The sequence below is a fragment of the Lepidochelys olivacea genome (assembly GCF_965140295.1).
Source record: "Lepidochelys olivacea isolate rLepOli2 genome assembly, chromosome: 1".
In the NCBI taxonomy this organism is placed as follows: domain Eukaryota; kingdom Metazoa; phylum Chordata; order Testudines; family Cheloniidae; genus Lepidochelys; species Lepidochelys olivacea.
Genome location: NC_140411.1, coordinates 2,130,058 through 2,202,146, shown reverse-complemented (window position 1 = coordinate 2,202,146; position 72,089 = coordinate 2,130,058). Strand labels below are relative to the sequence as shown.

The window sequence follows — 72,089 nt, the reverse complement described above, 5'->3', positions numbered from 1 at the left end:
CCGACTCAAAGATTGGCATAGTGGTTACAATAAGGAGGCCAGGGCAGGTATACCAATTGATTTGGAGAATATGGTGATCTGGGCCCAGCCAAACAAAATGTTTAAATATATTAAAATGCAAATTTATCATCTAGGAACAGGGAATACAGGTCCGACTCACAGACTAGATCACTGCATTATGGAACGCAGGGACCCTTAAAAGGATTTACGGGTTACTGTGGACAACCAACTCATCGTGAGCTCCCAGTTTGAAGCTGTGGCCAAAGGGGCTGATGTGACCTTGGATGCATAAACAGGAGAGTGGCACGGGTGTAACCAACTGCATCCAGTTCTGGGGCCCACACTTCAGAAAGGATTTTGAAAAATTGGAGAGAGTGGAGAAAGGAGCCATAAAAATTATTTGAGACTGACGAAAGAGACTTCAAAAATTTCATTTATCAAAAAAGATGATAAAGGGGAAACTTTCATTGGGAAAAGACTGATAATTGACTCTGTAATCTAGTGGAGAAAGGATGAGCAAGACAGAATGGCTGGAAGCTGAAGCCAGAGAAATTCCAGATGGAAATAAAGGTCAAATGTTTAGCACTAGGGGTTGTTATCCATTGGAACAAACTGCGAAGGGAAGTAGTTCTCCATCTCCTCATGGCTGCAGATTCAGACTGGATGCTTTTCTGGAAGAGCTGCTTGAGGGCTTGTCTGCACATAAAACACTACAGCAGAGCTGCCATAGTGCTTCAGCGTAGACACAACTTACACCAATGGCGGGGTCTCTCCCATCAGCGTAGGTAATCCATCTCCCTGAGAAGTGGTAGGTAGGTTGATGGAAGAATTCTTCTCTCAGCCTCATTCTGTCTACACCAGGGTTAAGTTGATATAGCTATATCTCACAGGGGCATTGTTTTTTTGCTCTGGCACAAAAAGAAAATGCAATTTTAGGTTGCATTAACAGCAGCAGAGCATGCAACTCACGGGAGGTGATATTGTTCCTCTACTGGGAGCTGATTAGGCTTCAGCTGCAGTACTGTGTCCAGTTTGGGTCACCAGCGTATAGGAAGTCTGTAGAGAACCTGGAAAGGATCCATGGGATGGAATAAAAGCCATACAAGCAATGGCTGAAGGAACTGGGTATGTACAATTTTGAAACAAGGAGATTGAGCGGGGACATGAGATCAGTCTTGAAATACTTGAAGGGCTGCCATAAAACCTATGGAGAAAAGTTGTTCTCTCCTGCCACATAGTACAGGACAAGAGGCAATGGGTTCAAACTCCAGCAGAACTGAGTTAGATGAAATCTCAGAGTTTCAGGAATTGCCAAACTGTAAGAACAGGAGGACAGTGGAACAGACGCCTCGATCCTTCACTGGAGGTTTTTCAAAGGAGGCTGGATATTCATCAGTTTGAATGGTTTAGGTGCAACAAATCCTGCATCTTATAGGTTGTAGAATACCTGCCCATTGTTGTCCCTTCTCAACCTCTGGCTCTACCTTTCTATAATGTGAAATCTGAGTGTAAACCAAGCCTTTGTCAAACACAAGTTGAGGAGCTCAATACAGGGGTAAGTGTGTGAAATTTAATGGCCTATGTTATACACAGGGTCAGACTGGATGATCTAATGGTCCCTTCTGGCCTTAAACTCTATGAATCCATTGAGAAAGAAAGTAGATCAGACAATTATATTTATTGTCTCTCACAACACATGAACAAGGGAACCTTCAATTACATTTAATACTGATAAAAGAAAATTGTTTACATAAACCATATTTGGTCTGTGGAACTCCTTGCCGGGGCCATTAATGGAAAATCTTAGCTGAATGGGATTCACAAATAGACTGGCCATTATATGTGGTGCTGATGGCACCATCTTTAGTTAAGGCTGTCTGAAAATGTCAGTTAGAAGACCTCATATTCAAATGCCTGTAATAACTTTGCCAAACTTTAAGAGTTTGGACTGTAAATTCCCTTGCTGGGTGTCTGCTATGGGCTGAACTGTTTTCCATCATAACAGTTCAGCTGACTTCTTGAACGAAGCTGGGAGATAAGATGTCTTGCCCATGATGAAAGATTCTTATAGTTTTTATAATTTTTATGATTCCAGTAAGAAGCCCTAGTACGTCCCTGCGTTCCATCAGATAAAGATCAGGTAACAGCCCTCCCACCCCCGTGTTAACAGCTAGAGCTCTGAATTGCAAGAGGAGCAGGTGACAGTGTCTGTGCATTAGCACACAGCCGACTCCTAAGGTCTTTACTCAGTTCTTACTCCAAGGGGAGTTTGAACTCAGTGGAGCCTGAGGAAAGTATGGGCCATGGCCTCAGAATGTGGCCTTGTATTGTACATCTACTAACACCTTTCACACTGAAGCAGCCACTGTGCCATTGAAATGCAACTCCCTTGAGGCTGGAGGCCATCAGCTAGGATGGGTGGGGATACACAGAAAAGAGGAATACTTTGGCTAATCATACCGGAACAAGCTCATCCCCTGTGGCAAGGGCCTTAAGATGTTTAAAGGCTGGGCAGAGAGGAAAGGACAACAGACTTACTTTCTGTCCCAGCACATCCATGGTACACTGTGTTTATCAAGCAGGTGAGCTCCTCAGCAAGAGATGGGTACCTGTGAATTGTGGGATGGAAGTGCCTTCCCTGGTAATCCCCTCAGATAGCCGTGTCCCAAACCTCTCTCAGCCCAGCATCTTCAGCATCTTCCCATGCTGAGAGCCAACACAGTGGTGTGTACCATACAGTTCTGTGCAGCAGCAGAGGTTTCTTCAGCCTATAGTGGATAAGCGAGCATCTGGATGCAAACAGGCTGGAAACAAGCGTGTCTGTGCTTCTGTTCTATTTATGCAGCTTTAGGAGTAAATAGTAATTAAGGGACCTTCCCAAAGGGAGATGAGAACTCTTGGGCTCTGTGCTGAGTCAGAGAGAAATTGGCTGTTCTCTGTATTTGTGTATATTTAAAACATTATAGTAGATTAGGAAGAGAATTAGGGATAATGCCTAAATCTCCACAGGGCCTGATACCCTGTAAATGCTCAGGAGGGTTGGGTAGATAGTAGTCAGACAGTTCTGGAGAGAGATGACTGAGGGGAGACATGAGCACTTTCTGCAGGCACCTGGGGCTTTTGCTAAGGGATCAGAAATCAGTAATTCTCATCAGTAACTGTCACCTTACTTTGCAGCAGCTTTCACTGAAGGAGTTTCAAAACACCCAGCGAAGGAAAGTCACTATGAACATATCCTCATAATACAGATAGGTGAACTGAGTCACAGGGATATGTGACTTAGGCAAGGTAGTGCAGAGAAAGCAGACAGACTCCAGCAGACAGACTTTCCTGCTGTAACCACCGTCTCTCTGTCAGTAACTTAGCGCATGACAAGAAGGAAATGGACTCACAGTCTAGTAGGGCCTGTTCCTTGGGTGGGTGTAATGGATTTTCCCAAGTGCACAACCTGGAACTTGGGTACCATTGATTCCTCTGGCATACCAATATGGACCCCGTCTCACACTTTAAGTCTGTGGGAAGCTGAAATCTTCTCCAGGTCACACACTTACACAGCCGTACACAAAGAGTGAGACACCCTGCTGCAGTTACATGAATGCTTTCAGTAGCCACTGATGGACCAACAATACAGAGGCTCCAGGACTTCCCCAACAGCTTCCCAGCCTAGGACCTCAGAGCTGTATGGTCTTGTTCTGGTCAGAAGCCTGACTGGAGTTAGATTATTACTCAGTCCATTCCTTCCTCCATGTGGAGAGGAGTACGCACCAGCTCCTGATCATGAGCATAGTTCCCTTTTCCATTTCAAAGAACACACTGTTATAGCTAAAAAAAAAAAGAAAATAGATTAATTAAGTATGGAAAGATAGATATTAGGTGATTATAATGAAGAGTGTACAGATTAGGGTTGTTGATTAATTGCAGTTATCTCACGTGATTAAGCAAACTAATTAACCATTATTAATCGGATTTTTAATCACATTGTTAAACAATAGAATTTATTAAATGTTTCTGAATGTTTTTCTACATTTGCAACACAGAATACAAAGTGTACAGTGCTCATTTTATATTCTTAATTTTTTATTTAAAATACTTGCACTGTAAAAATGATAAACAAAAGAAACAGTATTTTTCAACTCAACTCATGCAAGTATTATAATGTAATCTCTCTATTAAAAGTATGAAAGTACAACTTACATATATATGTTTTTGTTACATAACTGCAGTCAAAAACAGAACAATTTAAAACTTTGGAGCATCCAAGTCTACTCAGTCCTACTTCTTGTTCAACCAATCACTAAGACAAACAAGTTTGTTTACATTTTGGGGGGATAATGTTGCCTTCTTCTTATTTCCAATGTCGTCTGAAAGTGAGGGCTTTTGTAGCTGCCATTGCAAGGTATTTACGCGCCAGATATGCTAACCATTGATGCTTCTGCCACAATTCCTGAGGACATGCTTCCGTACTGATGATGCTCGTTAAAAAAAAATACTGTTATTTAAATTTGTGACTCATCTCATTGCGGGAGAATTGTATGTCTCCTGCTCCATAGTTTTGCCTGCATTCTGTCATATATTTTGTGTTAATGGCAGTCTCTGATGATGAACCAGCATGTATTGATCATTTTAACAACACAAGGAAGAGGGAAAGGGGGGAATGTTGGGCCACCGATAACTTAATCACAAACTTGATTTAGGCTTGTTTATCTCAGGGAATTTCAGTGTTGGGACTTGTACAAAAGCCTGTTTTAAATCACAGAAAGCTTTTTCCTGTTCAGGTCACCATGCCTTTTCTAATTTCTTTTTGAATAAATGCCACAAGGGTTTAGTTATAATGGTGAAATTCCATATGTGTTACCTTAAATAGTTAAACCCTGCTAACATTACCCTCAATGCATGGGAGCCCTCTGGTCTGGGTAAAGTCAACAATTATTTCATTTTTTGTTGATCTACACGAACTTCTTGTTCCCCTAGGGTCACCCACAGGTAATTCACCCTCTGTTGCACTAATTGGTCTTTCTCTCTATTAGTGTTAAAACCCGTTTCCTGGATAAGTCTAAGCATCCTTTTAGTCCTCTCAGTTACCTCCTCCTCAAAGTCTCCCCCAACTAACATGTCATCTACATGTAACTCTGAGGCATTGAGACCACTAGATGGAGAGTGAAGTCTGGCTACTCTATGGCCTGAGTTAAGAGCCAGCTGGTGTTTAGTTCATGCAGTAGAGACTCAAAGGTCCCAGGTTCAATCCCAATCACTATATTAGGTGACATTCTCCCACTAGTTCTAGACTTGATTTTCACAAACAAGAAGGTACTGGTTGAGGATTTAAAAGTGGAAGGCAGCTTGGGGGAAAGTGATCATGAAATGATAGAGTTCATGATTCTAAGGAATGGCAGGAGGAAAACATCAAAATAAAAGGAGTACTTGTGGCACCTTAGAGACTAACCAATTTATTTGAGCATAAGCTTTCGTGAGCTACAGCTCACTTCATTGGATGCATCCAATGAAGTGAGCTGTAGCTCACGAAAGCTTATGCTCAAATAAATTGGTTAGTCTCTAAGGTGCCACAAGTACTCCTTTTCTTTTTGTGAATACAGACTAACACGGCTGTTACTCTGAAAACATCAAAATAAAGACAAAGGATTTCAAGAAGGCATAAGTCTGGCAAGAGACCACCCAGGCTTCACCAGGAGATCTCAAATGATCTAAAAAAAAAAAAAAAAAAAGAGTCCTACAACAAGTGGAAACAAGGTCAAATTAGAAAGGAGAAGTATAAACAAATAATACATGTATATAGGGGCAAAATTAGAAAGGCCAAGGCACAAAATGAGATCAAACTAGCTAGAGACAAAAAGGATAACAAGAAAACATTTTACAAATACATTAGAAGCAAGAAGAAGACCATGGACAGGGTAGGCCCATTACTAAATGAAGAGGGGAAAACAATAACAGAAAATGTGGAAATGGCAGAAGTGCTTAATGACTTCTTTGTTTTGGTTTTCATCAAGAAGGTTGTCATAAAGAATGCAATGAAAATGGGATAAGTTCAGATGCTAAAATAGGGAAAGAACAAGTTAAAAGCTACTTTAACAAGTTAGATGTCTTCAAGTCACCAGGGCCTGATGAAATGCATCCTAGAAAACTCAACGAACTGAATGAGGAAATAGCTGAGCCATTCACTGTTATCTTTGAAAATGGAAGATAAGGGAAATTCTGGCAGATTGGAAAAGAGCACATATCGTGCCTCTCTATAAAAACGGAAACAAAGGCAACCCAGGCAACAACAGACCAGTCAGCTTAACTTCTGTGTTTTATTTTGCTTGGTAATTCACTTTGTTCTGTCTGTTATTACTTGGAACCACTTATATCCTATTTTTTTTTATTTAATAAAATCACTTTTTACTTATTAATTAACCCAGAGTATACATTAATACCTGGGGGGTGGGGGAGGCAAACAGCTGTGCATATCTATCAGTAAAAAGAAAAGGAGTACTTGTGGCACCTTAGAGACTAACCAATTTATTTGAGCATGACCTTTCGTGAGCTACAGCTCACTTCATAGGATGCATACTGTGGAAACTGCAGAAGACATTATATACACAGAGAACATGAAACAATACCTCCTCTCACCTCACTCTCCTGCTGGTAATAGCTTATCTAAAGTGATCATCAAGTTGGGCCATTTCCAGCACAAATCCAGGTTTTCTCACCCCCCCACCCCCCTCCAAAAACCACACACAAAAACTCACTCTCCTGCTGGTAATAGCTTATCCAAAGTGACCACTCTCCTCACAATGTGTATGATAATCAAGTTGCGCCATTTCCAGCACAAATCCAGGTTTTCTCACCCCCCCACCCCCGACAAACTCACTCTCCTGCTGGTAATAGCTCATCCAAACTGGCCACTCTCCTTACAATGTGCATGATAATCAAGGTGGGCCATTTCCAGCATAAATCCAAGTTTAACCAGAACATTGGGGGGGAGGGGGGATAGAAAAAAACAAGAGGAAACAGGCTACCTTGCGTAATGACTTAGCTACTCCCAGTCTCTATTTAAGCCTAAATTAATAGTATCCAATTTGCAAATGAATTCCAATTCAGCAGTTTCTCGCTGGAGTCTGGATTTGAAGGTTTTTTTTTGTAAGATAGCGACCTTCATGTCTGTGATTGCGTGACCAGAGAGATTGAAGTGTTCTCCGATTGGTTTATGAATGTTATAATTCTTGACATCTGATTTGTGTCCATTTATTCTTTTATGTAGAGACTGTCCAGTTTGACCAATGTACATGGCAGAGGGGCATTGCTGGCACATGATGGCATATATCACATTGGTGGATGTGCAGGTGAACGAGCCTCTGATAGTGTGGCTGATTTTATTAGGCCCTTTGATGGTGTCCCCTGAATAGATATGTGGGCACAGTTGGCAATGGGCTTTGTTGCAAGGATAGGTTCCTGGGTTAGTGGTTCTGTTGTGTGGTATGTGGTTGCTGGTGAGTATTTGCTTCAGGTTGGGGGGCTGTCTGTAGGCAAGGACTGGCCTGTCTCCCAAGATTTGTGAGAGGGTTGGGTCATCCTTCAGGATAGGTTGTAGATCCTTAATAATGCGTTGGAGGGGTTTCAGTTGGGGGCTGAAAGTGACGGCTAGTGGCGTTCTGTTATTTTCTTTGTTGGGCCTGTCCTGTAGTAGGTGACTTCTGGGAACTCTTCTGGCTCTATCAATCTGTTTCTTCACTTCCTCAGGTGGGTATTGTAGTTGTAAGAATGCTTGATAGAGATCTTGTAGGTGTTTGTCTCTATCTGAGGGGTTGGAGCAAATGCGGTTGTATCGCAGAGCTTGGCTGTAGACGATGGATCGTGTGGTGTGGTCAGGGTGAAAGCTGGAGGTATGTAGGTAGGAATAGCGGTCAGTAGGTTTCCGGTATAGGCTGGTGTTTATGTGACCATTGTTTATTAGCACTGTAGTGTCCAGGAAGTGGATCTCTTGTGTGGACTGGACCAGGCTGAGGTTGATGGTGGGATGGAAATTGTTGAAATCATGGTGGAATTCCTCAAGGGCTTCTTTTCCATGGGTCCAGATGATGAAGATGTCATCAATATAGCACAAGTAGAGTAGGTGCGTTAGGGGACGAGAGCTGAGGAAGCGTTGTTCTAAGTCAGCCATAAAAATGTTGGCATACTGTGGGGCCATGCGGGTACCCATAGCAGTGCCGCTGATCTGAAGGTATACATTGTCCCCAAATGTGAAATAGTTATGGGTAAGGACAAAGTCACAAAGTTCAGCCACCAGGTTAGCTGTGACATTATCGGGGATAGTGTTCTTGACGGCTTGTATTCCATCTTTGTGTGGAATGTTGGTGTAGAGGGCTATGGAAAAGAAGCCCGCTACACCAACATGAAAAGAACCCATGGAAAAGAAGCCCTTGAGGATTTCCTTCGGTGAGTGTACCTTTTAAAATACTATACATGGTTTAAAAGCAAGCATGTGAAAGGATTACTTTGCCCTGGCATTCGAGGCTATCCTGGATGTACTCCCAAAGCCTTTGCAAAAGGTTTCTGGAGAGGGCAGCCTTATTGCGTCCTCCATGGTAGGACACTTTACCACACCAGGCCAGTAACACGTACTCGGGAATCATTGTACAACAAAGCATTGCAGTGTATGTTTGTTGGCGTTCAAACAACATCCGTTCTTTATCTCTCTGTGTTATTGTCAGGAGAGTGAGATATCATTCATGGTCACCTGGTTGAAATAGGGTGCTTTTCTTCAGGGGACACTCAGAGGAGCCCATTCCTGCTGGGCTGTTTGCCTGTGGCTAAACAGAAATGTTCCCCGCTGTTAGCCATGGGGAGGGGGGAGGGTTGAGGGGGTAGCCACGCGGTGGAGGGAGGCAAAATGCGACCTTGTAACAAAAGCACATGTGCTATGTATGTAATGTTAACAGCAAGGTTTACCCTGAAAGAGTGTACCCATTGTTCTATAAAATATGTCTTTTTAAATACCGCTGTCCCTTTTTTTTTCTCCACCAGCTGCATGTGTTTCAATGATCACAGGATCTTCTCCTTCCCAGAGGCTAGTGAAGCTTAGAAAGAAAAAAAAAACACACTCGAGATGAAATGTTCTCTGAACTCATGCTGTCCTCCCACACTGACAGAGCACAGACGAATGCGTGGAGGCAAATAATGTCAGAGTGCAGGAAAGCACAAAATGACCAGGAGGAGAGGTGGTGGGCTGAAGAGAGTAAGTGGTGGGCTGAAGACAGGGCTGAAGCTCTAATATGGCGGCAGCGTGATGAGAGGAGACAGGATTCAATGCTGAGGCTGCTGCAGGATCAAACCAGTATGCTCCAGTGTATGGTTGAGCTGCAGCAAAGACAGCTGGAGCACAGACTGCCACTACAGCCCCTGTGTAACCAACTGCCCTCCTCCCCAAGTTCCATAGCCTCCACACCCAGACACCCAAGACACCCGGTGGGGGGTCACCGGCCAACCAGCCACTCCGCCACAGAGGATTGCCCCCCCAAAAAAAGAAGGCTGACATTCAATAAATTTTAAAGTTGTAAACTTTTAAAGTGCTGTGTGGCATTTTCCTTCCCTCCTCCACCACCCCTCCTGGGCTACCTTGGTAGTCATCCCCCTATTTGTGTGATGAATGAATAAAGAATGCATGAATGTGAAGCAACAATGACTTTATTGCCTCTGCAAGCGGTGATTGAAGGGAGGAGGGGAGGATGGTTAGCTTACAGGGAAGTAGAGTGAACCAAGGGGCAGGGGGTTTCATCAAGGAGAAACAAACAGAACTTTCACACTGTAGTCTGGCCAGTCATGAAACTGGTTTTCAAAGCTTCTCTGATGCATACCGCTCCCTCCTGTGCTCTTCGAACCGCCCTGGTGTCTGGTTGCGCGTAACCAGCAGCCATGTGATTTGCCTCAACCTCCCACCCCGCCATAAACATCTCTCCCTTAGTCTCACAGATATTGTGGAGCACACAGCAAGCAGTAATAACAGTGGGAATATTGGCTTCGCTGAGGTCTAAGCGAGTCAGTAAACTGCGCCAGCGCGCCTTTAAACGTCCAAATGCACATTCTACCACCATTCTGCACTTGCTCAGCCTGTAGTTGAACAGCTCCTGACTACTGTCCAGGCTGCCTGTGTACGGCTTCATGAGCCATGGCATTAAGGGGTAGGCTGGGTCCCCAAGGATACATATAGGCATTTCAACATCCCCAACAGTTATTTTCTGGTCTGGGAATAAAGTCCCTTCCTGCAGCTTTTGAAACAGACCAGAGTTCCTGAAGATGCGAACGTCATGTACCTTTCCTTGCCATCCCACGTTGATGTTGGTGAAACATCCCTTGTGATCCACCAGAGCTTGCAGCACTATTGAAAAGTACCCTTTGCGGCTTGGTGCTCCGGTGCCAAGATAGGGATATGGGTTCCGTCTATGGCCCCACCACAGTTAAGGAATCCCATTGCAGCAAAGCCATCCACTATGACCTGCACATTTCCCAGGGTCAGTACCCTTGATATCAGCAGATCTTTGATTTCTTGGGCTACTTGCATCACAGCAGCCCCAACAGTAGATTTGCCCACTCCAAAATGATTCCCAACTGACCGGTAGCTGTCTGGCGTTGCAAGCTTCCACAGGGCTATCGCCACTCGCTTCTCAACTGTGAGGGCTGCTCTCATCTTGGTATTCATGCGCTTCAGGGCAGGGGAAAGCAAGTCACAAAGTTCCATGAAAGTGCCCCTACGCATGCAAAAGTTTCACAGCTACTGGGAATCGTGCCAGACCTGCAACACTATGTGGTCCCACCAGTCTGTGCTTGTTTCCCGAGCCCAGAATCGGCGTTCCACAGCATGAACCTGCCCCATTAGCACCATGATGCATGCATTTGCAGGGCCCATGCTTTCAGAGAAATCTGTGTCCATGTCCTGATCACTCACATGACCGTGCTGACGTCACCTCCTCGTCCGGTATCACTTTGCCAGGTTCTGGTGCTGCATATACTGCTGGATAATGTGTGGTGTTTAATGTGCTCCTAATTGCCAAAATGAGCTGAGCGGCCTCCATGCTTGCCTTGATATGGGTCCGCACAGAAAAAAGGTGCGGAACGATTGTCTTCCATTGCTCTGACGGAGGAAGGGGCGACTGATGACATGGCTTACAGGGTTGGCTTCAGGGAGCTAAAATCAACAAAGGGGGTGGCTTTACATCAAGGAGTATATCAGGCAGGACTTCACGGAGGGTTCCAATAAGAAATGGTGCACCTAAGTTATTGTTCTTATTGGAACAAGGGCCTCTGATTGATACATGGCTAGATTTACCTCACTGCACTTTCTCTGTGAGTGACTGCAGTGTGACCTAGAGGAATGAGTCCCCTAGACGGGGAGGAGGCAAATGAGTACAAAACAAATCTGGTCTATTTCTTTTTTTGATCCACTCCATCTATCTTTTACATCTTTGGCTGGCAGCAGACGGTGCAGAAGGACTGCATGCCATCCACGTCTCATGGCTGTTCGGCAGAAGATGGTGCAGTAGGACTGCTAGCCATCCTCATCTCTTGCCTGCCCGGCAGAAGATGATGCAATAGGACTGCTAGCCATCCATATTTCCTGCCTGCTCACCATAAGACGGTTCAATAGGACTGACTGCAGGACTAAAGAGAATGACCTGGTCAAGTCACTCCAAATTTAGTCTCTGCGCCCATGTCTGCCCAGGCCAGGAGCACCTCGACGTGGCCAGGAGCACCTCGGAGATGACGATGACGGCTACCAGTCGTACTGTACCGTCTGCTGCCACAAGGCAATGGGTTGCTGCTACTGTGTAGCAATGCCGTACCGCGTCTGCCAGCACCCAGGAGACATACGGCGACGGTTACCTGAGCGGGCTTCCTTCTTGCCGTTGTATGGAGTCTGCACAGGTAACTCAGGAAAAAAGGCATGAAACGATTGTCTGCCCTTGCTTTCACAGAGGGAGGGAGGGAACGGGGGCTGACGATATGTACCCAGAACCACCCGTGACAATGTTTTAGCCCCATCAGGCATTGGGATCTCAACCCAGAATTCCAATGGGCAGCGGAGACTGCGGGAACTGTGGGATAGCTACCCACAGTGCAACGCTCCGGAAGTCGACTCTAGCCTTGGTACTGTGGAAGCACTCCGCTGAGTTAATGCACTTAATGCACTTAGAGCATTTTCTAAGTGACACACACACTCGAATATATAAAACCGATTTCTAAAAAAACAACTTCTATAAATTCAACCTTATTCCGCAATGTAGACATACCCCTAGGGAGGTTGTGGAATCTCCTTCATTGGGGATTTTTAAGAGCAGGTTGGACACACACCTTTCAGAGATGGTCTATAATACTTAGTCCTGCCTTGAATGCAGGGCACTGGTCTAGATGACACCTCGAGTTCCCTTCCAGTTCTATGATTCTGATTCTACTGTTGTCCCTTAAAGGTAAATGCAAAGCTGGCCCAAGAATCTGGATGCAATGGGATAGCAAAACAATAATTTACCAAATCTATGACAGAGAATCATTTAGAGACCCCCTGTATTCTTGCCATCACTTGAGTCAAATCTGCTGCTATTGGTGCCAGGGCGGGGGTAGCTTTATGAATTTGTCTAAAATCCACTGTGAATCTCCAATCTCCTGAAGCTTTTAGTATGGGCCAAATCAGGCTATTGTATGCAGAATTCCTCTTTTGAATCACCCCCGTTCATAGAATCATAGAATACCAGAGTTGGAAGAGACCTCAGGAGGTCATCTAGTCCAACCCCCTGCTCAAAGCAGAGCCAATCCCAAACTACATCATCCCAGCCAGGGCTGTGTCAAGCCTGACCTTCAAAAACCTCTAAGGAAGGAGATTCCACCACCTCCCTAGGTAACATTCCAGTGCTTCACCACCCTCCTAGTGAAAAAGTTTTTCCTAATATCCAACCTAAACCTCCCCCACTGCAACTTGAGACCATTACTCCTTGTCCTGTCCTCTTCTACCACTGAGAATAGTCTAGAACCATCCTCTCTGGAACCACCTCTCAGGTAGTTGAAAGCAGCTATCAACTCCCAACTCATTCTTCTCTTCTGCAGACTAAACAAACCCAGTTCCCTCAGCCTCTCCTCATAAGTCATGTGTTCCAGTCCCCTAACCATTTTTGTTGCCCTCCGCTGAATGCTTTCCAATTTTTCCACATCCTCCTTGTAGTGTGGGACCCAAAACTGGACACAGTACTCCAGATGAGGCCTCACCAATGTCGAAAATAGGGGAATGATTGCGTCCCTCAATCTGCTGGTAATGCCCCTACTTATACATCCCAAAATGCCATTGGCCATCTTGGCAACAAGGGCACATTGTTGACTCATATCCAGCTTCTCGTCCACTGTAACCCCTACGTCCTTTTCTGCAGAACTGCTGCCGAATCATTCGGTCCCTAGTCTGTAGCAGTGTATGGGATATTTCCGTCCTAAATGCAGAACTCTGCACTTGTCCTTGTTGAATCTCATCAGATTTCTTTTGGCCCAATCCTCTAATTTGTCTAGGTTCCTCTGTATCCTATCCCTACCCTCCAGTGTATCTACCTCTCCTCCCAGTTTAGTGTCATCTGAAAACTTATGGAGGGTGCAATCCACGCCATCCTTCAGATCATTAATGAAGATATTGAACAAAACCAGCACCAGGACCAACCCTTGGGGCGCTCTGCTTGATATTGGCTGCCAACTAGACCTGGATCCATTGATCACTACCTGTTGAGCACGACGATCTAGCCATCTTTCTATCCACCTTATGGTCCATTCATCCAGCCCATACTTCTTTAACTTGCTGGCAAGAATACTGTGGGAAACCATGTCATAAATATAAAGGGAAGGGTAACAACCTTCCTGTGTTTAGTACTATAAAATCCCTCCTGGCCACAGGCACAAAATCCTTTTACCTGTAAAGGTTAAGAAGCTCAGGTAACCTGGCTGGCACCTGACCAAAAGGACCAATAAGGGGACAAGATACTAGTCTAATAGGGGATCCTGCTCATCAGTTCCCTGAGGGAGTAAAAGTCAGCTTTTCTGAAGTCCAGGGTCTGTATTCTGCTGCTCTCCTTTCTTCCTTGTGTTAGGATCCTGAACTCGACCATCTCATGGTCACTGGCTCCTAGGTTCCCATCCACTTTAGCTTCCCCTACTAATTCTTCCCGGTTTGTAAGCAGCAGGTCAAGAAGAGCTCTGCCCCTAGTTCATTCTTCCAGCACTTGCACCAGGAAATTGTCCCTTACATTTTCAAAAAACTTCCTGAATTGTCTGTGCACCGCTGTATTGCTCTCCCAGTAGATATCAGGGTGATTGAAGTCTCCCATGAGAACCAGGGCCTGCGATCTAGTAACTTCCATGAGTTGCCGGAAGAAAGCCTTGTCCACCTCATCCCCCTGATCTGGTGGTCTATAGCCGACTCCCACCACTACAATCACCCTTGTTGCTCACACTTCTAAACTTAATCCAGAGACTCTCAGGTTTTTCCGCAGTTTCATACTTGAGCTCTGAGGAGTCATACTGCTCCCTTACATACAGTGCAACTCCCCCACCTTTTCTGCCCTGCCTGTCCTTCCTGAACAGTTTATATCACTCCATGACAGTACTCCAGTCATGTGAGTTATCCCACCAAGTCTCTGTTATTCCAATTGCACCCTAATTCCTTGACTGTGCCAGGACATCCAGTTCTCCCTGCTTGTTTCCCAGGCTTCTTGCATTTGTGTATAGGCACTTGAGATAACTCGCTGATCGTCCCTCTTTCTCAGTATGAGGCACGAGCCCTGCCCTCTCATGCTCTCCTGCTCGTGCTTCCTCCCGGTATCCCACTTCCCCAGTTATCTCAGGGCTTTGGTCTCCTTCCCCCGGTGAACCTAGTTTAAAGCCCTCCTCACTTGGTTAGCCAGCCTACTTGGGAAGATGCTCTTCCCTCTCTTCGTTAGGTGGAGCTCGTCTCTGGCTAGCCCTCCTCCTTCTTGGAACACCATCCCATGGGCAAAGAATCCAAAGCCTTCTCTCCAACACCACCTGCGTAGCCGTTCGTTGATTTCCACAATTCGACAGTCTACCCAGGCCTTTTCTTTCCACGGGGAGGATGGACGAGAACACCACTTGCGCCTCAAACTCCTTTATCCTTCTTCCCAGAGCCACGTAGTCTGCAGTGATCCGCTCAAGGTCATTCTTGGCAGTATCATTGGTGCCCATGTGGAGAAGCAGGAAGGGGTAGCGATCCGAGGGCTTGATGAGTCTTGGCAGTCTCTCTGTCACATCGTGAATCCTAGCTCCTGGCAAGCAGCAGACTTCTCGGTTTTCCCGGTCGGGGCGGCAGATAGATGACTCAGTCCCCCGGAGGAGAGAGTCCCCGACCACCACCACCCACCTCCTTCTCTTGGGAGCGGTGGTCGTGGAACCCCCAACCCTAGGACAGTGCATCTCATGCCTTCCAATCGGTGGAGTCTCCTTCTGTTCCGTTCCCTCAGATGTATCATCTAATCCACTCTCCGCATTAGTACCTGTGGAGAGAGCATGAAAACGGTTCCTTACCTGTATCTGCGCTGCTGGTACATGGACGCTCCCCTTTCTTCTTCTGGAGGTCACACACTGCCAAATTTCTTCACCGTCCTCCTGTCCCTGCTGCGCAGGCTGCTCTGAATCTTCAGAACATTGTGCCCATAGAAGTATATCCTGACATCTGTCCAGGAAATCTTCAGTTTCTCTTATGTAACACAGGGTCGATACCTGTTGCTCCAGACCTTGAACCTTCTCTTCCAATATGGAGACCAGCTTGCACTTTGTACAGACAAAGTCACTTCTGTCCTGTGGAAGAAAGACAAACATGGCACATCCAGTGCAGGTCACAACAGCTGAACACCCCCCATCCATATTACCTTCCTTCTACGAGCTCACTCAGGAGTTGTAGAAACTACTCAGAGAAGCCGGCAAGATGTAAGCCTCAGCAAGCTCTCCCCAGGCAGATCCCAGGCAAACTCCCTCTTTTAGCTGCTCTGCTCTTTGCTGTTCAGCTGGTTCCCAACTGACTGGCTTTTTATACAATCAGGCCCACTCAAGGCTCACCTGGAACAAAGCACTCCCAATTCACACATTTCAAACCACCAATCAAGCACACGGTCAAACTGTCCCCACAACAGACACTCAGATATTCACCAACACAGCCTCCTTAATACAGCCCTTAGAGTACCTCCTCTCAGGCAGATCCCAGTCAAAGACCCTCTGTTAGCCGCTCTGCTACTCGCTGGTCATTCATATTCATAGATAAAAGAAGAAAAAATAAATATTAGACCACTCAGTTCCAATACTAATATGTTCTGATGTCTTGCGGCAAGTCACTTAAGGGATCCTGGTTAGGTTAAAATTTAAATGTATATTCAAACTTTCTTACTAAATCTGTGGAGAGTGAGATGGTGTCAAGACTTGCATTTTTTTTTTCTCAGTTCTAGCAGGCAAGTGGGGAATTCTACGTTACATCAGGGAGCAGATACATCTGGGATCTATATAAGAACCTCAGAATGGCCCTACTGGGTAAGACCAATGGTGCAACTAGCCCAGTATCCTATCTTCTGACACTGGAGAATGCCACGTGCTTCAGAGGGAATGAACCGAACAGGGCAATCATCAAGTGATCCATGACATGTCTCCCACTCCCAGCTTCTAGCAAAGAGAAGGGACACCATCCCTGCCTATCCTGGCTAATAGTCATTGATGGACGTATCCTCCATGAATTTATCTAGTTCCTGTTGAAACCATGTTATTGTTTTGGCCTTCACAACATCTCCTAGCAAATGATTCCACAGGTTGACTGTGAAGAAATACTTCCTTTTGTTTCTTTTAAATCTGCTGCCTATTAAATTAGTTGAGTTCCCCCCCTAGTTCTTGTGTTATGTGAAGGAGTAAATTACATTTCCATATTCAATTTTCCACACCATTCATGATTCTACAGACACCTCACACATTAACACATCTCTTTTCCAAGCTGGAAACTTCCAGTCTTTTTAAGACTTCCTCATATGTATAGTGTTCCATGCCCATAATCATTTCTGTTTCCTTTCTCTGTAGCATTTCCAAATCATACTTTTTTTTGTGATGGGGTGTAATCACATAGGATATCAGGTTTGGAAGGGACCTCAGGACGTCATCTAGTCCAACCCCCTGCTCAAAGCAGGACCAATCCCCAATTTTTGTCCCAGATCCCTAAATGCCCCCCTCAAGGATTGAACTCACAACCTTGGGTTTAGCAGGCCAATGCTCAAACCACTGAACTATCCCTCCTCCCCCACAGCTGCATGCAGAATTCAATAAATGGGCATAATGTATATAGCGCCAAGATGATATTTTCAGTCTTATTATCTATTCCGTTCCTAATGATTCCCAACATTCTGTTCACTTTTTTGACTGCCGCTGCACACTGAATGGATGTTTTCAAGGACTATTCACAATAACTTCTGAGGTCTCACTCCCTGCTCCTCCTCTTCACGACTGCGAAAGGATAAGTCCCTGCATTAGCTGGGAAGACAGGATGCCGGGCAGAGGCCAGGGGGGCTTCGGTAGTTCACAGGGTGGGAGATGAACAGCACACCTGCCATTAGCCAGGTATTTACATGTGTACACAGCACCTTCGCTGGAACTACAGGGCACCCGTTGCCCAGGGCGTGAAGCTGAACATTGGAGCTGCGTCTAACATACGCTCTGCATGATGCTTTCTGTAGCAGCCCACTAGAATTAATAAATAATCATCTCCATTAAACACATGGAGAGGCTGTGCCCCCTATCATCCTTCTAATCTGTGACCGAGCTGGGACTCTTTGCTCCCAGCTCGCTGGTCTCTGCTGATGTTAGTTAAATGACTTGGGTGAAATCCTCAGTTGGTGTAAGTGACTGCAGCCCCACTGAAATCAGGGGAGATCCCCTCACTAGAGAAACCAATGCAGAGAAAGCACTAGGCCTCTGTGCTGCTGCATGGGCCATACAAGCCAGGGCTGAGAGCGACTAAGCCTTTCCTGCTGCATTAGTTTTCCTATCTGTAAAAGGGGGATACCTCCTGGGAGTAGTGAGCAATAGTGTGTGAAGAACTTGTCAGTGTGCCACTGTCCTTTAGTGGGACACAGCTGTGGATGCCAAATTCTGGACATAGTGCTAAGAAATGGGGCAGACTCACCCCAGGCTGGTGGTTGTTCTATCATTAGATTATACCAAGCCAGTAACAAACGTAAACTTCTGTCTCACCACACTGGTTAACTGCAAGCAAAAAATCGCAGTCTCCTGAGGCATCCCAGCCCCTGGATCACCACCCGGACATTGAACTTGATTATGAGGGTCAGGGAAAACCAGTTTCATTCCTTCTGATCTCAAGACCTCAGCCACCTAGCCAGGTTAATATATAACTCAGAACTTGCCCAAGGATCATGCTGTTGCCAACCTGTTAGTAACTAAAAACTCAAGGTGTAATAATAAAAGAAAAGAAGAAGAGTTATAAATGGTTAACAGATCAGATACATCTAAGTGGTTTTTCAGTGTTCATTGATCAGGATCAGAGCAGTGATGGAATAAACTGCTGGCTTTCAAAAGTCTCTCTGGAGTCACCCAAACAGTTTGGGGGTCATCTGTCCTTGCTCAGAAGACTAGATGACCTCCTGAGGTCTCTTCCAACCCTGATCTTCCATGATGCTATGAGACCTTCCTTTTTAGAAATCCAGTGCAGAGAAATGAAGACAGGATGGGGATGTCTCAGTGGTCCTCTTATATCCTCTTTTCTGTGCATGGAATTTTACTGCCCCAAACAAAGACAACTGTCTCTGTTTTAGGAAAGTTACTGGCCCAAGAGGGAGTCCAGGGTCACAAGAGCATACCACATGTGCTCACATGTTTCGATGCCTCACAGGGGCAGCCATTGCCTGTATTTTTGATGAGTGTGTTTCTTCTATGGCCCATTGTGAGAGCTAAGTGTCCTTGAAGTGCCCTCAACACACAGAGGTCTGGCCTTAGAGTAAATTTTACCTAAGCGGTGTTATCCACAAATAAAACACTTGTATATGATTTTAAGTATATATAGATCAAGATCATATCAGTGATGGAATAAACTGCTAGTTTGCAAAAGTTTCTCTGGTGTCATCCAAACAGCTTGGGGGTCATCAGTCCTCCTGAGGTCTCTTCCAACCATAATCTTCTATGATTCTTTGATTCTATGAGTGCTTCCTTGATAGAAATCCAGATCAGAGAAATGAAGACAAGGTGGGGATATCTCAAGGGTCATTTCATAGCTTCTGCCCTGTGCATGGAATTTTACTGTCCCAAACAAAGCCCACAGCCCAGATGCCTGGAAAATTATGGGCCCAAGTGGGAGTCCAGGGTCACATGAGCATATCACATGTCCTTACATGCTCTGATGACTCACAAGGGAAGCCACTGATCCTATTCTTACAGAGATGTGTTTCTTCTATGGTCCATTGTGATAGCTAAGTTTTCTTGATGGTCCTTTGACACAGCTATCTGGCCTTATCCATCTGAGGAGTGTTACCCAGGAACACAACGCATGTGTAAGATACCAGTACATCACCAATAATCATAACTTCAGACACAAAGTTGATACATGTATATAAACAGGATAATCATAGTTAAGAAATCATAACTTTCCCATTGACACCTGATAGCACATACTTTGTACAATATTTGTAGCAATTGTACAACAGTGGTAGCAACATTGATAAAAATGGTCATTTTCAATCATACAGCATCACACTGTGTTCTCCTCCCTCGATGCTGCTATAGCCGCTAGCCACCTAAGGAAGGGGCGTTGCCCAGGTTCGAGCAGGGCAAGCAGCTGGGACACGAGAGCCACTGGAGGACGGGAAGAGCACATAAAAACCTCTTTTGCCACAGGGACCCTGGTCCTTGTACAAAGAAAGGAGGAAAGAGTTATTTAATAGTGAGAGGTGGACGTTAATTAACTTGGCTGTTTCCTCCAAGCATCGCCAGCCAGCCCCCTTGGCTCTGAACAACCTTAACTTGTGTTTGACTAAAATATCTGCCAGAAAGGTGTCCAGGCTTAGACCCACAAAGGCACTCGGGTAAATATTAAATTTAGGCATCACTGCATTTCTCAAACACCGGCTCATCTGCTGCCGGACCCTGTAGGTGCCTAAGGTTCTGCCAGTAGCCTGCACAAAGCAACCTGGGGGCTGACGCTGCTCCACAGCTAACGAGCTGCTGAGAGTCTTTGCTCAGGCCTCAATTCTGTTGGGGTTCTCCAATGATCTCCCCAGCAGGCCCGATCAGCTAGGGATTCTCAGACCATGCCTCCTGGATGGGGCCTTGCAGGTCGGGAATGTGTGTATGTACATATGCACACACGTGTGTGTGTCCATTTGTGTGTGAGTATATGCAGTTGGGTCCATGTGTGTGTGTGCATGTCCATCCCCATGTGTGTGTGTGTGCACGTGGGTCAGTGTGTGGTTGTCCGTGTGTGTGTGTTGACGAGTGATGGGATGAATGGCCCCCAGACACTGTGTCAAATGGTCAGTTGATCCAGTGTGTGAGGCTGAGGACTGACAAGCAGAAAGGACGGGTGACACTCATTGAACAAGGAACATTTTCAGGGGGTCACATATTACACATGTGATAGGTAGTGAGGTAAACACTTTCCTTTTCCTTTGCTCAGTACCTCTGCTTGCTTTTCTCCTGTGGTGCAGACTAGAATTACAGTCTTTTTCAGGACATGGATGTATGCCTTTGGTAAAAATACAAAATTAGATCTGAGAGAGCTCTAGTTCTACAGATATAATGCTGTGAAACTCTGTACCTCAAAGCAACACTTTGAGAACTCCATATTCATCACTGTTATATAATAGCAACAAATCTTGTACAAAATATGTCATGTGAGGTGTCAATTAAAAAGTTATGGTTCGCTGAATAAGATTATCCTATTTGTATGCATGTCTCATTTTTGTATCTGAAGTTATGAGAATACTAACTATGTATCTGTATTTCAAACGTGTTTTCTCCTGTGGTAACTCCCACATGGGTGTTTACAACCAGTTTAGTCAGCAAATTGTGAATGGATTATTCAAGTTAACACAATGGGCCATGGAAGATGCTTATCCCCACCTGATGGACATTTCTGGTGATGTTCTAACCAGAATATGTGTAAAGGCCCCTGCTATGACTCATTGAAGCAATCAAGGGCATGTGACCAACTCATGTCACAGTGGACTCCATCTTGTGCCCGTACTTTTTCCACTAAATGTCCTGGGGGCTTTGTCTGGGACAATGAAGTTCCCTCCACATGGCAGAAGCTGTAACCATGAGAAGTGACATCACCAGTTGGCCTCATTCCCGTCCCCCCACTACTGAACACCTGAAAACATGGCTAGAAGGAGAAGATTTTGACTGGGGAGGTGGTCCCAGGCTGGAAAGGACAATTCCTGGTATGTGTATGTGTGGCGGTTCAATGACAAGACAGCACAGAGCTTTTAGCAAGCAAGCGGCTGGTCTGCTAACAGGCTTCTGCCTGTCAGATTTCCACCTTCCCCTTTATTCTTTCTCCCCCCGACCCCGCGCATTACATTCTCCAACAAATAAAAGGAATACACTGGCTTTGTTTAACATTCTTATTTACCAGTTTCTAGCTACCGCATTCCTTGCTCTCGGGCCTTGAGCCCAGTCCTGGGAGGCTTCCCGCGGTTCATGTCATCTGGGCGAGATTCCAAGGTTGATGCCCTTGAAAGGAGCTGTGTGTGCACAGGTCCAGCACAACACTCCGGGTGTGCCCTGAATGTTGCCAAGCGCATAAACCTTGTATGAATCCTACATGTATGTTTCAAGGCTGATTCCCCACCCTGGCGCCTCAAGTGCAGAAGGTGAGGGCCCCCAAGGGTTCTAAAAATTAATACTGGCCACTCCAGGCTGGTATTAAACTCCAAAGGTTGCAGATCCCCCAGGCCTTGGGTTGGTAAATGCTGCCACCATCCCTTTGAGAGCCCAGAAAGGTGCACTTGGGAATTCCTTCCTGTGGGGTACCCCCAACTCTTTTAGTTAGACGCGATCAGGTTTATTTCCTTATTTTGACCTTGTGGATTTCTATGTGCTAAACACACAAGTGTTTTTGTCAGCTTTCAGCTGGACCCCAGGATAGCTACTCTTGGTGTTTTATCCTTTCAGTGGCTCTTTTAATATCTAGCAACAGCCTGATTTCCCAGATGTATTTCCTTTCCCTGTTTTTTTTTTTTAATAAATTTACATTTTTTAAGAACATGACTGGAATCCTGCATCGTAGGAGGTAAGAGGTCTGGGTATATATTTTCAGATAGCTGGTGGAAACAGCTGATTTCTTTTTCTTCCCTTTATTTCTCTATTGAGGGAATTTCCCCTGATTTCAATGGGGCTGCACCAACTTACACCAGCTGAGGATTTGGCTCAAGTCATTGAACTGGAGATAAAGAATCAGTAGGGACCAGTGAGTTGGTAGCGAAGAGTCCCAGCTCTGCCATGGATTCACTGGGTGACCTTCTCACTGGGTGGCCAGAGTCACTTCCTCCCTCTGAACCACAACCTCTACAGGCATTAAATGAAGAGTATTATTTATTATTTCTAGTGTGCTGCTACCAAAAGGCCCTAATCAGGGCTGTAGAATCACACACTGCATTGATTTGATACCCTGCAACACATCCTTGGGCTCTATGCATTATTTAGAATTCCAGCCAGAGTGTGGTCCCTGGTAAACAAGCAAGACAAGGCTGAAGGCTGAGCTGTGTGGAAACCTGTTTTTGTGGATGTCGTTTTCAACTGTTTCTTTAATAAAATCTTCCTATTTAAGAAGCACAGCAACTCCACTGATCATGCCACACAAATAGATTCACTGTGTCTAACACAACTCAGAGGAGTGTTAGTATATAAATCTGTTTGAATTTTGGGTGTGACCTGTTGACACTCTTATATCTTATATTAATATGTGTAAACAAAGGACAAAGACACCATGTGCTACAGCTGCCCTGTCAAGGTTCCTTCCCCACTCTGAACTCTAGGGTACAGATGTGGAGATCTGCATGAAAACCTCCCTAAGCTTATTCTTACCAGCTTAGGTTAAAAACTTCCTCAAGGTACAAACTTTGCCTTGTCCTTGAACCCTATGCTGCCACCACCAAGCTTGTTAAACAAAGAACAGGGAAAGAGCCCACTTGGAGATGTCTTCCCCCCCAAGCCCTACACCCACTTTTCTGGGAAAGGCTTGATAAAAATCCTCACCAATTGGCATAGGTGAACACCAAATCAAACCCTTGGATCTTAAGAACAATGAAAAAGAAACCAGGATCTTAAAAGAACAATTTTAATTGAAGAAAAAGTAAAAGAATCACCTCTCTAAAACCAGGATGGTAAATACCTTAGAGGGTAATTAGATTCAAAACATAGAGAATCCCTCTAGGCAAAACTTTAAGTTACAAAAAAGACACACAGACAGGGATAGTCATTCTATTCAGCACAGTTCTTTTCTCAGCCATTTAAAGAAATCATAATCTAACACATACCTAGCTAGACTACTTACTAAAGTTCTAAGACTCCATTCCTGTTCTATCCCTGGCAAAAGCAGCATACAGACAGCCCCAGACCCTTTGTTTCTCTCCCTCCTACCAGCTTTTGAAAGTATCTTGTCTCGTCATTGGTCATTTTGGTCAGGTGCCAGCGAGGTTATCTTTGCTTCTTAACCCTTTACAGGTGAAAGGGTTTTGCCTCTGGCCGGGAGGGATTTTCTAGCACTGTATACAGAAAAGTGGTTACCCTTCCCTTTATATTTATGACATGCCCACAAGCAGAGGGGGTGAAAAGAGTTAAGAGATGGCACTAAAGGGTTACAGGGTAGGGTGGAATGGAATATATGAGCACACACTGGAATGCTGCCTGGCTCTTCTTCCAAGGCAAGGTCAAGCAACCAGTTGGGAGGAGCAAGGGAATATGGGAGGGAAGGTATAAAACAGTAAAAGGCTAAAGAAATGCCTGTCCCTGACTGCAGCACAACCTCACTCCTCATCCCTCCCATGAGATACAAAAGAGGTGGGATGACAACACTAGACTCATAACCCTCCAAAAGGTAACATGACAATAAGTTGCACAGGGCTGTACAGAGGGCCTGCATTGCTTGTATATTTGGGGCCTGCTGAGGAAGAGGAGGAGGAGATGGGAAATGGGATTAGGGAATGGGCAATAGGGACACAGACCAGGCTTTGCATGATCAGAGCTGAGAAGGGGGGCATGCGGTAAACAGTCCAAGGCATGAGAGCTGGGAGCAGAACCCTGGGAAACAGACTCTGTCGGCATGTAGAGCTCTGGATATGTTTGCTTGGAACTAACCCCAATAAACATCGCATTGCCTGCACTTCAGGCTGCTGCTTTCTGTCTGCGTGATGAGAACCGGGGGTGGGGAGAGGAGTGAATGGAAATCCCTTTAGCAAAGAGCAATGGCACTTCATGGCCACAGCAATGGTGCTGGGGTTTCAGGACTCCTGGTTCCTATTCTCAGCTCTGTCACCAACTCATTGTGTGGCCTTGGGTAAATCAATTTATTGTTGCGTGTTTCAGTCCACCCATGACATGGGGAAGACGCTGCTAGCAGACAAGCTAAAGAATTGCGAGATGAAGTTATAAAAAGCAACATGAGAAGCACATGTTTGACTCAGCTTCACTGTTCAGCTTCGGCCCCTGGGCAACGGGGGCCCCTGTCGTTCCAGATAAGATGCCGCATGCGTGTGTAAATAGCTGGCTAATGGCAGGTGGGCTGTTTATCTCCCTCCCTATGAGCCACCAAAGTCACCCCGGACTCTGCCCAGCATCCCGCCTTCCCAGCTAACGCAGGGGCTTATCCTTCTGCCTCTCTCAGCTGTTCTCCTAGCTTCAAAGCTGATCCCTTGCCCTTCCCTTGAGGCCTGGCTCAGGGCAAAGGGCTCCCAGACCATCCCCATTGCAGGCTACAGGGGATGCTACAGGCCCCCAGTCAGGAGGAACAAAAGGGAACTGCAAGTTAAAGAAATAAGCCAAACAAGCTTCCCCCTTCCCTCAGGACTTTGTAGCTGAGCTTTAGGGTCCACAAACTGTATGATGCACAATCTCACCTGCCTGCTTCATAACTCTATTCCCAAACCTCAGCTACTTTTATATGGCTTCCTGGTTTCCCTCTCTGCTCCTGATTGCCCTGTCACCACATCCTTGCTGCACACACTGCAGGCTCCTGCTAAGGCTGCAGCAGCCCCTGTCCAAAGCTGGAGTAGAAGGAGCTCCACTAGGGTATGTGTGGGGGAGAGAGGTGGAGATGATCCAGGCAGTGAGAGAGGGATGAGAGGAGGAAGCAACAGTGGTGGGACCTTGGGGAAGAGTCAGGAGAGAAGGCAGGGCCTCCACGGTCCAGTTACCAGCAATTAGAAAGGTGGTAACCCTCTGAGTTAAGGAGCTGTACACAGACTGATTCCCCAGTTTGTCACACTGACACAGCACAGTAAGACTGTCTCATAAGTGACTCAGGAAAGAGGGCTCAGCACCATGTTACCAGCCAGCTGTGCAGGGAGCACGATCTGAGAGCCAGAGCACCAGGAGAAAACTTTTAAGTCCTTTTATGAGTAAAAAGCCGAATCAGCCTGCCCCGGATCTGTTTGGTCCTCACCCCATAGATGATGGGGTTTAGCATGGGGGGCACCAGGAGGTACACATTGGCAGTGAGAACGCGGAAATGAAGGGGAACATTCTGAGCAAATCGGTGTGTGAGAAAGGAGAAGAGACGTGGGATATGAAAGGCTAAGATGATACAGAGGTGTGAGCCGCAAGTCCCAAAGATCTTGAGCCGGGCATCCTTTTTGGGGAGGCTGAAGATGGCCCTTAGGATCTGAATATATGACACAACAATTAAAAATATATCCAGACTGGTCACAGAGAGGGCCACAAAGAGGCTGTAGTAACTACTGATGCGGATGTCAGCGCAGGCCAGCTTCACCACAGCCATGTGCTCACAGTACGTATGGGGAACGATGTTGGTTCTGCAATATGGCCATTGCCTTGCCAGCAAGGGATATGGCAGTATGAGCAAGCCACCGCGGAGCAGGAAAGCCAGGCCAATCTTGGCCACCATGGGGAGTGTCAGGATAGTGGAATGTCTCAGAGGATCACAGATGGCCACATAGCGATCAAAAGCCATGGCCACAAGGATCCCAGACTCCATCACTGAGAAGGAATGAATGAAGTACATCTGGGTGAGGCAGGCACTGAAATCGATCTCCCTGGAATTGAACCAGTAGATGCCCAGTGTTTTGGGTAAGGTGGACGTGGACATGACCAGGTCACTAACAGCCAGCATGCAGAGAAAATAGTACATAGGCCCATGGAGGCTTGGCTCCCTCTTCACAATGAACAGGATGGTGAAGTTCCCCAAGACGGCTAAGGCGTACATGGTGCAGAAGGGGATGGAGATCCACACATGGACCATTTCAATGCCAGGAATGCCCATCAGGATGAGGCTGGAGGGGTTGGTGAAGTCGGTTGTGTTGGAATCTGACATGGAGGAGGGGAGAAGGTGTCCAGCTCTGAGAGAGAATGGTGTCTCCTACACGTGCGGTAGAATGGTATCTCCTCTCCTGACTTCTTCTATATGCCCAGGGTTTACGGTGATGGCCAAAGTACAATGCCTGGATGGAGAGACAATATAAATATGAGACACTACATGCACTTCTGGTGGATGTTATCGTGGGTGAAGCAGATTGGTCGCTCTTTATGCATTGAAAAATGACATTTTCATTCATTCAAAAAAAATGAATTATGAACAACCGAGCCTACTAATGCCAATTCCATATCTGATGCTGCTCCATACATCAATAATTGCTACATATTGTGGTCTGGGAAACCTTAATTGTCACCATCAGAAAACACAAATGTAGATACTGTTTATTCATCATTGTTCCAATGAAAACAAAGCTAGAGAATCCATGCTGTAGGGAGTTTCCCATTCACCTGGTTGCTCAAAAACTGAGAGTGGAAAAAAAAACCCTTTTTCCACGACGTGTGCTGGGGGAAACATCCCAACTAGAACACACATCAGGGAAAAGACCTGACCGTCATTTGATAGCAGCTATACAGAAACACCTGCTCATTCACAGCAGTGCCCAAAAGAAAGACAATGTTCAGATGCCTAAGGAATGGGATTCAGAATACCTGCTCTGGACATGCGCTCAGTTTTGGGCACTCAGTCTCTATAAATGATGTAGCAGATAGAAAGGGGATTTCTGAGACAGGCTGTGAGAATGGGGAAGGTTGTCATTAATGGACAGACCAAAAAGTCTGGCACTGTTTAGTTTAGAGATGAGACAAAGAAGGAGGCATATGATATAGGAGAACAAAATAAAAGAATGGAACTGATTACATTCAAATGGACAAAAAGAAAATATTTCCCACCAGTAATATCTATAGAGACTGAATGCTGCAAAAGGGCTAATTCCTGAATGCTGAAGCAAATTGTCAGGAAAACTGGAAGGAAAAAATTAAAAAGAAAAAAGGGAATGAAACTTGGGAGTTCTTTAAGATGAGTTTAGTAGATAGCTAAATGTCCATGAATCCACAGTCAAGAATGTGGACAAATTTGGCTAAAACCTGGGTTCATTTGCAAAGGGAAGGCTGCAATCAGAGGCAAGGGGGAGCAGGAAAGCAATATATAATACACGAGGGAAAGGGTAAATAGCCACAAATACAAATTGGAAGTTATGAAAATTGATAAGGGACGTTAAACACATCAGGGAAAAATCCATGCTTGTTAGGGCTAAGGATCACAAAAATGAGGTTATTAAGAAGATAAAGAACTAAAGAAATTCTATAAAAGGATCATGCCAATTTCTAAAGGGAAAAGTCAACTTGTTTATGATGGAGAAAAGGTAAAAATGTTCAAGAAATAGTTTTTGTGGGGGGCTGCTTTGGTGAGGTCTGAGCCCTATCTGGTAAACTGTCAAGAGTAAATCCTGGCTGGCAAGCCGCTAGCAGAAGGTGCATAACAGGAAGCCCTGTAATCACAGCTTGATAAAAGGCTAAATGCTGAAGTCTGCCTGGTAAGGGCCGGCAAATACAAGCACGGAAAGTCCTGTGATGCATGCACACCTGCACAAGATCAAATCCAAGTGCTCAAAAACTATCCCAATAAGGCAAACTGGTCAGGACAGGAATAAACAATCAACATAGAATCATAGAATCACAGAATATCAGGGTTGGAAGGGACCCCAGAAGGTCATCTAGTCCAACCCCCTGCTCAAAGCAGGACCAATTCCCAGTTAAATCATCCCAGCCAGGGCTTTGTCAAGCCTGACCTTAAAAACCTCTAAGGAAGGAGATTCTACCACCTCCCTAGGTAACGCATTCCAGTGTTTCACCACCCTCATAGTGAAAAAGTTTTTCCTAATATCCAATCTAAACCTCCCCCACTGCAACTTGAGACCATTACTCCTCGTTCTGTCATCTGCTACCATTGAGAACAGTCTAGAGCCATCCTCTTTGGAACCCCCTTTCAGGTAGTTGAAAGCAGCTATCAAATCCCCCCTCATTCTTCTCTTCTGCAGGCTAAACAATCCCAGCTCCCTCAGCCTCTCCTCATAACTCATGTGTTCCAGTCCCCTAATCATTTTTGTTGCCCTTCGCTGGACTCTCTCCAATTTATCCACATCCTTCTTGAAGTGTGGGGCCCAAAACTGGACACAGTACTCCAGATGAGGCCTCACCAATGTCGAATAGAGGGGAACGATCACGTCCCTCGATCTGCTCGCTATGCCCCTACTTATACATGCCAAAATGCCATTGGCCTTCTTGGCAACAAGGGCACACTGCTGACTCATATCCAGCTTCTCGTCCACTGTCACCCCTAGGTCCTTTTCCGCAGAACTGCTGCCTAGCCATTCGGTCCCTAGTCTGTAGCTGTGCATTGGGTTCTTCCGTCCTAAGTGCAGGACCCTGCACTTATCCTTATTGAACCTCATCAGATTCCTTTTGGCTCAATCTTCCAATTGGTCTAGGTCCTTCTGTATCCTATCCCTCCCCTCCAGCGTATCTACCACTCCTCCCAGTTTAGTATCATCCGCAAATTTGCTGAGAGTGCAATCCACACCATCCTCCAGGTCATTTATGAAGATATTGAATAAAACCGGCCCCAGGACCGAAGAACAGGCACAAAGAATTTGGCAACGTAATTAAAAAACATTTATTGGGCCAAGACTGAGATTGGATCTGCCCATCTGGGTAGAGGGAGGGCTAATGCTTACAATAAAGGGGTAACACAAGTAAACATCTAGGCTGACTCCTCAGGGTTAGGGAGGTGTGGGAATGGGCAGTACAATTTGCAAGGTTCTAGCAATTCTGATTCAATAAACAGCGGTACCTTGCCTGAAAAGTCCAGCCTCTGAGTGGATCCTTCCCTTTTTCTCAGTTCTACCCCCAACAGCTTTGTTCTTTTCTGGAAAGAAGCAGTATGAGGTACTCACATCACCTGAAGTGCTGAAATTCGTTCCTGTCAATCAGCGGTCAACGAGGGTGTTAAACAGTATCTATAGTACAACCTTATAGTTACGAACACCAGAAATCATAGAATCATAGTATATCAGGGTTGGAAGGGGCCTCAGGAGGTGATCTAGTCCAACCCCCTGCTCAAAAGCAGGACCAATCCCCAATTAAATCATCCCAGCCAGGGCTTTGCCAAGCCTGACCTTAAAAACTTCTAAGGAAGGAGATTCCACCACCTCCCTAGGCAACGCATTCCAGTGTTTCACCACCCTCCTAGTGAAAAAGTTTTTTCCTAATATCCAACCTAAACCTCCCCCACTGCAACTTGAGACCATTACTCCTTGTCCTGTCCTCTTCTACCACTGAGAATAGTCTAGAACCATCCTCTTTGGAACCACCTCTCAGGGAGCTGAAAGCAGCTATCAAATCCCACCTCATTCTTCTCTTCTGCAGACTAAACAATCCCAGTTCCCTCAGCCTCTCCTCATAAGTCATGTGTTCCAGACCCCTAATCATTTTTGTTGCCCTTCGCTGGACTCTCTCCAATTTATCCACATCCTTCTTGTATTGTGGGGCCCAAAACTGGACACAGTACTCCAGATGAGGCCTCACCAATGTCGAATAGAGGGGGACGATCACGTCCCTCGATCTGCTCGCTATGCCCCTACTTATACATCCCAAAATGCCATTGGCCTTCTTGGCAACAAGGGCACACTGCTGACTCATATCCAGCTTCTCGTCCACTGTCACCCCTAGGTCCTTTTCCGCAGAACTGCTGCCGAGCCATTCGATCCCTACTCTGTAGCGGTGCATTGGGTTCTTCTGTGCTAAGTGCAGGACTCTGAACTTATCCTTATTGAACCTCATCAGATTTCTTTTGGCCCAATCCTCCAATTTGTCTAGGTCCCTCTGTATCCTATCCCTGCCCTCCAGCATACCTACCACTCCTCCCAGTTTAGTATCATCCGCAAATTTGCTGAGAGTGCAAACCACACCATCCTCCAGATCATTTATGAAGATATTGAACAAAACCGGCCCCAGGACCGACCCTTGGGGCACTCCACTTGACACCAGCTGCCAACTAGACATGGAGCCATTGATCACTACCCGTTGAGCCCGACAATCTAGCCAACTTTCTACCCACCTTATAGTGCATTCATCCAGCCCATACTTCTTTAACTTGCTGACAAAAATACTGTGAGAGACCGTGTCAAAAGCTTTGCTAAAGTCAAGAAACAACACGTCCACTGCTTTCCCTTCATCCACAGAACCAGTAATCTCATCAGAGAAGGCGATTAGATTAGTCAGGCATGACCTTCCCTTGGTGAGTCCATGCTGACTGTTCCTGATCACTTTCCTCTCATGTAAGTGCTTCAGGATTGATTCTTTGAGGATCTGCTCCATGATTTTTCTGGGGACCGAAGTGAGGCTGACTGGCCTGTAGTTCCCAGGATCCTCCTTCTTCCCTTTTTTAAAGATTGGCACTACATTAGCCTTTTTCCAGTCATCCGCGACGTCCCCCGTTCGCCACGAGTTTTCAAAGATAGTGGCCAATGGCTCTGCAATCACAGCCGCCAATTCCTTCAGCACTCTCGGATGCAACTCATCCGGCCCCATGGACTTGTGCACGTCCAGCTTTTCTAAATAGTCCCTAACCACCTCTTTCTCCACAGAGGGCTGGCCATCTATTCCCCATGTTTTGATGCCCAGCGCAGCAGTCTGGGAGCTGACCTTGTTAGTGAAGACAGAGGCAAAAAAAGCATTGAGTACATTAGCTTTTTCCACATCCTCTGTCACTAGGTTGCCTCCCTCATTCAGTAAGAGGCCCACACTTTCCTTGGCTTTCTTCTTGTTGCCAACATACCTGAAGAAACCCTTCTTGTTACTCTTGACATCTCTCGCTAGCTGCAGCTCCAGGTGCGATTTGGCCCTCCTGATTTCATTCCTACATACCCGAGCAATATTTTTATACTCTTCCCTGGTCATATGTCCAACCTTCCACTTCTTGTAAGCTTCTTTTTTATGTTTAAGATCCGCTAGGATTTCACCATTAAGCCAAGCTGGTCGCCTGCCATGTTTACCATTCTTTCTACATATTGGGATGGTTTGTCCCTGTATCCTCAACAGGGATTCCTTGAAATACAGCCAGCTCTCCTGGACTCCTTTCCCCTTCATGTTAGTCACCCAGGGGATCCTACCCATCCGTTCCCTGAGGGAGTCGAAGTCTGCTTTCCTGAAGTCCAGAGTCCGTATCCTGCTGTTAACCTTTCTTCCCTGTGTCAGGATCCTGAACTCAACGAACTCATGGTCACCGCCTCCCAGATTCCCGTCCACTTTTGCTTCCCCCACCAATTCTTCCCGGTTTGTGAGCAGCAGGTCAAGAAAAGCTCCCCCCCTAGTTGGCTCCTCTAGCACTTGCACGAGGAAATTGTCCCCTACACTTTCCAAAAACTTCCTGGATTGTCTATGCACCGCTGTATTGCTCTCCCAGCAGATATCAGGAAAATTAACGTTACCCATGAGAACCAGGGTGTGCGATCTAGTAGCTTCTGCGAGCTGCCGGAAGAAAGCCTCATCCACCTCATCCCCCTGGTCCGGTGGTCTATAGCAGACTCCCATCTCTACATCACTCTTGTTGCTCACACTTCTAAACTTAATCCAGTGACACTCAGGTTTTTCTGCAGTTTCGTCCGGAGCTCTGAGCAGTCATACTGCTCCCTTACATACAGTGCTACACCCCAACTTTTCTGCCCTCTCTGTCCTTCCTGAATAGGCAGGACAGAATACTTACTGACAGATCAAAAACACATCTCATTTTGAACCAGAAGTACCAAATCAGGCAGCAGCAGAATGAGAAAAAAAATACAGGAGAGTACTGAGTTAAACGTATAGTATTAAAATAATAAAGGGAAAGTTAAAGTAAATGACAAGATTAAGGAACAATGGAAAAGCTAGATTATATGAAAAAAAAGCCTAGGAATATAATTAATACTAGCCAAAAATGGCGTTTATGGAAAACCGGTCTTGTCAAATCAACCCCATTTCATCTTTTAATGTGAGTACACATATGGTTGATCAAGGGAACCATGGAGATACAATAGACTTTGATTTCTGAAGATATTTGTTTAGTAGCGGAAAACAGTCTGATAAAAAATAAACACTGTAAAATATCAATAAAGTACATGTAAAATGGACAAAAAACTTGTTAACTGATAGATCTCAGAAAGCAGTTGTCAATGGGCCATTGTCAGCAAAAGAAGATATATCCACTGGGGTTCTACATAAATCAGTTTTAGGCCAGATGCTATTCAATATTGTAATCAATGACCTGGGAGCAAAAAAGAAAATCATTGCAGATAAAATTTGCGATGACCCAAAGATTGGCAGAGTGGTTACAAGGAGGAGGCCAATGTAGGATTAACGATTTATCTGAAGTGTTTGTACAGCTGGGCCCATACTTACAATATGTTTTAATACAGTCAAATGAAAAGTTATCCTCTAAAAACAGGGAATGCAGGTCCAACCCAAAGACGTGGGCACTGCATTATGGAACACAGGGACCCTGAAAAGGATTTTGGGGTCACTGTGGACATCATGAGATCCCAGCACGATGCTGTGGCAAAAAGGGCTGATGCAATATTTGGATGTCTTACCAACCTGGTTGCCTTCTTTGATGAGATAACTGTGTCTGTAAATATTGCAAAAGCGGTGCACATGATATACCTTGACTTTAGCAAAGCTTTGGATACGTTCTCCAGTGCTTCACCACCCTCCTAATGAATAATAACTTATGCGGAGAGGGTGAGGGAACTGGGATTGTTTAGTCTACAGAAGAGAAGAATGAGGGAGGATTTGATAGCAGCCTTCAACTACCTGAAGGGGGGTTCCAAATAGGATGGAGCTCGGCTGTTCTCAGTGGTGGCAGATGACAGAACAAGGAGCAATAGTCTTAAAGGTGCAGTGGGGGAGGCCTAGGTTAGATATTAGGAAACACTGTTTCACTAGAAGGGTGGTGAAGTACTGGAATGGGTTATCTTGACAAAGCCCGGCTTGACAAAGCCCTGTCTGGGATGATTTAGTTGGGGATTGGTCCTGCTTTGAGCAGCGTTTGGACTAGATGACCTCTTGTGATCTCTTCCAATCTTTATGTTCTATGATTCTATGATTATTGGAGCAAAGTGCATAGCTGAATGGGATTCATAAATGGATTGGGTATTCTAGGTGGCAGCACCACTAGATAAGGCTGTCTGACACCTGCAATTAGAAGACCGGATTTTCAGTTGCTTATAAGTTTGCCAGACTTTAATGGTTTGGACTGAAATTTGCCACGCTGGGTGTCTACTTCCAGCTGCATAGGGATTTTTTTTTAAAAAAAGCTTCAGGGATAACAGTTTAGCCCACTTCTTGAATAAAGCTAGGAGAGAAAATGTCTTACTCGTGTTGAATAATTTTGAGAATTGTTTCAGTTAGGATTCCTAGTATCTCCATGCTTTCCAGCAGGTCAAACCAGGTAACACCCTCCTCCTCTACCGCCTCTCCACCTCCATTAACAGACAGAACCCTGAGATGCAAGAAGAGCAGGTGATATGATTTGTACATGTACTAACACTTTTAAACATGAAGGGTCCCTGTGCTACTGAAATGCAGCCATCTGGGGGCTGGAGGCCATCAGCTGGCTCAGGCGGGGGTGCACAGAAAAGAATGACATTTTGGCCAGTGATACTGGAGCAAACTCACACCTTCTGGCAAGGTCCCTGGAATGTTTAACGGCTGTGAAGAGCAGAAAGGGCCCCAGACTTACACTCTATCCTATGATGCCAGCGTTGCATGCTGTTTGTTGAGCAGGTGAACTCCTCAGCAGGAGATGGGTACCTGCGAATTCTGAGAGGGAAGTGTCTTCTCTGGGAATCCCCCTCCGGTTGCCGTGTCCCACACCACTCTCATTTCAGCATCTGTGGCAGCATCCTGCATGAGAGTCAACACAGCAGTGTTCACGGTTTATAATATAGCTCTGTGCAATCCCAGTGGGATTCGCTTAGTCTCTAGTGGATACACGAGATTCTGAGAGAAACTGGAGACCAGCCTGTCTGCAGTTCTCGAATCTTTTATCCTGCTTTAGAAGTAAACATTAATTAAAGGACTTTCCCAAAGGGAGATGAGAACTCTGGGTCACAAATTGGCTCTTTGCATTTGTTTGTATATTTAAAAATGATAGCTGATTATTAAGAAAACTAGGCATAATGCCTAGCTCTTTATTGGATCTGGCACCTTGTAAATGCCCAGCATGGATGTGTGGATAGTAGACAGAGATATCTGGAGAAGGATGAGACATGAATACTTCCTGCAGGCACATGGGACAATCACTACAGTATCAGAGATGAATCATAGAATCATAGAATCATAGAATATCAGGGTTGGAAGGGACCTCAGGAGGTCATCTAGTCCAACCCCCTGCTCAAAGCAGGACCAATCCCCAATTAAATCATCCCAGCCAGGGCTTTGCCAAGCCTGACCTTAAAAACTTCTAAGGAAGAAGATTCCACCACCTCCCTAGGCAACGCATTCCAGTGTTTTACCACCCTCCTAGTGAAAAAGTTTTGCCTAATATCCAACCTAAACCTCCCCCACTGCAACTTGAGACCATTACTCCTTGTCCTGTCCTCTTCTACCACTGAGAATAGTCTAGAACCATCCTCTTTGGAACCACCTCTCAGGTAGTTGAAAGCAGCTATCAAATCCCCCCTCATTCTTCTCTTCTGCAGACTAAACAATCCCAGTTCCCTCAGCCTCTCCTCATAAGCCATGTGTTCCAGACCCCTAATCATTTTTGTTGCCCTTCGCTGGACTCTCTCCAATTTATCCACATCCTTCTTGTAGTGTGGGGCCCAAAACTGGACACAGTACTCCAGATGAGGCCTCACCAATGTCGAATAGAGGGGGACGATCACGTCCCTCGATCTGCTCGCTATGCCCCTACATATACATCCCAAAATGCCATTGGCCTTCTTGGCAACAAGGGCACACTGCTGACTCATATCCAGCTTCTCGTCCACTGTCACCCCTAGGTCCTTTTCCGCAGAACTGCTGCCGAGCCATTCGGTCCCTACTCTGTAGCGGTGCATTGGGTTCTTCTGTGCTAAGTGCAGGACTCTGAACTTATCCTTATTGAACCTCATCAGATTTCTTTTGGCCCAATCCTCCAATTTGTCTAGGTCCCTCTGTATCCTATCCCTGCCCTCCAGCGTACCTACCACTCCTCCCAGTTTAGTATCATCCGCAAATTTGCTGAGAGTGCAAACCACACCATCCTCCAGATCATTTATGAAGATATTGAACAAAACCGGCCCCAGGACCGACCCCTGGGGCACTCCACTTGACACCAGCTGCCAACTAGACATGGAGCCATTGATCACTACCAGTTGAGGCCGACAATCTAGCCAACTTTCTACCCACCTTATAGTGCATTCATCCAGCCCATACTTCTTTAACTTGCTGACAAAAATACTGTGAGAGACCGTGTCAAAAACTTTGCTAAAGTCAAGAAACAATACATCCACTGCTTTCCCTTCATCCACAGAACTAGTAATCTCATCATAGAAGGCGATTAGATTAGTCAGGCATGACCTTCCCTTGGTGAATCCATGCTGGCTGTTCCTGATCACTTTCCTCTCATGCAAGTGCTTCAGGATTGATTCTTTGAGGACCTGCTCCATGATTTTTCTGGGGACTGAAGTGAGGCTGACTGGCCTGTAGTTCCCAGGATCCTCCTTCTTCCCTTTTTTAAAGATTGGCACTACATTAGCCTTTTTCCAGTCATCCGCGACTTCCCCCGTTCGCCACGAGTTTTCAAAGATAATGGCCAATGGCTCTGCAATCACAGCCGCCAACTCCTTTAGCACTCTCGGATGCAACTCGTCCGGCCCCATGGACTTGTGCACATCCAGCTTTTCTAAATAGTCCCTAACCATCTCTTTCTCCACAGAGGGCTGGCCATCTACTCCCCATGCTGTGATGCCCAGCACAGCAGTCTGGGAGCTGACCTTGTTAGTGAAGACAGATGCAAAAAAAGCATTGAGTACATTAGCTTTTTCCACATCCTCTGTCACTAGTTGCCTCCCTCATTCAGTAAGGGGCCCACACTTTCCTTGACTTTCTCCTTGTTGCCAACATACCTGAAGAAACCCTTCTTGTTACTCTTAACATCTCTTGCTAACTGCAACTCCAGGTGTGATTTGGCCTTCCTAATTTCAATCCTGCATGCCCGAGCAATATTTTTATACTCATCCCCGGTCATTTGTCCAAGATTCCATTTCTTGTAAGCTTCTTTTTTGTTTATAAGATCAGCAAGTATTTCACTGTTAAGCCAAGATGGTCGCGTGACATATTTACTATTCTTTCTACACATCAGGATGGTTTGTCCCTGTGACCTCAATAAGGATTCTTTAAAATACAGCCAGCTCCCCTGCACTCCTTTCCCCCTCATGTTATTCTCCCAGAGGATTGTGCCAGTCATTTCCCTGAGGGAGTCAAAGTCTGCTTTTCTGAAGTCCAGGGTCCGTATTCTGCTGCTCTCCTTTCTTCCCTGTGTCATCATCCTGAACTCGACCGTCTCATGGTCACTGCTTCCCAGGTTCCCATCCACTTTTGCTTCCCCTAATAATTCTTCTTGGTTGGTGAGCAGCAGATCAAGAAAAGCTCGCTCCTGGTTGGTTCCTCTAGCACTTGCACCCGGAAATTATTCCCTATCCTTTTCAAAAACTTCCTGGATTCTCTGTGCACCACTGTATTGCTCTCCCAGCAGATCACAGAATCATAGAATATCAGGGTTGGAAGGGACCTCAGGAGGTCATCTAGTCCAACCCCCTGCTTAAGCAGGACCAATCCCCAATTAAATCATCCCAGCCAGGGCTTTGTCAAACCTGACTTAAAAAACTTCTAAGGAAGGAGATTCCACCACCTCCCTAGGTAACGCGTTCAAGTGTTTCACCACCCTGCTAGTGAAAAAGTTTTTCCTAATATTCAACCTAAACCTTCCCCACTGCAACTTGAGGCCATTACTCCTTGTCCTGTCATCAGCTACCACTGAGAACAGTCTAGATCCATGCTCTTTGGAACCCCCTTTCAGGGAGTTGAAAGCAGCTATCAAATCCCCCCTCATTCTTCTCTTCCGCAGACTAAGCTATCCCAGTTCCCTCAGACTCTCCTCATAACTCATGTGTTCCAGACCCCTAATCATTTTTGTTGCCCTTCGCTGGACTCTCTCCAATTTTTCCACATCCTTCTTGGAGTGTGGGGCCCAAAACTGGACACAGTACTCCAGATGAGGCCTCACCAATGTCGAATAGAGGGGAACGATCACGTCCCTCGATCTGCTGGCAATGCCCCTACGTATACATTTCAAAATGCCATTGGCCTTATTGGCAACAAGGGCACACTGCTGACTCATATCTAGCTTCTCGTCCACTGTAACCCCTACGTCCTTTTCCGCAGAGCTGCTGCCGAGCCATTCAGTCCCTAGTCTGTAGCGGTGCATGGGATTCTTCCATCCTAAGTGCAGGACTCTGCACTTGTCCTTGTTGAACCTCATCAGATTTCTTTTGGCCCAATCCTCTAATATGTCTAGGTCCCTCTGTATCCTATCTCTACCCTCTAGTGTATCTACCTCTCCTCCCAGTTTAGTGTTATCTGCAAACTTGCTGAGCGTGCAATTCACACCATCCTCCAGATCATTAATGAAGATATTGAATAAAACCAGCCCCAGGACTGACCCTTGGGGCACTCCACTTGATACCGGCTGCCAACTAGACATGGAGCATTGATCACTACCTGTTGAGCCCGACAATCTAGCCTACATTCTATCTACATTATAGTCCATTCATCCAGCTCATACTTCTTTAACGTGCTGGCCAGAATACTGTGGGAGACTGTGTCAAAGCTTTGCTAAAGTCAAGGAACAATACATCCACTGCTTTCCCCTCATCCACAGAGCCAGTTATCTCGTCATAGAAGGCAATTTGATTAGTCAGGCATGACTTCCATTGGGGAATTCATGTTGACTGTTCCTGATCACTTTCCTCTACTCTAAGTGCTTCAGAATTGATTCCTTGAGGACCTGCTTCATGATTTTCCATTGACTGAGGTGAGGCTGATGGGCCTGTAGTTCCCAGGATCCTCCTTCTTCCCTTTTTTAGAGATGGGCACTACATTAGCCTTTTTCCAGTCTTCCGGGACTTCCCCCGATTGCCATGAGTTTTCAAAGATAATGGCCAATGGCTCCGCAATCACATCCGCCAACTCCTTTAGCACTCTTGGATGCAATGCATCCAGTCCCATGGACTTGTGCTCGTCCAGCTCTTCTAAATAGTCCCAAACCACTTCTTTCTCCACAGAGGGCTGGTCACCTCCTTCCCATGCTGTGCAGTAGTCTGGGAGCTGACCTTGTTCCTGAAGACAGAGGCAAAAAGAGTATTGAGTACATTAGCTTTTTCCACATCCTCTGTCACTAGGTTGCCTCCCTCATTCAGTAAGGGACCCACACTTTCCTTGACTTTCTTCTTGTTGCTAACATGCCTGAAGAAACCCTTCTTGTTACTCTTAACATCTCTTGCTAGCTGCAACTCCAGGTGTGATTTGGCCTTCCTGATTTCACTCCTGCATGCCCGAGCAATATTTTTATACTCATCCCTGGTCATTTGTCCAAGCTTCCACTTCTTGTAAGCTTCTTTTTTGTTTTTAAGATCAGCAAGGATTTCACTGTTAAGCCAAGATGGTCGCGTGCCATATTTACTATTCTTTCTACACATTGGGATGGTTTGTCCCTGTGACTTCAATCAGGATACTTAAAAATACAGCCAGCTCTCCTGGACTCCTTTCCCCCTCATGTTATTCTCCCAGAGGATTGTGCCAGTCATTTCCCTGAGGGAGTCAAAGTCTGCTTTTCTGAAGTCCAGGGTCCGTATTCTGCTGCTCTCCTTTCTTCCCTGTGTCAGGATCCTGAACTCGACCATCTCATGGTCACTGCCTCCCAGGTTCCCATCCACTTTTGCTTCCCCTACTAATTCTTCCCGGTTTGCAAGCAGCAGGTCAAGAAGAGCTCTGCCCCTAGTTGGTTCTTCCAGCACTTGCACCAGGAAATTGTCCCCTACGTTTTCAAAAAACTTCCTGGATTGTCTGTACACTGCTATATTGCTCTCCCCGCAGATATCAGGGTGATTGAAGTCTCCCATGAGATCCAGGGCCTGCGATCTAGTAACTTTCGTGAATTGCCGGAAGAAAGCCTCGTCCACCTTATACCCCTTGTCCGGTGGTCCATAGCAGACTCCCACCACGACATCACCCTTGTTGCTCACGCTTCTAAACTTAATCCAGAGACTCTCAGGTTTTTCTGCAGTTTCATACTGGAGCTCTGAGCAGTCATATTGCTCCTTTACATACAGTGCAACTTCCCCACCTTTTCTGCCCTGCCTGTCCTTCCTGAACTGTTTATATCCCTCCATGATAGTACTCCAGTCATGTGAGTTATCCCACCAAGTCTCTGTTATTCCAATCACATCCTAATTCCTTGACTGTGCCAGGACTTTCAGTTCTCCCTGCTTGTTTCCCATGCTCCTTGCATTTGTGTATAGGCACTTGAGATAACTCACTGATCATCCCTCTTTCTCAGTATGAGGCAGGAGCCCTCTCGTGCGCTCCTGCTCATGCTTCCTCCCGGTATCCCACTTCCCCACTTCCCTCAGGGCTTGGTCTCCTTCCCCCGGTGAACCTAGTTTAAAGCCCTCCTCACTAGGTTAGCCAGCCTGCTTTCAAAGATGCTCTTCCCTCTCTTCTTTAGGTGGAGCCCATCTCTGCATAGCACTCCTCCTTCTTGGAACACCATCCCACGGTCAAAGAATCCAAAGCCTTCTCTCCGACACCACCTGCATAGGCTTTCGTTGACTTCCATGATTCAACGGTCTCTACCCTGGCCTTTTCCTTCCACAGGGAGGATGGACGAGAACACCACTTGCACCTCAAACAACTTTATCCTTCTTCCCAGAGCCATGTAGTTTGCAGTGATCCACTCAAGATCATTCTTGGCAGTAACATTGGTGCCCACGTGGAGAAGCAGGATGGGGTAGTGATCCGAGGGCTTTATGAGTCTCGGCAGTCTTTCCATCACATCGTGAACCTTAGCTCCTGGCGAGCAGCAAACATTCTCGATTTTCCCCATCAGGGCAGCAGATAGATGACTCAGTTCCCGTGAGGAGAGAGTCCTGACCACCACCACCCGCCTCCTTCTCTTGGGAGCAGTGGTCGTGGAACCCCCATCCGTAGGACAGTGCATCTCATGCCTTCCAATCGGCGTAGACTCCTTCTGTTCCCTTCCCTCAGATGTATCATCTAGTCCACTCTCCGCATTTGCTGCAGGCTAGTGGGTCTGGCTCACACCGGGCAGGGCTCTGGACTCCCAAGCTGCCAGGGCAGGAAAGCAAGGGCAGAAATAGTCTTGGCACATCACTTGGCAACCCCCAGAGTGTTTCTGTGATCCAACCCATCACAGTGGTTTCCTGACTTTTATCTGCTGGAAACATGGAGCTGCTTGGGCTCCACACTGGAACAATTATAAGAATTTTTCAACATGGGCAAGACATATTTTCTCACAGCTACATTCGAGAAGTTGGCTGAACTGTTACGCCTGAAACTTTCAAATCCTATTGAGCCAGAAGCAGACACCCAGCATAGGAAATTTCAGTCCAAACACTTAAAATTTTGACAAACTATAAGCAACTGAAAATGAAATCTCCTAATTGAAAGTTTCAGACGGTCTTACCTAAAGGTGGTGCAACCAGCACCACCTACAATGGCCAATTCATTTGTGAATCCCATTCAGCTAAGGACTTTGCTCCAATAATGTCTGTGTCAAGGAGTTCCACAGGCCAAATATGTATTATGTAAACAATTTTCTTTTATCAGTATTGTATGTTCAGGCTTTCAGTGTAACTGAATATTCTCGTTTGTCTGTTATGAGACACAGTCAATATAAATGCTTGTTCTACTTTCGTTATTGATATATTCGTAGAGTGTCAGGCTAGAAAAGACCTTTAGATCATCCAGTCTTAATTCCTGGAAAATGCAGGCCATTTAATTTCATATGGTTACCCCTGTATTGAAATCCATAATATGTGTTTGACTAAAGCCTGGTCTACACAATGATATTATGGCATACAATCATAGACCCACAGGATGAGAAGGGACTGCAAGGGTCAGCTAGCCTAATCTCCTGTCAAGATGCAGAATTTGTTGCATCTAAACCATCCCAGTTAGATGACTATCCAGCCTTCTTTGGAAAACCCACACTGAAGGAACTTCCATGACCTACCGAGCGTCTGTTCCACTGTCCTCCTGTTATTTCAAGTTATGGAGTTTCTCCTGAGATTTCACCAAAATCTGCTGTGCTATGTTGAAACCCCTGTCTTTTTTAAAAGGTAAATAGATGAAGCTATTTCAGTCTCTCTCCCGCTGTCAGGCATTTTGTCCAGTCTCCAATCATTTTTGTGGCTCTTTTCTACAACCTCTCCAATTTTCCAACATCATTTTTTAAATGTGTACCCGAGAACTGGATGCAGTTGGTGCCATCAGTGCCATGTGCAGAGGTAAAATCCTTCCCATGCTCCAACTCACCATTCCCCTGATTATGTGTCCAAGGATCACATCAGCCCTTTTGGCCATAGCATTGAATTGTAAGCTCATGAGTTGGTTGTCCATTAAAACACTTAAATCTTTTTCAGGGTCCCTGACTTCCATAATACTATGCTCTAGTCTGTTTCATGCTATAAAAATATTTTATTTGCATGGGTCCAGCTCACCAAATGCTCCAGATCAGTCTGTATGCCTGCCCTGGCATCCTCATTGTAATCAATCTGCCAGTCTTTGAGTCATCCGTAAAATGTATCTGTCATGATTTCCTATTTGCTTCCAGATTCTTGATGAAAATATTGAATATCATTGGGCCTAGAACTGATCCCTGAAGAACTCCACTAAACACAGCTCCACTCACTGATGATGGCCCATTGACAAATGTTTTCTGAGATCTGTCAGTTAGTCCAGCTTTTAGTCCATTTACTGTATATACTATGGATAATGTATATTGTGCATTTTTAACTGAATGTTCTCCCCTACTAAATCAAATGCTTCAATGAAATCAACATCTGTTTTCCATAAACCATTTTGTTGACTGGCATTAATTATATTCCTCATCTTTTTTGGAACTAATCCCTTAGCAGCTTTACCATTGTTTACTAACATTGTCAAATCTGTTTCTTTAAACTTTCCCTTTATTTTTAATACTTTACATTCAACACACAACTGTCCTGGTTTTGGTTTTGGTTTTGCTGCCTGATTGCATACTACTAGTTCTGAATGAGACGTGTAGTGGATCAGTCACTTCTATTGGTCACTTTGCATGTTCATAACTCTAAGGTTCGACTGTAAATACTGTTGATCACCTTTCTTGACAGCTAATGGACTGGAAAGTGTTTCATCGCCTCAGGTGATATGAGTACCTCATACTGCTTCTTTCCGAATGCAGAACAAAATGATTTCATGAACACATCTACCTTTCCTGCCACATTAGCAAGTTTTCTATGTTCCTCTCATTGTCCTATACCTTTTTATGGATTTCTTTTGTTCTTAATATATTTAATAACCTCCTTAATGATATCCTAAGCCTTGCCAAGCATGGTTTTTCCCTGATGCCTTTAACATTCCTTATGAATTTTCATAACTTCCAATTTGTATTCCTTGCCATCTATTTCTCCATTATTCTCATGTATTATATGTTCTTTTTCCTCCTTAATTGCTGTGTCACTTTGCCACTGAACCAGGTTTTTAGCCAAAGTTGTCCATTTTCTTGATTGTGGAATCGTGGCTTTTTGACAATCTCATAATCTCTTCTTAAAGAACTCCCATGTTTCATTCCCTTTTTTGTGTTTAAATTTTTCCTCCTGATCAGTTTTCCTGATAATTTGTCTCAGCTTTGGTGAATTAGCTCTTTTGATTCATTAAGAATCTACAGATGTTGCTGATTGGGAACTTTTTCTTTGACAATTGAATGCAATCAGTTCCATGCTTTATTTTGTTCTCCTCTGTTACATGCCCTCTTCTTTGTCTCTTCTCTAAACAAAGCAGGCCCAGACTTTTCAGCTTGTCAGTTTATGGCAACTGCCCCCATTCTCACAGCCTTTCTCAGAAACTCTCTTTATATCTGAATTATAGACACTGGTTGACCCCTATTGACCCTGTATCCAGAACAAGTTATTCTCCATACTATTGTTTAGGCATCCTTAGATCATCTTTGTTTCGGCTGCTGCTGAGATGAGTTTGAGTTGGGAGTTTCCCCCTGGAACACGTTTCTGCAAAGGTTTAAATTGTTTCCACTCTCAGCAACCGGGTGAATGGGGAACCGGTTCTCAGCAACAGTTTGAATGGGGAACTCCCTACAACATGTGTTAGGATATAAATATTCAGGCCTGTCTGTAAAGGCCTAGATTCGAAGAATGGAGGTGTATGTTTATCATTTCGCTAGTAATAGAGGTATACAAGAAAGAATCTGTGTAAGGGCCTTCTCTCCCTGTGACAGTCTGAGGCCCTGTTCTTAGGCCAATGCCTTTGGCTAAGCAGCAGAGGCAGCCATAAGCTGGGAAGCGACCGGTCACCTCCTCACATCCCAAACTAGTCAATCTGGGGCTGTTAGGAAGGGGATCCGATCTATCACCTCCAGAGAAAGGGAAGAGCCTAGAAGATGTAAAAGGAAATTTAGGTTGATAATTTTCTGTCTTCTAAGAACTCACTTATCAATAGACACAGCTGGAAAACCCTTATGTCTTTATAGATGTAGTTGTGAAATCCTCACTTCTGTATTGTTTTGTCATTAGAGTTCCCACTTTGCCATTCTTTATTGGCATGGTCTCTGTCTGGTTCTGTGATTGATTCTGTCTGCTGTAAAATTAATTTTGCTGGGTGTAAACGAATTAAGGTGGTGGGATATAATTGGTTAGCTAATCATGTTACAATATGTTAGGATTGGTTAAATTTCAGTAGAATGATTGGTTAAGGGATAGCTAAGAATATTACTATATAAATTAGGGGCAAACAGGAAGTAAGTTGGGATTCGAAAATAAGGAAAAAGGAACTTGGATTGCTGGAGTTCACCCCAATAAACATCAGATTGTTTGCAGCTTCAGAATTTGGGTATTGTTGCTCTCTGTTCAAGCGAGAAGGACCAGGGAAGTGGGAGAGTGAAGGAATAAGCTCTCTAACAATATGTTTCAGAGTAGCAGCCACATTAGTTTGTATTCACAAAAAGAAAAGGAGTACTACATGGATTCTCTAGCCTGGGTTTCATTGCATTAAAGAACAATGATGGATAATAGGTATCTACACTCATGTTACCTGCTGGTATCTATTAAGGTTTTCCACACCATGATGTCGATGAATTATTGAAGCATGGAACACAATAAAATATGGAATTTGCTTTAGTGGTGTCAATTATTCATAATTTGTTACTCTGAATAATGAAAATGTCATTTATCAGTGTGTGAAGAGCGACCAATCTGCTTTACCCATGAGAACAGCCCTCAGTAGAGCATGCAGTGTCTCATATTAACATTGTCTGTCCATCCAGGCATTTATATTGAGACCATCCCTGGGCACATACAGGAAGTCAGGGGAATATACAGTACATGCAGGAGACACGATTCTGCCTCAGAGTTGGACACCTTCTCCCCTACTCCGTGTCAGATTCCAACACAACCAACTTCACCAACCCCTCCACCTTCGTCCTCCTGGGCATTCCTGGCCTGGAAGTCAGCGCATGTCTGGATCTTCATCCCATTTTCCACCCTGTACGCCATAGGTGTCTTGGGGAACTTCACCAACCTGTTCATTGTCAGAAGGAATCTGAGCCTCCACGGGCCTGTCACTGACCTGGTCCTGTTTAGGTCCATCCTTCCCAAAATGTTGTGTTCTGTGTGTGGTGGCCAAGATGGGCCTGGCTGTGGTGCTGCATGACAGTGTGATTGTATGGCCCTATCCCTTCCTGGTGAGGCAGTGGCCCTATTGTTGAACAAACATTAGTACTGTGAGCATTCTGTTTGATCAGTCTGGATGTGTTTTTTATTGCTGTGTCCTATATCCACATCTTCAGGGCCATCTTCAGCATCCCCAGAAAGGGCGCCCTGCTCAAGACTTCTGGGACCTGCAGCTCCCACCTTTGTGTGATTTGATGCTCTTACATTCCAGTTCTCTTCAGCTTCCTCATGCACACGTTTGGCCACAATGTGGTTCTGCATTTCAAATTCTCATTGCCAACGGCTACCTTCTGTTACCCCCTATGCTGAACCCCATCATCTAGGAGGTGAGGACCCATAAAATCCAGGACAGGCTGCCCCTGCTCTTTACTCATAAAGGGACCTAAAGTTTTCTCCTGTTGCTTCAGATCTCAGAGTGAGTTCTTTGACAAGTTGGTTGGTGATAGGGTGCTAGGCTCTCTTCCCTGAGTCACTTTCCAGAAAGTAAGAAAGACTAATCTGTTTCCTGACCTCATTGTGTTATGTCAGCATGATAAGCTGAGGAACCGGTCTATGTACAATATAATGGGTTACCACATTTCCTCTTCCTGCTAAATGGACCTCCAAAATCCTGCCCCTTGCCTCAACTCTTCTGCCAAGACTCCACCCATTTTGCCTCTTCTCCCCCAAGGGCCTGCCCTTGTTGTTTGTTCCTCTCTTTGCTTCCCTTTCCCTTGCTGGATTATTTTGACATCCCTCCCCCGACCCCAAGCTGCAAGAGAGACATTTCAGTTTTTGATAGGGGTGGCAACTTTAACTGTGAGTCCAGCAGCTAGTTTGACTTTTGAAAACTCAAGTTTTTTGGCAGAAGGACTGTATCTAATTCCTAAATAAAGAAAGAATATTAATTAATAATGAACCCCCCCCCCCAGCTTTAGTACTAACATGTCCTGAAATTCTGTGGCAAGTCACTTAAAGGACACTGGTTAGGTATAAAATTTTCATGTATATCCTTAACTCCGTGGAGAGAGGGACCCTGTCAGGACTCTCGGACTCTGTCTCAGCTAAGGAAGGAGAGTGGGTTCCAGTCGGGGGAGGGACAGATAAATCTTGGGACTACATAAGAACATCAGAATACCCATAATGGGTCAGATCAGTGGTCCATCTAGCCCAGTATCCTGTTTGCCAAGAGTGCCCTTTGCCATGTGTCTCAGAGGGAATGAACAGAACATGGAAATCATCAAGTGATTCATGTCGCCCACACCCAGATTCTGGCAAACAAATGCAAAGGACACCATCCCTGCCCATCCTGGATAACAACCATTGATTGACCTATCAATAGAACATAGGTATTCCATACCCCTAGTCATTTCTGGTGCCTTTCTCTGTACCTTTTCCAATTCCAAGCTTTCTTTTTTAAGATGGGGAGGCCAGATATGCACACACTAATCAATGCGTGGACATACCAGTCTTAATGACTCCAAACATTCTGTTAGCTTTTTTGTTTGCCATTGCATATTGATGAGATATTTTAACCCTACTAATGCACGTCTAATTGCATGAACTGTCTCTATCCTTAGGTTTTTGTCTTTTCCTGTTCTCTTTGCTCACACACCTGCTGATCAGAGGCAGGAGTTTGGAGTGGAGGCATCTGTCTACAAATATGCTTGTTTTGAAGCTTATCAGCCCTAACAAGATCTCAGCTGGACAGAAGAAAGGAGTAACTGCATTCTAGATTAAACCAGTTTCTTCCAGCTTCTCCGCTGAGAAGTGGGCATGGAGGAAATGGAACCTCCCCAGAAGAGGTATCAGAGAGAGGAAGTGTTGTTCAGCCTTTCAAAACCAGAGAGACTGGATGAATCAGGAGAAGCTTACGAAGAGAGGGAAGAGCATCTTTGCCAGCAGGCTGGCTAACCTAGTGAGGAGGGCTTTAAACTAGGTTCACCGGTGGAAGGAGACCAAAGCCCTGACGTAAGTGGGAAAGCGGGATACCGGGAGGAAGCTCAGGCAGGAATGTCTGTGAGGGGAGGGCTCCTGCCTCATATTGAGAATGAGGGGCAATCAACAGGTTATCTCAAGTGCTTATATACAAATGCACAAAGCCTTGGAAACAAGGAGGGAGAACTGGAGGTCCTGGTGATGTCAAGGAACTATGACGTGATTGGAATAACAGAGACTTGGTGGGATAACTCACATGACTGGAGTACTATCATGGATGGTTATAAACTGTCCAGGAAGGACAGGCAGGGCAGAAAAGGTGGGGGAGAAGCACTGTATGTAAGGAAGCAGTATGACTGCTCAGAGCTCCGGTACGAAACTGTAGAAAAACCTTAGTGTCTCTGGATTAAGTTTAGAAGTGTGTGCAACAACAGTGATGTAGTGGTGGGAGTCTGCTATAGACCACCGGACCAGGGGGATGAGTTGATTGAGGCTTTCTTCCGGCAGCTCACGGAAGCTACTAGATCTCAAGCCCTGATTCTCATGGGTGACTTTAATTTTCCTGATATCTGCTGGGAGAGCAATACAGCGGTGCATAGACAATCCAGGAAGTTTTTGGAAAGCGTAGGGGACAATTTCCTGGCGCAAGTGCTAGAGGAGCCAAATGGGGGGGGGGAGCTTTTCTTGACCTGCTGCTCACAAACCGGGTAGAATTAGTGGGGGAAGCAAAAGTGGATGGGAATCTGGGAGGCAGTGACCTTGAGTTGGTTGAGTTCAGGATCCTGACACAGGGAAGAAAGGTAAGCAGCAGGATACTTCAGAAAAGCAGACTTCGACTCCCTCAGGGAACGGATGGCCAGGATCCCCTGGGGGACTAACTTGAAGGGGAAAGGAGTCCAGGAGAGCTGGCTGTATTTCAAGGAATCCCTGTTGAGGTTACAGGGACAAACCATCCCGATGAGTCGAAAGAATAGTAAATATGGCAGGCGACCCGCTTGGCTTAATGGTGAAATCCTAGCAGATCTTAAACATAAAAAAGAAGCTTACAAGAAGTGTAAGGTTGGACATATGACCAGGGAAGAGTATAAAAATATTGCTCGGGCATGTAGGAATGTTATCAGGAGGGCCAAATCACACCTGGAGCTGCAGCTAGCGAGAGATGTCAAGAGTAACAAGAAGGGTTTCTTCAGGTATGTTGGCAACAAGAAGAAAGCCAAGGAAAGTGTGGGCCCCTTACTGAATGAGGGAGGCAACCTAGTGACAGAGGATGTGGAAAAAGCTAATGTACTCAATGCTTTTTTTGCCTCTGTCTTCACTAACAAGGTCAGCTCCCAGACTGCTGCGCTGGGAATCACAAAATGGGGAAGAGATGGCCAGCCCTCTGTGGAGATAGAGGTGGTTAGGGACTATTTAGAAAAGCTGGACGTGCACAAGTCCATGGGGCTGGACGAGTTGCATCCGAGAGTGCTGAAGGAATTGGCGGCTGTGATTGCAGAGCCATTGGCCATTATCTTTGAAAACTCGTGGCGAACCGGGGAAGTCCCGGATGACTGGAAAAAGGCTAATGTAGTCCCAGTCTTTAAAAAAGGGTAGAAGGAGGATCCTGGGAACTACAGGCCAGTCAGCCTCACCTCAGTCCCTGGAAAAATCATGGAGCAGGTCCTCAAAGAATCAATCCTGAAGCACTTGCATGAGAAGAAAGTGATCAGGAACAGCCAGCATGGATTCACGAAGGGAAGGTCATGCCTGACTAATCTAACCGCCTTTTATGATGAGATTACTGGTTCTGTGGATGAAGGGAAAGCAGTGGATGTATTGTTTCTTGACTTTAGCAAAGCTTTTGACACGGTCTCCCACAGTATTCTTGTCAGCAAGTTAAGGAGGTATGGGCTGGATGAATGCACTACAAGGTGGGTAGAAAGCTGGCTAGATTGTCGGGCTCAACGGGTAGTGATCAATGGCTCCATGTCTAGTTGGCAGCCGGTATCAAGTGGAGTGCCCCAAGGGTCGGTCCTGGGGCCGGTTTTGTTCAATATCTTCATAAATGATCTGGAGGATGGTGTGGATTGCACTCTCAGCAAATTTGCAGATGACACTAAACTGGGAGGAGTGGTAGATACGCTTGAGGGGAGGGATAGGATACAGAAGGACCTAGACAAATTGGAGGATTGGGCCAAAAGAAATCTGATGAGGTTCAATAAGGATAAGTGCAGGGTCCTGCACTTAGGACGGAAGAACCCAATGCACAGCTACAGACTAGGGACCGAATGGCTAGGCAGCAGTTCTGCGGAAAAGGACCTAGGGGTGACAGTGGACGAGAAGCTGGATATGAGTCAGCAGTGTGCCCTTGTTGCCAAGAAGGCCAATGGCATTTTGGGCTGTATAAGTAGGGGCATAGCGAGCAGATCGAGGGACGTGATCGTTCCCCTCTATTCGACATTGGTGAGGCCTCATCTGGAGTACTGTGTCCAGTTTTGGGTCCCACACTACAAGAAGGATGTGGATAAATTGGAGAGAGTCCAGCGAAGGGCAACAAAAATGATTAGGGGTCTAGAACACATGAGTTATGAGGAGAGGCTGAGGGAGCTGGGATTGTTTAGCCTGCAGAAGAGAAGAATGAGTGGGGATTTGATAGCTGTTTTCAACTACCTGAAAGGGGTTTCCAAAGAGGATGGCTCTAGACTGTTCTCAATGGTATCAGATGAGAGAACGAGGAGTAATGGTCTCAAGTTGCAGTGGGGGAGGTTTAGATTGGATATTAGGAAAAACTTTTTCACTAAGAGGGTGGTGAAACACTGGAATGCGTTACCTAGGGAGGTGGTAGAATCTCCTTCCTTTGAGGTTTTTAAGGTCAGTCTTGACAAAGCCCTGGCTGGGATGATTTAACTGGGAATTGGTCCTGCTTCAAGCAGGGGGTTGGACTAGATGACCTTCAGGGGTCCCTTCCAACCCTGAGATTCTATGATTCTATGATTCTAAGCTGGAGCAGGGGAAGGGCTCAAGGGTGGCAAAGAGGAATCTGAGGATGCAGGTTTATGGCTGCAGAAGAGAGAGAGACTCCAGATGCAGGAGAAGTCATGAGTTGCAGGAGGGACAAATTATCCTCCAGGGATGTGTGGACAAAGAAATGACTATAGGAAAACATAAGTCCAACTATCCATATAAAATTATGGGGTCTAAATTAGCTTTTAACACTCAGAAAGGAGAGCTTGGCATCGTTATGGATAGTTCTCTGAAAACATCTACTCAATGTACAGCAGGGAATCAGTTAGAAAGGGAAAGATAATAGACTGAAAATAACATATTGCCTGTATCTATATCCATGGTATGCCCATACCTATACTGCTGCTTGCAGATCTGGGTGTCCCATCTCAAAAAGATATATTGGAATTTAAAACATTATGGAAAAGGGCAACAAGAATGATAAGGGGTATAGAACGGCTTCCGTATGAGGAGAGATTAATAAGAATGGGTCTTTTCAACTTGGGAAAGAGACAACTAAGGGGGGGGATATGAGAGAGGTCTATGAAATCATGAATGGTGTGGAGAAAGTAGAAAAGGAAGTGCTATTTACTCCTTCTCATTACACAAAAAGTACGGGTCACCCAATGAAATAATTGGCAGTGGTTTAAAACACACGAAAGGAAGTATATCTTCACACAACACACAGTCAACCTGTTGTTGGGAACACTGGGGCATGGCCACTAGGTAACTCGAGGGGATGGAAGACCACAAGTGTTGATGAAGCCCCCTTGCACTAGGCCCCGGTGTCCTTGGCCCCCCCTCCTGCCTGGAGGCATTCGCAGCAGCTCTGCCTACTAGGCCCAAGTGTCCTTGGCCCCCCCGCCTGGAGGCACACACAGCAGTTATGCTGAGAATCTGCAACAGTATGTTGCAGAGTCAGACTGCCTGAAACTAAGCAAGGCCAAACAGGGGAGATATGGAAGAACAATGCTGAATAAAGCAGCTTTATGTATAGTTTAACAAATGATACAGAGAATCAGGGAACTAGCTGGGAACTGGATTGGCTGGCTATATGGATACTTGGAGCAGCTTGCTATTGGATAAGTATGCTGGGAAAAAGGATGTATAAAAGCCTGTGTAACTTCCTGCTCTGTTGTGCAGGATTTGAGATTTTATTCTCCCTGTACCTTTTTGCAGCTGCAAATAAACTTTTCTGCTTCTCCACCCCGTTGTGATTATTGGGTGTAGCACACCGGGTAACGAACCACTCAAGCTGTTGTTCAGCCTCTCGGCACTGGGTGCCGGCAACACTGTGAAGCTCTTTGTTACAGGATGTTGTGAAAGACAAGAGTATTACAGCTTTCAAAATAACTAGATGAATTCATGGAGGATAGGTCCATCAATGGCTATTAGCCAGGATGGGCAGGGATGTTGTCACTACCCTCTGTTTGCTGGAAGCTGGGAAAGAGTGATGGAGAATGGATCATTTGATAATTATCTGTTCTGTTCATTTCCTCTGAAGCATCTGAAATTGGCCACAGCTGGAAGACAGGATACTGGGCTAGATGAACCTTTGGTCTAACCCAGCATGTCTGTTCTTAAGTTCACTGAAGAAGGAAATGGTGTGCAGATGTTGTGTTGTGTTGTGTTTACCTGGATCTAGGTATCTCTTCTGTTGCCTAAGGTAGATGAGTTGTTTTAGCAACCTGTGGATGGGGTTCCAGGGGGTCCCACTCTGAGATTGCTCAATTAGGTCAAACTGCAAAGAAAGGGGATGACAATCTTCAAAATGGGTGGTTATTCTAATACTTGGACTAACCAAGTCAGCATCAAAAAGACTTTTGCAATGCTTTACTGCTTACACAGAAGCCAAAACACAATTCCCTTAAAGCAACCCAGCCTTGGGCTTCCACCCAGACAGACAAGTCAAGTACAATGATGATTATTGAAAACCTTATTCATCATATAATAAAGATCTACCAATACCAAAGGATTGTACATATCACCTCCCTGGTAAATGAATATTTTAGATATTACCCAAATATTCACTTAGAGCCAATTCTTATTAACTAAACTAAGATTTATTAAACAGGAGAGAATGTTGGTTGAAAGATAATTATACACAGACACTTGATTAGAATTTCAAAGTCAGTTTCATAGTCGAGATGGCTGGATTCAGAGTTCAACAGAGTTCTTTCAGAATTATCGAGAGATTATAGTCCAATGTTGAAATATTCATTATCAGGGTGATCCAGGGTGTATCAGGAAACCAGAATCTTGTGACTCCGGCTTCCCCTGATGATGCTTAATCAGATCTGAGATTAAAAGTATCAGGTTCTAAGAGCCCTTTTCACAGTTCCAGGGCAGCACAGCAGTCCTTGGGTGAATAATAGGCTTTTGAAGTAACCTTCTCTTTCTTAAACATCACCTGTGATTAACTACCCAGATTAACATCAGGTTATTATTCATTAAGCAGTTAAAGAGAGGTCTCCAGAAACGTTAAAGAGATGTATAGAAAATGATATTATTGCACCCAAGTTCCATTTAATAATATTTCCTTTTCATCTCCAAATTAACTGAATACAGCTCTAGACAGGAATCCTTTGCGCACACTGTTAACATCTAACCCACTGGCTTTTCTCACCCTCCGAAGGAGGTCCTAGGTCCTGCCACTTGGTATCAGGGCATCTGAGGAAGTGAAGCGTGTGGAGCATGAGCATGTACAGTTGTTCCCTTGGCGGAATTCAGAAATGAACCAGCTGCAGGGCTTGCAGACCTCACGGGTTATTCAAGGGAGGCGTTCAGGGAACTTATGGGACAGGAGCCCAATCAAGAATTGCAGAGGTCCTGGGGTGATGAGTGGATGGGGAGCACCCTCTTGTTGGACCCTTTCAAGGAAAATCCGAGCAGTAGGCAATAAGGTTGCCCCCATCTCCTTGTGTATGCGCAGGGCGGTCTGAAGTGTGAAGAGCCCCAGGTGAGGTCCAAGATGAAAGATGCCATCATGGCCATTAAATGGCGGGCTGAGAATTGAGCCAGCCGAATGCTGTAGGAGTGGGCCCATGGAAGATGGAAACAAAATACATACATGGGGTCCAACCAAGAGTGGAAAAACCGATCTACCTCCACCTGGACATAGGTAAAAGTGGAATTGTCATCCGGGTGTTCGCTGCAATAGACATCCACCAGAGAGTGATGATTAAAGATCTCATTGAGGATGTCTGCAGTGGCCTGGCTACTCTTGATCCCTGAGCAATTCTGGTCCTCAAAGATGGTATTAAAATCCCCACTTAGGACCAGGCACTAGTGAGGATCCAAGGTGCTGAGGAAGGCAGATGCCTGTTGACAGAAACACACCCACTCCGTGTCTGCATTTGTGCGTAGACATTCAACAAATTCAATGTCAGCCCCTCCACACAGGCCTGGACGTTCAGCAGGCTGCCTGGGTTGACCTCAGCAACTCCCAGCATCTGAGGGTGAATGTCAGGGGAGAAGAGGGTGGCCATCCAAGACAAATGAGCACAGATGTCTTAACATACACCATGTCCCCCCATTCCAGCCACTTACTAGTCTCGGCGGCTGGATCATTGTTGGTTTCCTGCAGGCAAACCACGGAGTACCCTACCTCACAAACGAAGGAGAGCACCTGGCAACAGGAGAGACCCACCCTAGAGCTTCTGGTGTTCAAGTTGAAAAGATGGTTGGCTTCATTCTCAGGGCTGAGGAGGACCCTTGCAACAATCGCTGAACAACCTGAAAGGGTTGTCACAGCAGTTGCGGGCCCACTGGTAGACCAGGATGTCCTGCCTCTCTGTTCCCTTCCACTTCTCCAAAACCGCCCTTGTGGCCCAGAGGACGAGATGGATGTCTCCCCAACACTAGAGAGGAAGCTTCACCTTACCCTTGAAACCAAAGGTGTCAACCAGAAAACGGTCAAGCTCATCCAGCAGCTCAGTGGGGGAAGGGGTAGTGGACCCATGATGATCCTCTGGCTGGGCCCCTGTTCTGACCCTTTGGCCCAAGGAGATGGGCAAAGAAGGAGCAGACAACCAGTGCGGTGATTATACTGGTGGCATTTTGCAACCAGTTTCTTTCTCCAGAAAGGGAAAGGGAGGTGGAGGGAAGGGAGCAGCCCCTAAAGGGTCAGGGAGGGAAGAGAAACCACTCCCTGAGGTTCGTCCAAGGACGGGGAAATGAGGAAGCAGTGGTGTGGAAGATGGGCGGACAAAAATGAGTAGGGCTTCTTTCCCCCTCTCCCCTCCCCTGCTCCACACGAATCGCATGATAATTAACATGTTTTGTTCATTCCCTGGCACTGGGCGCTGTCAGAAGCCAGGCAACTGTGCAACATGGACCATTGGTTTTTCCCTTTGTGGCCATTCTGATCTTACTTAGACCCCAGATGTATCTGCCTTCTCCTGTAACACACTGTACCCCATTTCCCTCCCAGAGCTGAGATAGATCCCAGGAGTCCTGACGGGGTCTCTCTCTCTCCTCAGAGTTAGTAACAAAGTAAGAATAAACTTTAAAATTTAAACACTAACCAGTGTCCCTTAAGTGACTGGCCATAAGATGTGAGAACATCTTGGTTTTAGAGATGACTGTGTCACAGCTGACAAGGGGAAGGGAAGACATGAGCATGTGACAGGGGCAGGGCCTTGGGGAGAAGACACACAGCAGGGTCCAGGCTTGAGAGAGTAGATGGGGTAAGATTGCAATTTCAAGGATCCAGCTACCAGCAATTAGAAAGGTGGCAACCCAGTGTAGTGGACACGACTGATTCCCCAGTTCATCACATTTACGCAGCACAGTAAGGACAGGAAAGGGTTTAATCTCACTTTGACTGTCCAGTAAGTGATTCAAGGAAGAGGGCCCAGCACCATCCACCAGCCAGCTCTGCACAGAGCTCAATCTGAGAGCCAGAGCACAAAGAAAAAACATTTAGTTCTCTTTATGAGTAAAGAGCTGGAGCAACCTGCCCCAGATCTGTTTGGTCCTCACCCCATAAATGATGGGGTGTAGCATGGGGGGCACCAGCAGGTACATATTGGCAAAGAGAACAAGGAAGTGGTGGGGCACATTATGGACAAACCTCTGCATGAAAGAGGAGAAGAAATCTGGGATGTACAAAGCTAAGATGGCACAAAGATGAGAGATGCAGGTCCTAAAAGTTTTGAGCTGAGCATCCTTTGTGGGGAGACAGAAGATGGCCCAGAGGATCTGAGTATAGGACACAGCTATAAAAAACACATCCATTCCTATCATAGAGAAAAGATTAAAAAGTCCATAGTAACTATTGATGTGGATGTCAGCACAGGCCAGGTTCACGACAGCTATATGCCGACAATAGGTGTGGGGGATGATGTTTGTTCTGCAATATGGCAACCGCCTCACCAGGAAGGGGTAGGGTAATGCGAGTATGCAACTGCGAAGCACCACGGCCAGGCCTATCTTGACCACAACAGAGTTTGTCAGGGTTGAGGAATGTCTCAGGGGATGGCAGATGGCCACGTAACGATCCAAAGCCATGGCCACGAGGATCCCAGACTCCATCCCTGAGAAGGAGTGAACGAAGTACATCTGGGTGAGGCAGGCACTGAAATTGATCTCCCTGGAATTGAACCAGAAGATGCTCAGCATTTTGGGCAGGGTGGACGTGGACGTGAGAAGGTCGGTGACGGCCAGCATGCAGACGAAATAGAACATGGGCGTGTGGAGGCTCGGCTCCCTCTTCACGATGAACAGGATGGTGAAGTTCCCCAACATGGCTATGGCGTACATAACACAGAAGGGGATGGAGATCCAGATATGGGCTGCCTCTAGGCCAGGAATACCAAGTAAGATGAAGGTGGAGGGGTTAGGGAAGTCAGATGTGTTGGAATCTGACATGAAGTAGAGGAGAAGGTGTCCAACTCTGAGGCAGAAGAGTGCCTCCTGCATGTAACATACGTTCCCCTGACTTTCTGTGTGTTCCCAGGTTCTCGGGTGAGGGTCACAGTAGAAATGCCTGAATGGAGAGACAACATTAATATGAGACATTACATGCACTAGTGGAGACTGTTCCCATGGGAGAAGGAGACTGATCACTCTTCACACACTGAAAAATTACATTTTCATCATAAACAGGAAATAACTATGAACAGTGAGCCTACTAAATACAGTTCCACATTTTGTGGTGTTTTCTACATTAATAATTCCTATACTTTGTGGTGGGGGATCCTTAAGAGGCACCAGAAGAAGACACAAATGTGGATACTGGTTATCCATCATTGTTCCTTAACGCAATGGGAGCCAGGATAGAGAGTCTATACTGTAAGGAGTTCCCCATTCATCTCGTTGTTCAACATCTGAGAGTGGAAAAAAAACAAACTTTTCGGAAGACATGTGCTGGGAGAAACATCCCAACTAGAACAAACATCAGGAAAAAGACCTTGGCACCATTGGTAGCAGCTCAAAAGAAACACCTGCTCATTCGCAGCAGTGGACAAAACAAAAGCAACGTTCAGATCACTAAGATATGGGATGGAGAATAACATGTTCTGGATATGTGCTCAGTTTTGGTTACCTAGTCTCTATTAAGGATATAGCATAACTAAAAGGGATTTCCAAGACAGGCTTTGGGAATGGGGGAGGCTGCCATATGCAAACATATACAAAAGTCTGGGCCTCTTTAGATTATACAAAAGCCAAAGAAGAGAGCATATGATATAGGAGAGGGAAATAAAAAATAAAACTGATTTACATTGAAATGGACAGTTCCCAACCACTACTATTGATAGACACTTACTGCTCAAAAGAGGACTAATTCCCCAAAGCTGAGGAAACTTGTGAGCAAAACTGCTTGGGACGAAAAATGTAGACAAAAACTATGAATGAAAATTGGTAGTTCTTTGATAAGATTTTATTAGAGAGCAGAGTAATCATGATTCCACAGTAAACAAAGTGAACAACTTTGGGTAAAAACCTGGTTCAGTGGTAAAGTGAAGGCAGGGGGCGGAGAGAAGCAATATGTAACTAAGAATAGAAATCAGAAATTGTCTAAATTGATTAGGGACATTAAGACATCATGGAAAACTTCATGTCTGGCAGGGCTATGGATCACAAAAAAGAGGTTATTAAGTATATTAACAACAGGAGAAATCACAGAAAAGTTTTATGTCAATTCCTGTGTTAAATGCAAAGTATTAAAAAATAAAGGGAAAGGGTTTTTTTTCTAAAAAATTGACAAGGTAAAGAAACAATGGAAAAGCTGTTATGGGATTAGTTAAAAAAAAATCTAGAAATGTAAGTAATGCCAGGACCAACAGGGTTTATGCAAAACAGGTCTTGTTAAATAACCCTGATTTCATTCTTTTATTTGATTGATCAAAAGGAACCACACAGATGTAACAAAACTTGATTTCTCAAAGGCATTTGATTGAGTAGGGGAAAATTCTGAGATAAAAAAATAACACACTACCATATCAGTAGAGAACATGTAAAATGGACTGAAAACTGGCTAACTGATGGATCTCAGACAGCTGTCATCAATAGGCCTTTGTCAGTAAATGCTGCTGTTTGTAGTGGGGTTCTGCAGGCAACCCAGCTCTAGTCCTGATGCTATTCAATATTTTAATCAATTATCTGAAAGAAAATAGAAAATCACTGCAAATAAAATTTGCGATAACCCAAAGATTGGCAGAGCAGATACAAGAGGTGGCCAGGGCAGGCATACCGAGTGATATGGTGTATTTGGAAAGTTGGGCCCATGCAAACAAAATGTTGTATTACAATCAAATGCGAAATGATCCTCTTGGAACAGGGAGTGCAGGCCTGACCCACAGACAACAGCACTGTATTAGGCAATGCAAGGACCTTGAAAAGGGTCATTGTTGACAACCAACTAATTGTGAGCGCCAGTGAGATGTTGTAGCAGTAAGGGATGATGGGGTCCTTGGATGTATAAACAGAGGGGTGGTGAGTTGGAGCAGGGGAAGGATTTTACCTCTGCTTATGGGATTGGAGAAACAAACTACATCCAGTTCTGAGGTCCACATTTGAAATAAAGATGATGAAAACTTGGAGAGGGGGCAGAAAAGAGCCATAATAAATATTGGAGGATAGAAAAAAAGCCTGACTGTTAGACTTGAGGGTGTATATCTCTTTAACGTACCAAAAACGTGATCAAGCAGAGACTTTCATGGGGAGAAAAACATGGCTAGTAATAGGCTCTGTAATCTACCAGAGAAAGGCTGATCAAGACTGAAGGGCTCGAAATTAGGGCCAAATTCCAGCTTGAAATTAGGGCCACAATTTTAGCACTGAGGGTGATTAACCACTGGGGCATACTGAGAAGGGAAGTGCTAGATTCTCCAATTCCCCATGTTGGCAGATCCAGACTGATTGTTTTCTGGAAGATCTCCTTCAATGGCTGTTTACACTTAAAATGCTACAGCAGTGTTGCCATAGTGCTTCAATATAGACACCACTTACACAGAGGGAAGGGGTTCTCCCCTGAGCATAGGTAATCCCCGAGAGGTGGTAGCTAGCTGGATGGAAGAATTCATCTCATGCTGTCTACACCAGGGCACAGATAATCCAACAAGCTCTTGGAATGTATTGGAAACAATTCTTTGTTCCAGAAGCTGGAGAAAGCTACTAGGAGAGAGGCTGTTCTAGACTTGATTTTGACAAACAAGGAGGAACTGATTGAGAATTTGAAAGTGGAAGGCAACTTGAGGGAAAATGATCATAGAATCATAGAATCATAGAATATCAGGGTTGGAAGGGACCCCAGAAGGTCATCTAGTCCAACCCCCTGCTCAAAGCAGGACCAATTCCCAGTTAAATCATCCCAGCCAGGGCTTTGTCAAGCCTGACCTTAAAAACCTCTAAGGAAGGAGATTCTACCACCTCCCTAGGTAACGCATTCCAGTGTTTCACCACCCTCTTAGTGAAAAAGTTTTTCCTAATATCCAATCTAAACCTCCCCCACTGCAACTTGAATGATGAGTTCACGATTCTAAGGAACTTTAGGAAGGAAAACAGCAAAATAAAGACAATGGATTTCAAGAAGGCAGACTTTAGCAAACTCAGGGAGTTGGTAGGAAAAATCTCATGGGAAGCAAGGCCGGCAGTTTTTCAGAGAGACGTTATTAAGGGCACAAGATGGAACTATCCCTCTGCGTAGGAAAGAAAGGAAGTCTGTCAAGAGATGACAATGGCTTAACCAGGAGATCCTGAATGATCTAAAAACAGAAAAGGAGCCTACAAAACATGGAAACAAGGTCAAATGACAAAGCAGGAATATAAATTAATAACACATGTATGTAGGGGCAAAATTAGAAAGGCCAAGGCACAAAATGAGATCAAACTATCTAGAGACATAAAGGATAATAAGAGAACATTCTGAAAATGCATTAGAAGCAAGAGGAAGACCAAAGACAGGGTAGGTCTGTTACTAAATTAAGAGGGAAAAATTATAATAAAAAAATTGTGATAATGGCAGAGGTGGTTGTCAGGGTTCCTTCCCCACTCTGAATTCTAGGGTACAGATGTGGGGACCCACATGAAAGACCCCCTAAGCCTATTTTTACCAGCTTAGATTAAAAACTTTCCCAAGGCACAAACTTTGGTTTGTCTTTGAACAGTATGCTGCCACCACCAGTGATTTAGACAACGAACAGGTTAAAAATCACTTGGAGTTTCTATTTCCCCAAAATATCCACCCAAGCCCTTACACCCCATTTCCTGGGGAGGCTTGAGAATAAACAAGATGAGCACAGACCAGACTTGGATTTTTACCACCCAAAAAACCCAATCAGATTCTTAAAAAACAGAACTTTATTACAAGAACAAAAAAAAAAGATTAGAGAACAACTCTGTAAGATCAGAATGGAAGATGATCTTATGAGCAGTCAGATTCAAACCATAGAGAATCCCTCTAGGCAAAACCTTAAGTTACAAAAAGACATAAAAACAGGAATACACATTCCCTCCAGCACAGTGAATTTCACAAGCCAAAACAAAGAAAACCTAATGCATTTTCTCGCTAGATTACTTACTAACTTTACAGGAGTTGGAGGGCTTGCATCCTTGATCTGTTCCCGGCAAAGGTATCACACAGACAGACAAAAGCCCTTTCCCCCCACCTTCAAATTTAAAAGTATTTATGTCCCTTCATTGGTCATTTTGGGTCAGGTGCCAACCAGGTTACCTGAGCTTCTTAACACTTTTACAGGTAAAAAGATTTTGCCTCTGGCCAGGAGGGATTTTATAGCACTGTATACAGAAGGGTGGTTACCCTTCCTTTTTATTTATGACAGTGCTTAATGAATTCTTTGTTTCTGTTTTAACCAAAAAGGTTGGTGGTGTTTGGACACTTAACCTAGAAAATGCCAGTGAAAACGGGGTAGGTTCAGATGTTAAAATAGGGAAAGAACAAGTTAAAAGTTTCTTGGAAAAGTTAGATGTCTTCAAGTCTTAAGGTCCTGACGAAATGCGTCCTTCAATAAACTGAAGGAACTGACTGAGGAGATATTTAAGCCATTAGCTATTATCTTTGAAAAGTCATGGAAGACTGGGAAAGAGCACATACGCCTATCTATAAAAAGGGGGAAAAGGGCAACCCAGGTAATTACAGACTAATCCGCTTCACTTCTGTATCAGGTAAGATAATGTAGCAAATAATTAAGGAATCAATTTGTAAATGTCTAGAAGATAATAAGGTGATAAGTGATAGTCAGCATGGATTTGTCAAGTACAAATCATGTCAAACCATCCTGATAGCTTTCTTTGACAGGGTAACAAGCCTTGTGGATGAGAGGAAGCAGTAGATGTGGTATTTTTACACATTAGTGAGGCTTTTGATACAGTCTTGCATGACCTTCTCATTAAGAAACTAGGGAAATACAACCTAGATGGAGCTACTATAAGGTGGGTGAATAACTGGTTGGAAAATGCTCCCAGAGAGTAGTTATAAATGGTTCACAGTGATGCTGGAAGGGCATAACTGGTGGGGTATCACAGGGATCAGTTCTGGGTCTGGTTCTTTCCATTATCTTCATGAAAAATTTAGATCATGGCATAGAGAGTACACTTATTAAGTTTGCAGATGATACCAAGTTGGGATGGGTTGCAAGTCCTTTGGAGAATACAATAAAAATTCAAAATGATCTGGAAAAACTGGAGAAAAGGATGATTAAGGGTCTTGAAAACATGATTTATAAGGGAAGACTGAAAGAACTAGGTTTGTTTAGTCTGAAAAAGAGAAGACAGAGCGGAGACAAGATAACAGTTTTGAAATAACTAAAAGGTTGTTATAAGGAAGGAGAAAAAATATTCTCTTTAACCTCTGATGATAGGTCAAGAAGCAATGGAATTAAATTGCAGCAAGGGCAGTTTGGGTTGGACATTAGGAAAAACTTCCTAACTGTCAGGGTGGTTAAGCACTGGAATAAATTTCCTGGGGAGGTTGTGGAATCTCCATCCTTGGAGAATTTAAAAAAGAAAAGGAGTACTTGTGGCACCTTAGAGACTAACCAATTTATTTGAGCATAAGCTTTCGTGAGCTACAGCTCACTACATCCGATGAAGTGAGCTGTAGCTCACGAAAGCTTATGCTCAAATAAATTGGTTAGTCTCTAAGGTGCCACAAGTACTCCTTTTCTTTTTGAGAATACAGACTAACACGGCTGGTTTCAGAGTAACAGAGTCCCACCACCAACCTCAGCCTGGTCCAGTCCACACAAGAGATCCACTTCCTGGACACTACAGTGCTAGTAAACAATGGTCACATAAACACCACCCTATACCGGAAACCTACTGACCGCTATTCCTACCTGCATGCCTCCAGCTTTCACCCTGACCACACCACACGATCCATCGTCTACAGCCAAGCTCTGTGATACAACCGCATTTGCTCCAACCCCTCAGACAGAGACAAACACCTACAAGATCTCTGTCAAGCTTTCTTACAACTACAATACCCACCTGCAGAAGTAAAGAAACAGATTGATAGAGCCAGAAGAGTTCCCAGAAGTTACCTACTACAGGACAGGCCTAACAAAGAAAATAACAGAACGCCGCTAGCCGTCACCTTCAGCCCCCAACTAAAACCCCTCCAACGCATTATTAAGGATCTACAACCTATCCTAAAGGATGACCCAACACTCTCACAAATCTTGGGAGACAGGCCAGTCCTTGCCTACAGACAGCCCCGCAACCTGAAGCAAATACTCACCAACAACCACATACCACAAAACAGAACCACTAACCCAGGAACTTATCCTTGCAACAAAGCCCGTTGCCAATTGTGCCCACATATCTATTCAGGGGACACCATCACAGGGCCTAATAACATCAGCCACACTATCAGAGGCTCGTTCACCTGCACATCCACCAATGTGATATATGCCATCATGTGCCAGCAATGCCCCTCTGCCATGTACATTGGTCAAACTGGACAGTCTCTACGTAAAAGAATAAATGGACACAAATCAGATGTCAAGAATTATAACATTCATAAACCAGTCGGAGAACACTTCAATCTCTCTGGTCACGCAATCACAGACATGAAGGTCGCTATCTTAAAACAAAAAAACTTCAAATCCAGACTCCAGCGAGAAACTGCTGAATTGGAATTCATTTGCAAATTGGATACTATTAATTTAGGGTTAAATAGAGACTGGGAGTGGCTAAGTCATTATGCAAGGTAGCCTGTTTCCTCTTGTTTTTTCCTACCCCCCCCCCCAGATGTTCTGGTTTAACTTGGATTTAAACTTGAAAAGTGGTCAGTTTGGATGAGCTATTACCAGGAGAGTGAGTTTGTGTGTGTATGGGGGTGGGGGGGATGTGAGAAAACCTGGATTTGTGCAGGAAATAGCCCAACTTGATTGTCATGCACATTGTGTAAAGAGTTGTCACTTTGGATGGGCTATCACCAGCAGGAGAGTGAATTTGTGTGGGGGGGTGGAGGGTGAGAAAACCTGGATTTGTGCTGGAAATGGCCCACCTGATGATCACTTTAGATAAGCTATTACCAGCAGGACAGTGGGGTGGGAGTAAGTATTGTTTCATATTCTCTGTGTATATATAAAGCCTGCTGCAGTTTCCACGATATGCATCTGAGGAAGTGAGCTGTAGCTCACGAAAGCTCATGCTCTAATAAATTGGTTAGTCTCTAAGGTGCCACAAGTACTCCTTTTCTTTTTACTAACACGACTGTTACTCTGAAACCGGAGAATTTTAAGAGCAGGTTAGACAAATACCTGTGTAGGGATTTTATAGATGGTTCTTGTCCTGCCAGTTGTATGATTCTATTACTCTATGATTCTATGATATAGCTACATCGCTCTGGGGTGTGGATTTTTTTGCTGTTTAAAAATAGGCAAATACAATGTTAGGTTATATTAGCAGAAGTATAACATGCAAATCACATTCCTCATGATGGTATTCCTCGGTGCATGTTAGGTCTCAGTTGGAGAAATGTGTCCAATTTTGCTCACTAATATGTAGAAGGGATTTAGAGAATCTGGAAAGGATCCATAGGCAAGTGATAAATGTTATGTAAGGGATGCAAAGGAAGCTGTATGTGCAAGCTGAAGGCACCAGTATGTTTATCTGGAAAAAGGAGACTAATGGGTGACATGATTGTGGTCTTCAAATACTTGAAACACTTCCATAAAAAGATGGAGGAAAGTTATTCTGTCTCACCAGAGAGAGGCAGGAGAAGAGGCAATGGATTCAAATTCCAGAATAGCAGATTTAAATAAAATTTCAGGAAAATCTTCCTAACTTTAAGTACAGGAGGCCAGTGGAACAGACTCCCAGGGAAGTCACAGAAGGTCCTTCTGAGGAGGTTTTCCAAAGATGTGTGAATAGCTGTCATCTTAGATGACTAAGACAAAACAAATCCTGCATCTTGTCAGGGGATTAGACTAGCTGTCCTTTGCATTCCCTTATAACTCTGTGGTCCTATAATTCTGTGATGTAAAATCCTAATGTAGACCAGGCTTTAGTCACACACAAAATTTTGGCTCAATACACAGGTAACTGAGTTGTAATTAATGGGCCTGTGTTTTACAAGAGGTCAAACTGGAGGATCAAATGGTCCCTTCAACTTAAACCCTATGGATCTATTGATAAAGAAATTATATGAGGCATTTACATTTAATGTGAACAATGGAACATTTAGTTAAATTGAAAGTCTGAGCATATAACACCGAGAAAAGAAAATTGCCAACATAATTCATATTTGGCCTGTAGAACTCCTTGCTACTGACATTATTGGAGGGAAAAGCATAGAAGAATGGGATTGACAAATGGATTGGCCATTGTAGGTGCGGCAGGTGGCATCAAGTTTGCCAAATTTTAGGTGTTTGGACTGAAATTTCAAATGCTGGGTGTCTACTTTGAGCAGAATTGTTTTTTTGAAAGTTTCAGGCATAACATTTCAAACAACTTCTCGAATGAAGCTTGGAGAAAGTATGTGTTACCCATGTTGAAAAATTCTCATTATTGTACTTTTGAGCAACCGTAGAGCCTCCAAGCATTTCAGCAGCTAAAAGACAGGTAACAGCCCCTATCCCCCGCCCCATTAACAGATAGAGCGCTGAAATGCAAGAGGAGGGGGTGACCGTGTCTGTGCATTAACACACAGCTGGCTCCTGACATTTTACTCAGTTCTTGCTCCAAGGGTAGTTTTGCCTCATTGGGGCCAAAGCATGGGCCGTGGTCTCAGAATCTGGCCTTGTATTGCACATCTAATAACATCTTCCATCCTGAAGGATTCACTGTGCCACTGAAATGCACCACCTTGGTGCTAGAGGCCATCAGGTGGGATGAGCAGGGATGCACAGAAATCAGTGACATTTTGGCCAGTGATTCTTTAGTGAGCTCATCACTTACGGCAAGGGCTCTGGGATGTGTCATGGTTGTGCAGAGGAGAAAGGACCACAGACTTACTCTCTATCCCTCCACACCCACATTACACAGGGTTTGTCGATCAGGTGAGCTCCTCAGCAAGAGATGGGTACCTGTGAATTCTGAGACGGAAGTGTCCTCCCTAGGAATCCCCCTCAGGTATCTGTGACCAACAGCACTCTCAACCCAGCATCTGCAGCAGCATCCCACGCCGAAAGCCGACACAGAGGTGTGCACAGTTTATAATGTAGCTCTGTGTAATCCCAGTGGGGTTCGCTCAGCCTCTAGAGGAGAAGGGAGAATCTGAACGTAAACAGGCTGCAGACAAGCATGTCTATGCTTCTGTGCTAATTATCCAGCTTTAGAAGTAAGTAATAAGTAGGGGAAATTCCCAAAGGGAGTTGAGAACTCCTGGGCTCAGGGAAAGAGGGATTGGCTGTTTTGTGTATATTTATAAAATATAGTTGATGAGAAAGAAAATAGTAGGTAATGCCTAGATGTCCATAGGCTCTGGTATCTTGTAAATGCCCACGATGGGTGGGTAGATAGGAGACAGTCAGATCTGGAGAAAGATGACTGAGGGGAGACATGAGCACTTTCTGAAGACATATGCGGCTGTCGCTATGGGATCAAAGATCAGTAAATCTCCTCACTATATTCATAATGTGCAGAACCCTTCATTGAAGGATCTTCAAAACAGTTAGCAAAGGAAAGTCATTATCCCCAGTATACAGATAGGTAAACTGAGGCACGGGGAGATATGAGCTGACCAAGGTCACACACAGAATGGGACACGATGACAGACAGAACCTAGGAGTCCTGACTTCCCAGCTGTAACCACAGTCTCTCTGTCACACCAAGAGGGAAATGGACTCCAGCTCTTTTAAAAATTGTTTGTGGTGTGGGATGCAGAGGGAAGGCTGGAAGAGGGAGCCTGAGCCATTGCCATCCTCTCAAGGTGAATCTGAGGTTTTCAGAACTAGCTGGACATTGTGAGCTCCCCGCTTCTGTGAGGTGGGAACTCCAGGACTCCACTTCCGCTCCCACTAAGAAACCTGCCAACGCATCACAGTAACATGGGTCGCTTCAGGGGAACAGACTTAGGCTGTTCAATGCATCCGATGAAGTGAGCTGCAGCTCACGAAAGCTCATGCTCAAATAAATTGGTTAGTCTCTAAGGTGCCACAAGTCCTCCTGTTCTTTTTGCGAATACAGACTAACACGGCTGCTACTCTGAAACCAGACTTAGGCTATGTCCACACTTGCAGATGTAATGATCTGGGAGTTAACCCCTCCTCAGAGGGTGCTGCAGGGATCGCTCTGCTGTGTGTTCACACTGTCAGCGGCCAGCGCAATGGCACGTCCAGACTTGCGGCACTTGCAGGGCATTTGGAGTGGTGCACTCTGGGCAGCTCCCACAGAGCACCCCTTCCCCTTCAGCCGCCAATGTTTGTGCGAAGGGGGTGGGGGGTTTCGGGCAACCTGGGTCCTTTCCCAGTGCCCCGTTGTGCATTGGTTCACTCCCCAGCAGTCCTTTCCCTTCCATCCGTATTTGGCAGTATCTTTCAAGAGTTTTTGTAGTGCATGGTCTGTACACTGTTATGGTCTGTTGGAACGGATCCTGAACTGTTCATGAATATGCTGATGGCTCTCACGAACACGTCACAAATGCCAGACCAGCTACTCCTTAAATGGCAAAGTGAGGATGAGGAGTCCACCAAGAAGATGTTGACAGGCATAGTCGAGAAAACTGGAGCTTGCTTGTGGCATTCACAGATGTGCTGACCACAGTGAAAAGCTGTTTTGGAGTTCGGGAAACAAGCACAGATGATATGATCCACCACCACCCCACCTGGGGCTCCCTGCAGGCATTTGTACTGAGACCATCCCTGGGCACATACAGGAAGTCAGGGGAATGTACAGTACATGCAGGAGACACGATTCTGCCTCAGATTTGGACACCTTCTCCCCTACTCCATGTCAGATTCCAACACAACCGACTTCACCAACCCCCTCCACCTTCATCCTGCTGGGCATACGTGGCCTGGAGGCAGCCCATGTCTGGATCTCTAGCCCCTTCTGTTCCATGTATGCCATAGCCGTCTTGGGGAACCTGACCATCCTGTTCATTGTCAGGAGGAAGCCGAGACTCCATGGGCCCATGTACTATTTCCTCTGCATGCTGTCTGTCACCAACCTGGTCCTGTTTACATCCATCCTTCCCAAAATGTTGATCATCTTCTGTGTGTGGTGGCCAAGATGGGCCTGGCTGTGGTGCTGCATGACACCATATGCAGGGATAGGGTTGTATGGCCCTATCCCTTCCTGGTGAGGCAGTGGCCCTATTGTTGAACAAACATTATCCCCCACTCGTACTGTGAGCATTTTGTTTGATCAGTCTGGATGTGTTTTTTTATTGCTGTGTCCTATATCCACATCTGCAGGGCCATCTTCATACTCCCCAGAAAGGACGCCCCACTCAAGACTTTTGGGACCTGCAGCTCCCACCTTTGTGTGATTTGATGTTCTTACATCCCAGCTCTCTTCAGCTTCCCCATGCACAGGTTTGGCCACAATGTGGTTCTGCATTTCAAATTCTCATTGCCAACGGCTACCTTCTGTTGCCCCCTATGCTGAACCCCATCATCTATGAGGTGAGGACCCATCAAATCTGGGACAGGCCGCCCCTGCTCTTTATTCAAAAAGGGACCTAAAGTTTTCTCCTGGTGCTTCTGATCTCAGAGTGAGTTCTTTGACAAGCTAGCTGGTGATAGGGTGCTGGGCTCTCTTCCCTGAGTCACTTTCCAGATAGTCGGAAAGCCTTTAAATTCTTTCCTGACCTCACTGTGCTGTGTCAGCATGACAAGCTGAGGAATCGGTCTATGTATAATATAATGGGTTGCCACCTTTCTAATTGCTGTTAACTGGACCCCCAAGAACCCGACCCTTCCCTCACCTCTTCTGCCAAAACTCCACCCCTGTTTTGCCTCTTGTCTCCCCAAGGACCTGTCCTTGTCTCTTGTTCCTCCCTTCACTTCCCCGTCACTTGCTGGATTATTTCCACATTCCCCCCCCCCCCCCCCGCCCGACCCGCCAAGCTGCAAGAGAGATATTTCAGTTTTTGATAGGGGTGGCAACTTTAACCATGACTCCAAAGGCTACCTAGACTTTTGAAAACTCAATTTTTTTGGCAGAAGGACTGTATCTAATCTAATGTGTTAGTCTGTATTCACAAAAAGAAAAGGAGTACTTGTGGCATCTTAGAGACTAACCAATTTATTTGAGCATAAGCTTTCGTGAGCTACAGCTCACTTCATCAGATAAAGTGAGCTGCAGCTCACGAAAGCTTATGCTCAAATAAATTGGTTAGTCTCCAAGGTGCCACAAGTACTCCTTTTCTCTTTGTATCTAATTACTACATAAAAGAAAGAAAATTAATTAAAGATGAGATCCCCTCAGCTCTAATACTAACAAGTCCAGAAATCCAGTGGCAAGTCACTTAAAGGACACTGGTTAAGTATAAAATGTTCATGTATAGTCTTACTTTGTTACTAACTCCATGGAGAAACGGACCCTGTCAGGACTCCTGGGTTCTATCTCAGCTCAGGAAGGGGAGTGGGTTCCAGTGGGGGTCACATAAATCTTGGGACTACATAAGGACATCGGATTCCCCACATTGGGTCAGACCAGTATCCATCTAGCCCAGTATCCTGTTTGCTGAGATTGGCCGGTGCCACGTGCCTCAGAAGGAATGAACAGAACATGGAAATCATCAAGTGATCCATGTCGCCCACACCCAGATTCTGGCAAACAAATGCTAAGGACACCATCCCTGCCCATCCTTGATAACAGCCACTGATTGACCTATCAATAGAACATAGGTGTTCCATACCCCTAGTTATTTCTGTTGCTTTTCTCTGAAACTTTTCCAATTCCAACTATCTTTTTTTGAGATGGGGTTCACCAGATATCCAGACAATAATCAATATGTGCATGTACCTGGGGTCTATATAGAGGCAATATGATATTTTCTGTTTTATTATCTATCCTTTCTTAGTGATTCGAAATACTCGGTTAGCTTTTGTTTGCCATCGCACATTGAAGAGATACTTTAACCCTACTAATGCACATGTAATTTCATGCACTGTCTGTATCCTTAGGTTTTTGTCTTCTCCTGTTCTCTTTGCTCACACACCTTGTGCTCGGAGGCAGGAGTTTGGGGTGGAGGCATCTGTCTATAAATAGGTTTGTCTTGAAGATTATCAGCCCTAACAAAATCTCAGCTGGACTGAAGAAGGAAGAAACTACATTCTAGATTAAACCAGTTTCTTCCAGGTTCCCTGCTCAGAATTGGGCATGGAAGAAATTGAACCTCCCCAGAAGAGGTATCAAAGAGAAGAAGTGTTGTTCAGCCTTTCAAAACCAGAGAGACTGGTTGAGTCAGGAGAAGCTGGGCAGGAGAGAGACACAAGGGTGGCAGAGAGGAATCTTGGGTTGCAGGGCTATGGCTGCAGAAAATAGAGAGACTCCAGATGCAGGAGAAGTTATGAGTTGCAGGAGGGACAAATTATGCTCCAGGGATGTGTGGACAAAGAAATGGCTATTGGAAAAATAAGTCCAACTATGCATATAAAATTATGGGGTCTAAATTAGCTGTTAGCAATCAAAAAAGGGAGCTTAGCGTCATTATGGATAGTTCTCTAAAAACATCCACTCAATGTGCAGCAGGGAATCAGTTAGAAAGGGAAAGACAGTAAGACTGAAAATATCTTATTTCCTCTATCTAAATCCATGGTATGCCCACACCTAAAATACTGCCTGCAGATCCGGGCATCCAATCTCAAAAAGATATATTGGAATTAAAAATGTATGAAAAAGTGGACACGAATGATTAGGGGTATGGAACAGCTTCCATATGAGGAGAGAATCATAAGAATGGGATTTTTCAACTTGGGAAAGAGATGACTGAGGGGTATATGAGAGAGGTCTATAAAATCATGAATGGTGTGGAGAACCTAAATAAGGAACTGTTATTTACTGTTTCTTATAACACAGAAACTACGGGTCACCCAATGAAATTAATTGGCAGTGGTTTAAAACACACGAAAGGAAGTATTTCTTCACACAGCATGCAGTCAACTTGTGAAGCTCTTTGCCAGAGGACGTGGTGAAGGCCAAGACTATTACAGCTTTCAAAAAGAATGACATGAATTCATGGAGGATAGGTCCATCCATGGCTATTAGCCAGGATGGGCAGGGATGATGTCCCTTGCCTCTGTTTGCTGGAAGCTGGGAAACGGTGATGGGGAATGGCTCACTTGATAATTATCTGTTCTGTTCATTTCCTCTGAAACATCTGAAATTGGCCACAGTTGGAAGACAGGATACTGGGCTAGATGAACCTTTGGTCTAACCCAACATGTCCGTTCTTAAGTTCACTGAAGAAAGAAATGGTGTGCAGATGTTGTGTTGTGTTTACCTGGATCTGGGTATCTCTTCTGCTGCCTAAGGTAGATGAGTAGTTTTAGCAACCTGTGAATGGGGTTTCCAGGGGGCCCCAATCTGAGATTGCTCAGTTAGGGCAAACTGCAAAGAAAGGGGATGACAATCCTCAAAATGGGTGGTTATTCTAATACTTGGACTAACCAAGTCAACAACAAAAAGACTTTTGCAATGCTTTACTGCTTACACAGAAGCCAAAACACAATTCCCTTAAAGCAACTCAGCCTTGGGCTTCCACCCAGACAGACAAGTCAAGTACTATGGGGATTATTGAAAATCTTGTTCATCATATAATAAAGTTCTACAAATCCCAAATCACCTCCCAGGTGAATAAATATTTCAGATATAACCCAAATACTCACTTAGAGCCGATTCTTATTAACTAAACTAAGATTTATTTAAAAAGGCTGAGTGTTGGTTAAAAGATAATTATACACAGGGACATGGAGTTTTTAAGTCATTTTCATAGCAGAGATGGCTGGCTTCAGAGTTCCACAGAGTTCTTTCAGAATTAATCAAGAGATCACAGTCCAATGTTGAAATATTCATTAGCAGGACACTTCAGGGTGTAACAGGTGTGAGGGAAAATTAACAGGACATAAAATTCAGGTCAAGGCCCTGACTTTGGTCAAGCTTGCCTGCAGCCCGTAAACTGAGATCCTGCTTGTTTATGTGTGTCAAGGGGTAGGAGAAGTCACAGTGGGAAGTCCCCAAAACAGAACAATGGTTTTCTGTGCATAAGGGGAATGAAGAGGCAGGATGGAAAAGTCCCCAGACAGAACAAATTTGCAATAGTCAAGCTTATGAAATATATAACCACAACAGTTGTGTTAGAAAGGTGGCTGACCACAAAAGAACAGTGAGTAACAGGAGGGGCCTACAGAGGGAAGACACTTGTTTTTGCTTTTGACCAGTATTGATTTTGCAATGTATTCCAAAGAAGGTAATTACAAGGAAGTATGTGTAATTTGTCTGTGCTTTTAAACTTTATAAGCTGGTTAAAGTTTAAGGAGGGCAGAGCAGCTTGCCACCTTGCATGGGGCTATGCTGACTCTCCTTGCATATATGCTCGCATAAATAAAGGAGCCTCAGGTGATTTTGATTTCAAACACAAGTGGTTAATTTTCCACCACACAGGAGACCAGAATCTTGGGACTCAGGCTTCCCCTGATGATACTTAAGCAAATCTGAGATAAAAAGGATCAG

The 72,089-nt window shown here is 45.0% G+C and overlaps 1 protein-coding gene across 1 annotated transcript; it reads right to left on the bottom strand.

The window, feature by feature from the left end:
* Window positions 1-25,612: 25,612 nt before the first annotated feature.
* Window positions 25,613-56,369, bottom strand: LOC311514442 (uncharacterized protein; the record flags this gene model as incomplete). The annotated part of the gene is made up of 3 exons (XM_084617001.1): window positions 25,613-26,585; window positions 53,838-53,950; window positions 55,425-56,369. The coding sequence occupies 3 exons, from the start codon at window positions 56,367-56,369 to the stop codon at window positions 25,613-25,615; spliced, it is 2,031 nt and encodes a 676-aa protein (XP_084473127.1).
* Window positions 56,370-72,089: the final 15,720 nt, after the last annotated feature.